Below are 72,089 nucleotides of genomic sequence, written 5' to 3'. Positions count from 1 at the left end.
GTCCGAATGAGAAGAGGTGCATGGTCTGAAGAGATCCGAGGTAGATGAACCACCGTCGCATCCGGGAAACGTTGCCTCCATGCAAGATTACAGAGGGCTCGATCAAGCCTAGCCCCCTTAACATAACCGGATTGACTCCCTTTCACCCAAGTGAGCTTGGGACCACTGAAACCCATGTCGATGAGTCCCTCCGACTGAATCCAATCCGCAAAATCTGAGCATCGCTGCAAAGAAAACGCAGTGTACTTAGTAGTCTCGTCTTGAGCTAGAACTGAATTAAAATCACCCGCGACCATCATAGGACCCGTCAGTCCCCGCTTGGGCATCGAGAGTGCATCCCAGAGCCGCCGTCGAAGATGATGGGTAGGACTGCCATACACCACTACAAAGAACCAACAGTCGTGAATACCCTCTCGAACCTGCAACAGAACGAATTGAGGGTGGGTGAAAAGAACTGAAACAGTAATCCCGGCATTCCAAAAAATCCAAATACCCTCGCTAAACCCTACCGCCTAAACCCGAACCCAGTCTGAGAAACCCAGCTTCATGCAAATTGCATTAGCTTGGGAACACGAGACCTTAGGCTCGACAAGGCCAAGAATGGCGGGTTTGTGGGTTTGAATAAGGTGCTTAAGAACGCGGTGGAAGTCACGACCACCCGCGCCTTGACAATTCCAAACAATACTATGCATAAGAAACGGACAAACAAAAAAGAAACGAAACACAAACGTGCGAAAAAACCACACAACAAACAAAGAAAAATCAAACTCCAACAGGAGTGGCGGCGGCTGCCCCTTCAGAGAGAGCAGACGACTAATTATCCTCGATTTCCATAACCACGTCTCCTTCCAAATCAAAACCATCGGGTGGATCGGCATGATGTTAAGGAACTGGACTATCCTCGGCCACCAAAGAAGAATTGACCATAGCCTCCCTAGTAGTAACCCGTGTAGATTCAATAACGCTTCCTCCCTGCTCACCCCGAACCACCACGTTCTCATCTTCCTCAGCAGCACGCCTAGAAACAGCCCCTGTTGACCTTCGCCCTAGTGACGGAACCCCTACTTGAACCAAGTTCAAAGGAACCGAAGCTTCGTTGGCTATCTGTTTTTCATTTGCAATAACATTTGCACGCCGCGGCCGAGCCCCAAGACCAGTCGATGTAGTGGCAACATTCGGGTCAGTAGGTTGCACATCCTTTTGTTGAACATTGTCAGCAGGGTTTGACGAAACCATAGCACCATCCGTAGTTTGGGTATGCCGAGGAGCCTCAGGTTCAGAGTCCAAGAGAGCAAACCTCGACCCAGAAGCCACCGGAGCAGGCGGAACAGAAGTAGTAGTACCCCGTGGAGCAGACCTATCACCCTGACGCCCTTGAGTCCCTGGTCGTCTAGGCGGCTGACGTTCCTTTCTAGTAACAATCATCCACGGGCCGTAGGGGGCAGTAGATGGTGAAATCGCAGGAACACGAGCCCATCCCCTATTCAAATAAGAACTCCCAGAATCGCTGTTGGGATTAGCACCCTCCTGTTCCGGCGGATCCTGGACAGCAGCCGTAACATTTGGTCTCAACAAAGGGCACGCTTCCTTACGGTGACCATAAAGACCGCAGGAGAAACAAACAAGATGCATGCCTTCGTAAGCCACCTGCCACACTCTCTCCTCCAAAGTGAACCTGGAAATTAGGGGTTTTGTAATATCAATTTCTACACACACGCGAGCGAACTTTCCCCTCGAAACCAAGCTCGTAGTGTGGTCAACCCGAACAGTCCTGCCCAGCTTGTTTCCGATTTTGCGCATAGTCATGATGTTGTAGTATTCAACGGGAAGATTCGGAAACCGAACCCAAACAAGGACCTTTTCAGTAGAATCAGCCGTAGGGTCAAAATTAGGAACCCACTCCTTAACAATTAGATAATGGTCGAGGATCATCCAAGGGCCCTCAAACATTGCATATGCGAGATCATCATCCGACCCAAACTTGACAAGAAAATAATCATTCTCTAGCGCAATCAACTCCATTCGACACTTTGGTTTCCAAAGAGAATTCAAACGCCTAGATAGGTAAGCATAGCCCACCTTTCTACCCATTACCTTGATGATAAGGGATTTCCTCCAAGGCTCTCGGATTCGTTCTTTTTCCTGCTCCGTTAGACGGATGGTTGGGCATGTCGGATCATCATCAGCTTCACTAGGGTCTGCCACCACATCATCGCCCGGGGATGCTGTCTCATCAACATCAGCAAGAAGAAAGGGCGCTGTGTTCGAACCAGTTCCCACCACTGATTCCAAATAAGACCGTTGCTGTACCCCCGCATCAACAGTCGGAGGTGGAGTGTCTGGAACCTCCGATCGATTTCCGTTCACTACCTCAGGACCAGTCCCCAGCACTCCGTGGCACAGCATCCCCTTCCAATTGGGTTTCGGGAACCATCGCAATCGGGACGTCTGTCGCTGGATCACCATTCGCACCAACATCCGCAGCAAGGGGTTCCGACAACGGAACCACAAGATCGCCGTTCGAATCGATCCCATCAAGATCGACATCCGTTTCCGACACAATATCCATTGCCGAAGGACCAGGATCGCCAGGGCAAACCTTGGATTTCTTCCTGCTTCGTTCAAGCAGATTTTGATCTTCAGTAGACCGTTGAGAAGAGAGAAGTTTTCCGTTCGTTTCCATTTTTTTTATTGGCACGCTTTTTGATATATATATTTTATAACTTGTGATTTGAATTACATTATCCAACAATCTCTTCTGTCACTATATATATATATATATATATATATATATATATATATATATATATANTATATATATATATATATATATATATATATATATATATATATATATATATATATATATATATATATATATATATATATATATATATATATATATATATATATAACTCTTAATTTCTTGATTCATTCCAACCTCAAAACATACAAGGAAAAAAAATCTGTTTTGTTCGTTATTGGTGAATCATTGAGTTGGTTTTTTTGATTCCTAAGTATTTTACGTGTTCGGATTTAGTCCTAGCTATTTTTTTTTTGTTTTTTTTTTATTTTTTTTGTTTTTTTGTTTTTTTTTGTTTTTTTTGTTTTTTTGTTTTGTTTTGTTTTGTTTTTTTTTTTTTTTTTTTTTTTTTTTTTTTTTTTTTTTTTTTTTTTTTTTTTTTTTTTTTTTTTTTTTTTTTTTTTTTTTTTTTTTTTTTTTTTTTTTTTTTTTTTTTTTTGGTTTCGTTTTAGGGTTTAGTCCTTGAGCTATTTGAATTGAAAGATTACTCTTTTAGTAATTTGACATAAAGTTAAGTCGTCAATTATTATATATAAAAGAACTACTACTAAATTTTAAATTGCTAAGGTTAAAAATGGAAGTTCATTTCAATATCTTATTTTAGACATTATATATCCATGAGATTACTTAAAAAAAAAAGTCCAGATAAGATTAATGATATTGAAGTACATTTTCACTTTTAACATTATCAACGCAACCTCGCTCCTAGACATAACATTTTAAAAAGTGATCACGACCATGATTAAAAGTCAATATCCTAAGATGACATTTGGTAGCTACGAAAATTCGAACTTTTCTGAAAATTTAAAAGTTGGGAAAATTATTCTCACGTTTGGTGCAATCTTTGACTTAGTTTGGGAATGTTTTTTTGGGTCAATGGAATCACATTACATGATATCAAAGAAAATAAATCCCAACTAGGAGAGGTAGGATTTTTTTTCCCGAGTGACTCAGAATCTACTAAATTTATTCCATTATGTATTTATCCTTTTCGGCACCATGTTAAAAGTCTCTTATAAATATAAAANTTTCGGCACCATGTTAAAAGTCTCTTATAAATATAAAAAAATTTGCCTCTCCCACCATTACACATTGTTTATCAAAAAAAAAAAAAAAACATCTAGGTACGTAGTTAAGTTTTCTGTAATCTAATTTGCAATATGATTCATTACGTAAATATAGTACATTAATGAGATGGTTATTATGCAGGAGATGGTTATTATATAGGGTGATGTTCCAATGAGAACCCATCTTCCCATGAGAACCCGCGAATAGGAATGACAATTCAACCCACCCCCGACGGGAGCGGGTTCGGAGAATTTTTTGGGGGAACGGAAACGGGGATGGGGAGAATTTCCTTATCCCCACTAGGGACGGGGATGGGGAGGGCATTCCCCGTCCCCGAAAATTCCATGAGGGGATAGGGATAGGGAATAATTCCCCATCCCCGCCGGGGAGCGGGGCGAGGACGAGGAATGGGGGCCTATTTCAGGGACGGGGACAGAGAACCCAGTCCCCGCCCCCGCCTTGCCTTGTTGCCATTCCTACCTGCAAATTTGTCCAAAAATGTACACAATCTTAAATTTCAGTGCATAATGTACATAATCTTAGATTCCAGTGCACAATGCACACAATATTCCCTAGAATAGTTTGTGTGTATTTTTGTAGATGATTGTGTGCATTCATGTTCGTTGGCAGGTTCTTACGTGAGGAGATGTTCTTATTTGATCAATGCATTTATGTAGACAATTGTGTGTATTCATATTGGTTTGTAGGTTCTCACGAGAGGAGGTGTTGGACATGCTTAATATACACACATTATAATGCTCCATTTGCACACACACGTTTTTAATTCTCCCGATTAATCTCATCTATTGATTTTTTTTAATGCATGCACCAGATTGGTTCTCATGGACTCATTGAGTATGTTAGTTCTCATATGATCTCTATCTAATATATATATATATATATATATATATATATATATATATATATATATATATATATATATATATATGCAAAGGAGTTTCCAGAGGTTAAAAATAAGGTTAAATCTCAACTACTGATTTAATCCAGATCAACTACATAGCACACACTTATTTAATGGGGTAATCAAAACCATAGTAGTGTTCTAAAACCTGTCAACCAAACAATAACAATTACTTTGATGTCCATTCCTGATAGCTAAACATGTCAACTAAACACACCCTTAGTAGTTTATATGGTGAATCGGGTGGATTCTTGATGGGTTTTGTACATAGAACCCGACCCACCGCGACTTTATTTTTTTAATATCCACCCAACCCACCACACACTATCACCCTAAAAAAAAAATCTAACCCATGCAGAGTGAATTTAGATGGATATCTACGAGACGAATTGAAATTGCCATCCTTAAAGAAGCATTACTGATTAACACCTTAAAATTTCTCATATATATAGAGGTCAGGTCATGCCAATCCAGCTTAGGAACAGAAAGAGTTGAGCTGTCAAATATTAGTTTTTTCTCTTACAGCCCGTTTGGTTCGCTGGAAAATATTTGAAGGAAATGGAATTCAAATTTCATGGAAAACAAATTATAAGAAAAATATATTTCATTGTTTGGTTGGTGGAAAAGTAATTACTAGGAATATGAATTCCATTGTTTGGTTGGGTTTGGAATGGTAAAGAATTATGAATATAAAGAACAATATGCCCTTAAGAATAATAGTGATAAAAAAATTATATACATGTGTAATTAATAAATTTTGATGAGGGTAAAATAGTTCAATTGTGTTATACTTTCTTCCTAAATCCTTTGAAAAACAAAATACCAACCATTTGCTAGGATTATATTTTCCTTGACTTTTAGGAAGTAGAATTCCAATTGAAAATATTTTCCATACAACTAAACAACATAAAACATTATTTTCCTCCACTTTTAAAAAAACATTTTTCATGGAAAAGATTTTCCATCCAACCAATCATCGTTTAAGGATACAACTCACTTTAATATATTTATGTTAATGCAGGCACTTTATTATGCAGCCATGGGGCAAATGTAATTGGGTCCTTGCTATTTGTTTTATTCTCTAATAATAACCTAAGCTTAAATAGCCATGTGCCAACTTTGATCCCATTTGTATTGCTTTCGACAGTACAAATTTCAAAGGACAAAAACTCATTTCTTTTCAAATCAATGTTTTATCAATCTTTTTTACTAATCAACATATCGGATTAGTAACTCCAAATCTCATATCAACGAATTAAGAACAAAGAGGCTGAGTTACAAGTATATAATACTCCATATATCATTGTTGAAAAACTAAATATTTCCAACTAACACTTAAAATTATTGAAAACCTAAGATTTGTGATTGAAATTTTTTTCCACAAATTGTTAAAAGTACTCTCTTTTAATTAATCAATTCGAGCAGATCTGATAAAAATAGTTGACTTACTTCTTCCTATTTACGCAAGATAGGACCTACAACTGGTTAAACTGAAAAAGATCCACACATCTCATTCACACCTTCATAGGTTGGTTGCTTCCTTCTTTGTGCGACCTATTTTCCTTTTTATTTTTTCCTCTTTCTTCTTCTCTTTCTTTAATTTATGTACTATATATATAGGGGAACATTCTTGTGAGAATATGTGCCTAAGAGAAAATTAGGAACTAATTAGAACTATCCATCTGGGAAAATCTAATGGATATGGAACAATTAGAAAAAATATGATGACATTTTTGTAAATAACTCAAACTTTAAAGTGCACTTTAGACATACTACATAGTGTATATGTTGATAAGTCCTAGAAACTAAACTAGTGACGAATTGTGTTTTCGTGGGAGGTGGAAAGATGCAAGGGTTAAAATGGGAAGAAGTTCCCGAGTGTCAGTCTCAAGGAAAGGCAAGGAAGGATTCGGTAAGCAAGGAATTAGTCAGAAGAGCGCCTATTTTTCAAAAGCTAGTCCTAATCAAGATGGTTGTGTATGCATGTCATTCTAAAGATGTCTTAAAGACGAAAGCTAAAGGGTTGTAAAACAAGTATTGGAAAGGAGGATTCGGACTAACCTAGCACACATGTAATCTCTTGATTTCCTAAAGTACTAGGGCTTGAAAACACTCAAAGGACTCACATGAGACAAGGTCACTCACACCACCGCCACTCTCGTGGTCAATGGACTCACTTCTTAGACCGTAATGTCATCCTTGTGATCATTAGGCTAGAAGAGGCATTTTGACAAACACGTTATGTGCCTCTTGCCTTCCCTCTCCCTTTTCTCAAAGGTGAGAGAGAAATGAGGTTGGTGAGGTCTTCAAGCATTCCCTATTCTCATAGGTGAAAGCTTTCTACCCTAACTCTCTAGTCCAACCGGCCTAGTTGGCGTAGAGGTCAAACAAACACCCCAAACCACAATCAAGATATCGAAAAGGCATCATTCTACCCTAGATATATGATATGAGAGCTCAAGAAACACATGCATGTTCAATTAGTCCAAATCCACAAGGTAACTAGCCACACATCTCTAAACTAGGCATCATCAAAGCAATTGAGCAAATCTAAGCTATAAGGATTGAAATCAAATCACAAATCAAAGCACAAATCAATTCAACAAATCAAATCACAAACTAAGAATTGAATCACAAGAGTGGAAATTGGAATATTACTTGAATGGAAATGGAATTTTTCTAACAATCTTGATCAATTGAAAGTTGATGTGCACAATCTTCTCCAAATCTAGCTACTTGAATTGAAATGTTATTGGAATTGAAGTGGAATTGTGAGAGAATTTTAACCTAATTCTAGAGAGAGAAATTCTAGACTAGACTAAGCTGGAAAAATGAGTGAGATCCCCTTCAAAATTGCTCCAACCTCTATTTAAATCGCGCCCCAAACCGCCAAAATGTTACGCTGTGGACGCCCGATTGGACGCGCGTCCGCTGCGCGTCCAGTGGGACTTCTGCTGTCAGGCGACGAAAACATCTGAGTGGTGAAAATCGGACGCGGGCGTCCGACCCGCGTCCACAGCAGAGCGACCCAACTTCAGAGGGCTGATTTTCGGACGTGGGCGTCCGTCCGTCGTCCACCGTGCGTCCGTAGCAGAGCGAACCAACTTCAGAGGGCTGGAAATCGGACGCGGGCGTCCGTGCTGCGTCCGCAGCAGACTGCTTCGAACTTCAGAGGCGTGAATTGTGGACGCCTGGGTGGACGCGCGTCCAAGGCGCGTCCGTGCCTGGCTTTTTGCTCCGACTTTGGCCTGTGAGTTTATCTTTGCAATCCATGCCTTTTCCTACCTTTTTGCACATTGCTTTACCTACAAATTGATTAATCAAGTGTGGACTAGGGTCCAATGGCAATAACAAGCATTTTAACGCAATTCAAGCTCAAATCAATCATAAAAGCTAGCGATCGTGTGCAATGTGATCCTCGAACGACCTTATAAGTGTGGCATCTTTTGCACTTATCAACTAGAAATAATTAAACCCAAGCTAAACCATAAATACTAAAAGGTGAAACCCAAAACCAAAAAAAAAATAAAATTAAACCATAAATTCTAAAAGGTGAACCTTAAGCGCATTGCACTTTCACATTTGATGTACTTAGTTTTTTTTTTTTTTTTTTTTTTTTTTGACGGAAAAAGGAAATTCATTAAAAGTCATTTAAATCCGGAGATATAGCAGATGGAAGAAAAATAGGTCCTGAATCAGTCCAGACCTTACTAACAAGCTGGGAGGAAGCAAAATTAGCTAAAAGATGAGCCACCATATTGGCTTAACGACGCACATGACTAAAAGTAATATCATGAAAACTAACATCATTTAAAAGCAAACCAAAAGGTGACAGACTTGGTTTGTTGAGACTTGTAATCAAAAGCTCAGCATCACGAACTTAATCTTGAGCTAACTTAAAGATTCACGAACTACTAGGGCCTCGACTTCTCTAGGCTGCAAAGCACCTTCACGCATCTGGGAACCAGCCGAAATAAAAAACACATAGCCTCAATTACCTTTTCAACTAAATTTACCAAACATAGCCTCAAAAAATCTAGAGTGAGCGTAGGTGTGACCCAAAAGAAGCCAAAAACTACTCTATTATAGATGTCCATGGGACACCCAAGACAATAATCATTAAGGAGAGATGATGAAGACCCAACCGAAATTGGTCAAGCATCTAAAGACTACCACTATGGCTAAATAATTTAACAAACACGTGTACAATAGAAATACTCCAATAATGAATCATCTCCTTCGCGCAAGTATGCACCAGATTGCATAATGAGTTACTAGGATCCTATTACAAACCAATCAATTCACCACTTGTGAATCAAACATCTGAACTCTACAATCAACCACCGAAAATCCTTATTTTATGCCACCTTTAAGCCCTAAAAAGTAGTCGATGATTTAATTTTTCATTCTCTATTTTTTAAATTTAAAAAATATGGATAAAGTACAAATAAGCCATCCTACTATTTGGAAAATAGCAATTAAGCCATTGAACTCGAATAACTTCCAAATAAGCCACCGAACCTGGAAAAAAAAGAGCAATTAAGCCACTGAAACCAGAAATAAAGAATAATTAACATTTTTAACAAGTTAACTTTAGGTTAAAGTACAAATAAACCACTGAACTATCTAAGAAATATCAATTAAGCCATCGAAGTCAAATAACTCCCAAATAAGCCATTTTTCACTTTTAAAAAAAAAAAAAACTTTTTATGAGTTAATTCCATTTTTGCCCTAAATTTATAGGTGACAATCCACTTTTAATCTTTTTTTATCCGAACATCCTTATTTTTTCATTTGATTAAAAAGGTTAAAAAAAATATAAATAAATAAAGATGTTCTGATAAAATAAACGACTAACAATGAACTGTCAACTATAAATCTAGGGTAAAAAATGGAATTAACATATATTTTTTAAAAATAAAAAGTAAAAAAAGTAACTTATTTGGGAGTTATTTGACTTTGAAGGCTTAATTGATGTTTCTTAGATAGTTCAGTGACTTATTTGTACTTTAACCTGAAGTTGACATGTTAAAAATGTTAATTGCTTTTATTATTATTATTATTATTATTATTATTTTTCGATTTCAGTGGCTTAATTACTCTATTTTTCCGAGTTCAGTGGCTTATTTGGGGGTTATTCAAGTTCGATGACTTAATTGTTGTTTTCCAAATAGTTCCATGGCTTATTTGTACTTTATTCCTAAAAAAATATCTCACATTTATTTTTCTAATTAAGTTTTGGAACTATAATGTAAAAAATTTAATCACAAATTTAAAATTTTGAATTATTTTTAAATTTGATATCCAAAATATTTTGGTATGTATATCTCCAATTAATTGTTGGGATTAGCTGTAATTGTTTTACCTGGGTTGCCCCCTTCCTTACGTATATATAAAAAAAATATCTCCAATTAATAAACACGCCCTAGAAAAAAGCTATGTTACAGAAAAAATTTACAAGAGTAATGCTTTTATATATATATATATATATATATATATATCTCGTGATTATAGTGGGCATAATGATACTATATGAATACGATGGTAATTGTTGCTTTATAATTTTTTTCTTGTAACACAAATATATACACTAATAAAAAAAATTATATTTATTTAAATTTGACAAAAGTTTTTAGTATATTTGTTTGATTACTTGCAGATCATACAATAAGATTTGGTAGGATTTTACTAAAATTTTCCCAGAAAGAAACATGAACCAATAGGCAATAGCAAGTACTGTATCAAAGTCGTTAGACCAAACGGCACATAAACTCTAATGTTACATTAGATATATATATAAACTTTATAGGTAGCTTGTGGCCGGCATTTGAGTGTTTGCAAGTAGATCCACGAAATGTGCTTCTTAATGCGTGTTTTAAGTAGCATTGTTGTTGTGGATGGGGTTTGATGTTTTTGCTTTTACATTAATGGAGCAAAGATTTCATCTGCTGTATACAGACTCTAGAAACTTGTTTCAGACACCACCTCACTGCCAAATAATTAAGGTTGTTTTGTCTGCTGCGTTGCAACTTGCAAACTCTCCTTTTAGATTTTTATAGAGTTAATAAGTCTTTCGAGTATTAGGGTTTTACCAGCTGTGATTTTCTTGAGTTTAAAATAATCATGAGAGGTCTTTCAAATTTTAAAAAATAATTACTCGTGGTCCTAATTCTTAAAATAACCTGATTTTAAAATGACCATGAGATCTCCTCTAAGGATCACAGGTAGTTATTTTTAAAAACTTAAAGGACTTCTCGTGATTATTTTAAACTCGAAGGATCACAACTGATAAAACCCTAATATTCGGAGGATCATTGGAGAGAGGGAGAGGGAGAGTGGGAGGGAGAGAGAGAGAGAGACTACCAAATTAAAAAACTAATCCTTAATTTCTCACACCTGTAGACATCCCATGGTGGCAGAATCATTGTGGTACGAACAGATCGATCAGAGCATTTTATTTTAGTGGCACACATATGAGATCATGAGATAATGGTTTCTCACATTATTATATGTCTCTACATGTATGTATATACTGTCTGCTGTATGGTGTCGGAATAATTATGAGGAATTTTGTAAGTTGCAGACTTATTATAATTAACCTGCAGGAATAGCGGCATAGCATTGAACTCGTAGCACCATCAAACATATCTAAATGCATCACAAGCGTAGAAATTACTAAAATATCACCACGCCCAGTAAGTGGTGCACCAATAGACCACGCCTAAGTGCGAACCAAACACACCCTATGTGTGTGTGAAGAATGTAACATTTTCCATTAGGAAAATGATTAAAATGGTGCAAGACATTATGGCTCCTAAATAAGCCATTAAATACGTGGTGCCATAATTTGTGTCGTAATGGTTGTAACAGAAATCGTTACAAAGCCTATATTAATGGCATATGGACTATATAAGCAAGGTTCCTTCATTGTTCAGGTTACTGTCTTTTGACATTATTCATACACCATCTCTATTGAACCTGAGAGCAAGTAGTAGACATACCACTGCATCAACATTTAGCAAACTACTAAGACAATCTACAACACCTACAGTAGAATCAAAGGCAATTTTAAAGAACAACTGTGACCGGAGGTTAGTCATATTCAAAATAATATTCTTACAAACAACACTCAGCCTTTGATGTAAAGCTAACATTCTCGTACACCAACAGTTGGTTGTGCAAAAAGAACAGTAAAAAAACACATCCTCTGATCGTTCAATGTGTCGGTAGGCAGGAATCCCGGATAAAAATAAACTATATAATGTAATTGCAACGTACAAGTAATGAGAGGATCCTTCTGGTTGGCATATATATGTTCTGACTGTGTGACAATTACGACGTACCAGTCTAACATATTATAGTAACATCATATATTTTTTGTCGTCCCAGGTTGGCAAAGACATGATGTGCAATTTGCAGGCCTAGTGTTGTATCCCAACGAATATTCTATCTCGAGTCAGATCAAGAGCCAAACTTCATTCACAAAAATCAGAAAGTAGAGAAAATATATAGCAGATCGAGTAAGAGATCATCAATTCCATAATGCCTCTGTCATATATTTGTAATACAACTGAATCACGCTTGTATATGGAATTAGAATGCCAAACTTACGAAATATATATGCATGATAATTGATAGATGTTATATATCAATGCAACGATTAACTGAATATAATTTTACCAGAAAAATCTAATATTGTAGTAGTGAAAGCGGAAGCATGCTCATCTTTAGTCATAGTTGATGTCGTCTCAGTTTTGTTACTTTTGGAAAGGTGAACCTGCAGGTAGAGTATCGTTAGCTTTTGACCCATAAATGATACAGAAGCTTAGATAGTATACTGTATATATTATTCTGAACAGCATCAATACTATAACTTTAAGTGCTATATACTATATATCTTATACCCAGTTAATATAGGCTTTAACTAACAACTTAGTTATTTGGTCCAACCAAACTACTGCCTAGTCAATTTGCAATACTTAATTAAAGCCTTTAATATATATATATATATATATATATATAGGGTTGCACTCTTGTGCGAACTCTCGCCCAGGTAGGAAATGAGAACGCTCCACAACCGTTCACGTGTCCAGATCAATGAATCAGATGCAATTTTAAAAAAATGACGCGGTGGCATTTTTGTAAATAACTGGAACTTTGGTGCACCTAGTTTCACTTAAAAGTGCACCTAGTTTCACTTATAAGTGCACCTATTTTCGCACCTATTTTCACTTACAAGTGCGAGTAATTTACCTTGTTAATATTCATGCACCTATTTTCGCAAATATTTTCACTTACAAATGCAAGTAATTTACCCTATTAATATTCATGCACCTGGGTGCAACCTAGGTGCACCTAGTTTTAACATAGGTTGCACCTAGTTATAACATTAGGTGCACTTAGTATTGATTCTCACTGTACAATTCACGTGCACTTGTAATACATTTTACTTGCATCTGCAATACATTTTACTTGCACTTGTGCAAGTAATTTACTTTGTTAACATTCATGCACTAGGTTGCAACCTATGTGCACCTAGTTATAACATTAAGTGCACCTAGTTATAACATTAGGTGCACTTAGTATTGATGCTCATTGTACAATTTACTTGCACTTGTAATACATTTTACTTGCACGTGTGCACCTATTTTCACTTGCAGGTGCAAGTAATTTACCTTGTTAACATTTATGCACCTGAGTGCACCTATATGCACCTAGTTATAACGTTAGGTGCAACTACATTCCGGACACGTGTCGCGCTGTAATTCGTCCGCATTTCTCTCCTGGGCGGCCAGTACGCATTTGAACGCGATCCTATATATATATATATATATATATATATATATATATGCATATACACACTCCCTCCCTCCCATTTTATGTGTCGGGTTCGGTTAAATATATTTATGTTAATGCAGGTACTCTATTGTGCAGCCATGGGGCAAATGTAATTGGGTCCTTGCTATTTGTTTTATTCTCTAATAGTAACCTAGCTAAGCTTAATTAAATAGCCATGTGCCAAATTTGATCCCATTTGTATTGCTTCCGACTGTACAAATTTCAAAGGACAAAAACTCTTTTCATTTCAAATCAATGTTGTAGCAATCTTTTTTACTAATCAACATATCGGATTAGTAACTCCAAATCTCATATCAAACGGATTAAAAACAAAGAGGCTGAGTTACTCTCCATATATCATTGTTGAAAAACTAAAAATTTCCAACAAACACTTAAATATTGAAAACCTAAGATTTGTGATTGAAAATTTTTTCCACAAATTGTTAAAAGTACTCTCTCTTTTAATTTCTTTCTGAATCAATTCGAGCAGATATGATAAAAAATAGTTGACTTACTTCTTCCTATGTGCGCAAGACAGGACCTACAACTGGTTAAACTGAAAAAGATCCACACATCTCATTCATACCTTCATAGGTTGGTTGCTTCCTTCTTTGTGCGACCTATTTTCCTTCTTTTTATTTTTTCCTCTTTCTTATTCTCTTTCTTTAATTTATGTACTATATATAGGGAAACATTCTCGTGAGAATATGTACCTAAGAGAAAATTAGAAACTAATTAGAACTATCCATTTGAGAAGATCTAATGGATATGAAACCATTAGAAAAACCATGGTGATATTTTTGTAAATAACCCAAACTTTAGAGTGCACTTTAGACATACTACAGAATGCATATGTTGTTAAATCCTAGAAACTAAACTAGAAATTACTGCATTGAGGTTACTGACACCAACAATGAAGATGGGGAGAATTATGAAGTTTTTTTTTTTTTCTTCTCTTATGGATTGTCATCGTTGCTAGCGCAATGGGAAGATGCGGTTTGCATCATTAAGGTATGTCATTAATTATCTTTTATTATTAATTGGTAATTAGTGCTACAGTTATAGTTAATCGCTAATTTGGACTAGTCACACATTCTATCTTTAGAAATATTGAAACATTAAGGTGTATTACCATAATTTGGTTGTCATTGTTAAATGTTAATGGTAATTATAATGTTGCCTATTACCATTAAATATTTTAATTAATGATACTATTAATATTAATATGGTATTCAGTTATGACTCCTGAATTGTTTCCAATTAAGTTCATGTGACAATGTCCCAGTTAAGAAAATATTATGGATATTATCATTTTCTTGACATTAATATTTTTCGGACTTCAAATTTTATCAAGTTTTCAAAATTATATCCGAAAATGTTTGTAAAGTTAGCGGTTATAACCATTGTTTTTCCTCTTTTAGTCTCCATTTAATAATATTATTATGGCTATTTTATTGTTTTTTTCATTATTTGTAATTTTGCCATTAATGATAATAATATTATTAATTGAGTTATGGAGAATGGTTTTGAATCAATTCAGTAATTTTGGAAAAACATATTTGCTAGGCAATTGACTATTGCCATTTATGTCATAATTCATTTAGTTATTTGAATTATGATTTTAGTTCTTTTTGCCCATATTTTGTTAAGTATGAATAATGAATATTTAGTGTAAATTCATACTCTATAGATGGTTCATACTTTTCAGATAGTTTTATGCATTCAATCACATTAAGTGCATAATATTAAGTTTGATTATGCAATTTGGGTTTGTGAAATTTTGTTTTGCAAATGGCAATATATACTTTTTTTGGTTAAATATTGTTGAATTTGTAAATTCGGTATATTTCTCATAAGCTAAGTGTGATGCATTACGACATTTTGTCATGGGCTTAAAGTTTAAAAATTTTCAAAGTATATATTCATTAATTTGGGTCCCTATAGATTGGACTCATTAGAGTTTGAATATTAAGTTTATACTTTGGAAGCTCATATTAAAATTGCTTTAAGTTACGCAATTTGTTTAGAATATATGAGTTTAATGCTTAATTTTATGCATATTAATTTGTCCACTGCATAATATTCTGGTTTTAAATTATGCAATTTTATTATTATGCCTTCAGTAATGCATAAATTTATGTTGGAATTATATTAGTTCCTTATTAAGTTGGACTTATGCATAAACTTTAGTTACGGTAGTGCCTGAATTTAAGCACATTTAGTCTGCTAATTTAGTTCACTATTTTAAAGCATTATTCATATGTGAACTATTTAATTTCGGATTATACCCTACAGTTTTGTTTATACCCCAAATAGTTATACATTTTGTGTATATGAATCAGTGAGGCATACTAGTTTTATGGCCATGACTTAAGAACATCTTGGCCACTAGTCTCCTTAAACTGATATTATCTAATGAATTGGTCTTTAGTGAGGTTTTGTTTTACCAATTTTTCTGGGGTGTATACATTTTGAAATTTCCTATCTTGATTTGGTATAATCTGTCAAAATTTTTAAGTATCCCTTGCAATGTGATTTGATTTCGGTTCATTAAAGAATAGACACATCATCTTTAATTTACTGAAGTCTTAAAGTTTCAATCTTGGTTAATTAAAGAATAGCCACGGCTTATTCAATTTCCAAAGATTATTAAGTTATGATATTATAATTTTAATTTGGTTGAGGAGTAGCCACAGCATCTTTAATCAGATTAAATTATATATATCTTTATCTTGATCACATAAAGATTACACAAGTGATTTATGCCTAGTGATCTTATAATTTTAATTTGGTTGGGGAGTAGCCACAACATCCTTAATCAGTTAAAATTATATATTAAGCGGTTTACCTTGATCACATAAAGTTTTAGACATATGAGTTGTGATTAATTGTATGTAATATGATGAAATTTAGCCCACAGGCAATTTCGTTATATTTGTATAAATTAATCAGGATGAAATACTAGACAACGATCATAATTTAGCCCACAGGCATTTATGTATTGGAATGGAGTTTAGTAGTTTTAATGCCTTGGAATGGAGTTTAGTAGTTTTATCAGTAATGATAGAAATAAATTATTTTATTTACTTTATGGTTATTTGTAAATAATTTCCAATTCTATCATGAAGTTTAATTTTATGATGTAAACTTTGGATCATATTTCTTGAATTTCCCACGAGGGTTAAAGGAAAAGAATTTGATTTCTTTAAGTTTTTTTTTATCATAATGGTTGTAATGAATTTTATTGAATTAAACTTTAGCCCACAGGCAAGTTTTATGTCACTTGATTCTTCAACTTATTTGATAAATTATTTCATCATAAATAAAAATTTTCAGTTGGATCTAATTGAGTAAGACTTTAGCCCACAGGCAAGTTTTATGTCACTAGGTTCTTTGACTATTTGATAATTGAGATAAACTATTATCATAAAGAGTTTCTTAATTGGATTTAATAGAATTAAAATTTCAGCCCACAGGCAAGTTTTATGTCAATAAATCCCTCAACCCAGATAATAACTTTATTACAATTTCTTAGAATTTATAAATTTAGTTCAATTATAAATTCTAAGTTTCATGGTTTGCATTGGCAACACATGTATTCAGTTACTTCCCAAAATTTAGCCACTTTTATTAATTATTCCACGAAAGCTTACTTGGTTCTTTGGTCTAACTATAGTAAGTTACGTGATATGATATACTTCTTTTGGATTCCAAGAATAAAATGTATCTTTTGAGCCAAATTCTAACTTAGGTTTTGAAAGGTGTATTTTTTATTTTTTTTTTAGTATGTCCAACTATGGTGGGAAATTATATCTTCATTGTTTATTTGGACTTTAATTGGAACCAAATATTGATTATTTAGTATGCCCAACTAATGGTGGGGAATTCTATCCTCATTTATTAGTTGGCCAAATCAATTATGAGTATGTATATCATTACTTTTGCTAAAGAACAGTGAGAGTAATCATTTAGAAAAAGATCATTAAGGTGCTCCACTAAAGATTATGAATTTAATTATTGTCTGCATACATCCCAATGCAAATTGGATTGTATGTCAAACACCTAAGTCCATGCAATTCTACAAGTATTAATCTTGTATTTGTTCGTATAAATTCATAAGTTCAAATTATTGAACATTTAGTTGTGCAACATATTTATGAAAATGTTGTAACAATATTAAAGAATTTATTAGAACAGAATCATTTAACTTGTGGTACACTGTTATTCTTTAGCATTTAATAGAGTCTTTAGTATCTTCAAAATTGATCCTGGGCCATTTTGGTATGTAAGGCTCAAAAACAATTTTGTGAGAACATAAAAATAAGACTCATAAATGTTCAGTTAATTTTAAAGTGGATGTTAAGATTCCAAATTTATGGGCTTAGAGTTTTTTTTTTTTTTTTGTTTGTTCTCTAAGTTATTGGAATGATTATGTGACTTTACTATCTTTTGGCTATTTTAATGAGTGGGAGTGACAGACGTGTCAACTCTGAGCTCTTAATTGTTAGAGATAGTGTTCAAGTTCAGTTATAAAGAAGTCACAGAATACAGTTAGCATTATGCTAACATTAAGAGATCTCTACTTAAGGCATGCTTTTAAAGATTTTAGAGATCATACAGTGTACTCTTTTGTACAAATATTTTGGATGGTTTCTCTCTTCAGTTGTGCACATATATATTTTGAGAAACATCCCTTAAATTACCGAGAATAAACCTTGGGTTTGTTCATGAGGGACCTAAGTTGGAGAATTAAAATGCATGTGACCATAATGGATATTACTCTGTAAAATAGAGGATTTATCACTATGATTCATGTGTTTTGTTCTGTGATGAGGGTTGTGCTAGGACTTCCACCAAGTGGGAGAATGTAAGATTTTCCCTAATAATATATATATTATATAGTATATATAAGGGCATTAATTAAGTGGTGCAAGTTAACTAGGCTTATTAAGTAGTTTGGTTGGACCTAATGACTAGTACGTAGTTGTTATTTAACCAGACTCTATGCCTATATAAACCTGTATTGATGGGATACAAGGTAAGCATTTGTATAGCGCATACAGTTCACGGTACTCATACCCATCTATGGTTCTGAGTCAAGTATGAGACAAAAATGGCTAACGGTCTACCGTTCAAGAGGCATTACACCAACTGTGGCCAACTGTGGCTGGAGATTAACACTGCTTCCGCTTCCGCTATTACGAGGTCAAGATCAACACTGCTTCCGCTTCCGCTATTACAAGGTCAGGTTTCTCGTAAACTATTCTGTATGGTTAGATTATTTATATCTAACATCTTGTACTAAGTTCATAATATCTGCTTTATATGTTCATATGTTAATAAAACTAAACATTAATAATATAAATAAACATGCCAAAGATCTTGTGGTCTAGTGGCACCCGATTTATACTCTCACGTAGAAGGGAGTGGGTGGACATATATCATTTTGGAGGAGTTTGTACCTACAGTTGACATATTCTGTACATGCAGTTAATCGTTTCTGTACCTGTAAATAAATTGAAGGCACATAACTGCAAGTATAAAATATGTTAACTGCAGACACATAACATGTTAACCAACATCTTATGTGTTTGCAGTTAACATATTTTGTACCAGCAGTTAACAATTTATGTGTCAGTAGTTGTCATGTTAAGTGCCTTCAATTTGTTTAAAGGTACACAAATTGTTAACTTGTAGGTACAAAATGTATTAACAGACAATTTATGTGTCAGTAGTTGTCATGTTAAGTGCCTTTAATTTGTTTAAAGGTACACAAATTGTTAACTTGTAGGTACAAAATGTATTAACTACAGACACATAATTCTTGGACGAGATCAGAATCTTGTTTCATGGTATAACAATTGCATTTTGGATCAGTGGATTGGTAGTAGTATAACGTGATTTTTTTTTGAAAGAATGAAAATTGTATTACTTCAAAAACAATTATATGCAATACATCATTATTGCGTGGACATTATTATTATGAATCATTTTTTCTTTACAATGCAGTACTGTCAATACTACACACTAGGCTTAGAACCTAAGACCTCTCATTTGAGAAACCACAGCTACGCTGTTCAACCACAAGACCTTTGGCTATGGAGTCCCGTAGATATCAAATATATATGTTTTACTATTCTCAGAAGTATACATGTAATTTGTATTGGTAAATTATGAATGTTTGTATATGTTGTTATATTTGTCATTGTATCGTACTTGAATATACATTCGTAAATCACCATCAGTATATACATATATATACTCATACACAGTATAGTATAATATATTATTCGAAATATACAATGTTTTTGAAAAAAACAAGAAAGGTACATGAGTATACATATGATTTCAGAAAGTCTTTTAACATTCTCAGTATATATGTATATGAATACAAAATGTTAACAACTGATCGATCTATCTCTTTCTCAAAAAAAATCTTGTATTTTTTGAAAAAACAAAATAAATTATGAATTTTAAGTTTCCGAAAAACATATATACCCCTACCGTTATAACTTCCGTTATCTTTTCCACTATTGTTACCATGCACATGCATCCACCATATATTTTCTTATCTTCTTCAATAATAATAATAATAATAATAATAATAATAATAATATATACACATTAAATATTAGAGTTATATGTTAGTTATTTTTTAAAACATAAATATCCAATTTATAAAAATATTTTACATCATCGTCATTATTATTATTATTATTATTATTATTATTATTATTATTTACTATATTAAAATTTAAATAAATTTAAAGTTTTAATATAAAATACTAATATTGGGCACCTATTTTTGTGTTAACCCTGTAGGTTACAAATAGTGTTTTGTATAAACAGAAACAAGAATGATGAGGTGGTGTAATATAAAGCAAGTTTGTAGTACAATGGTTCACCTACATATTTGGCAGAATAATAATAATATTAAATATGCAGCTTATTAAAGTCATGACCTTAAAATTACGGCTCGTTACACACTATTGTGTTTATTTAAAAAGATCCTTGATGGATTTATAATTCTCAAAATAAATATCACAAAATATTTGTTGTTGAAGCACAAAGGTTTTACTTAACTTGAAATAGTAAAGCAATTTAACTAAGTAATTTCCTCCTGAAGTAGGAAAATGCAAAAATGAATATGTACCATTAAATACTTATTAAGGGGCTACTAATTGAATTATTTATTTATTATCTCAGCCTATGTTGGTGTTATAAGCATCATAAAGAGCTTAATGATATTAGATCGTGTTCTAAAGACGAATTTTGGAAATAAAGGATTTGAAAAACCAAGTATTATTATCTCGACCTGCAGATCAAATATTTCCTTGAAAAGGAATTTTATACAGAAATTAGTTTCTTTTGGAAACAATGTCTTTGACGCATTTTATGGATAAAATATCATTGACTTATCACACTAACAGTTGTCCAATAAATCTCTTGAAGTAGATAAAGGACCATTTAGATTCAAATTAAAAACGATAATGAAAACATTTTGAGATTGGAAGTCCATTACTTCATTGCTATTGGAGCACTACTGTAGAACCAGAAGTTCCATGATTGCATCAAGACTGACATTGTCCTTAAAATTACTGATAACACCTAGTGTTCCTCCTACAATTAAATATTAGAATAATATTCAAAATATCATCCAATATCTTCGATTTATAAATTTATGCGATATACCGATGATTTGTTTTTCATAGACCACTTTGTATTGAGGCCCTATGTGAGGATAATAAAGTGTGTTTTATACAAAGTATAAGTGGGTGTGTTGAAGGAATATCAAACAGGTTATATAAATATTCAACCCACGCAAGCTCCAGAAGAGTCACGTGATTATTGTATAAAATGTTAACTTCTAGTGACAATCCTGAAGATTGTACCATATCACTTCTCTACACTCCTTTTGAAACAATTATTTTACTTTAAGCCATGTAGAACTTGAAAATTGTTATTTTTACGGAGAGATAGGGAGTACATTTACTTCAATCAATCCTGAAGATTGGGTCTTAAAAAGACTAACAGTTGTACTCTTTTGCAACATATGAATACATGCATACCATGTACTCTTTTTCTCACTAGATTTTTCCCCACAGGATTTTTCTAATGTGGTTTTTAACAAGGCATGAGTATGATATAGTAATGTCAATAGGGGAAAAGTTTCAAATAAATACTTAAATAGACAAACCCAAAATTCCGAGGATTATGCCCTGAAACCTATGATTGTACTTTTTTTTTTTCCTTAACTAAGTTTTTTTCCCACAGAATTTTCTTAAGTTAATGTTTTTAATGAGGCAACCAATACAATATATGATTTTGCAAATATCATGTACTATTTTCTTCAACTAGGTTTTTCCCACGTGGTTTTCCTAGTGAAGTTTTTAACAAGGCATGAATGTATTCAAATATACTATCCGTAGACCTTGTACTCTTTTCTTGTTCAGGTTTTTCCCAAAGGATTTTCCTAACAAATTTTTAATGAGACAAGATCGTGAACAAATAATGTCCAAGGGAGAATGTTATAAATATATCATTATGTGGACATTATTATGTAAATAGTATTTATGTCTTCATTTATGTTTTCCGTTACGATTATAATTATATATACTCACATGTATTATGTACTATGGTTAGATAATGATGAATAAAAGGTCCCAAGCACTTCCTCTCTAGTCTCTACATTGTTTTCTTCTTCCTTAACTTTATATGATGTTCATTACAAATAACAATCCGTTTTCCAGAGATGACAACAAGCTAAAGGCTATAATTACAACACAATATAAAATAATCCCAATACAAATAATCATGACACCTCATAATCTTAAAAAAAAAAAAATTCCAATACAAATTTATACCCAATGTAACACTAATAATGGACATAAAGTCCATACATGTAATTCTCCCCTCCCCGTAGGTCCATCATAAAAAACCCAGCCCAACCTCCCAAAAAAAATAAGAAAAAGGAAAAATGCGAGTACATGTAACCAAATACTAACCACATTTTAGTATTTGTAAAAAGCAAGGTGAACAAAGTGATATGGTTCCACGTCGTCTCTGAAATTTTTGTCAAATGATACTTAAATTCGAAAAATTCTTCTACATACTAGATTGATTTTTTGAGAGGGGCTTTCATCTTAAATTTGGATGCATATAATTGATGACTAAAACTGTATAAACCGTTTAGTAATTAAAAACAGAAAAAATACATTTTTATTCCATCAATTATTCCTTACTAGCTGTTTGTAGTTCTTAAATTTTTATCATTGCAATATACTCCTAACTCTTCAATAAAATTATAGTTTTAACATATGAAATAACAAAACTATTGAACTCTATTAAAATTTAACTTAGTATATGAATATTTTAAAAGTTTATTATCTTTATTCTTTATAACTTACTCTATTTTGGTATTTTATATGCAAAATAGAGAATTTGACAACATTCTTCAATTCCCTAAATTTTTCCTCTTTAATTGTGTTAAATCGTACTTATTTTTCCTAAATGAACATGTTAACATTATTATTATTTTTTATTTTACAAATGAACTATCGAAACAAAAAAATATTATAAATAAAGAAGAAACACTAAAAAGTACTAAATACATATGTACTAAGTAAAATTTGAATAGATTTTAATAGTTTTCTTATTTTAGGAGTTAAAGCTGTAACATTTTTTAAAAACTTTTTTAAAGAATTGGGGGTGTGTATTTCATCGGTAAAAAATTTTTGTTTTTAAAATTTTTTCATTCCAAAATTTTTAAACAATGTTAGTAATATCAAATATTTAAAATTTAAAGTTAAAACTAAAAAAAAATAAAATTAATTTTGGACTTAACTTGCACTTAATTTTACGAAAATTAAGTTGCCTATGTACCTAATCCAAATTTCAATAATAATCAAAGCCCAAACAGTTTTCTTACTTTTTTACGTTATATTTTTTTTAAGAATCATTGACTCCCCTCTTACTAGTTTTGTGGCCTTTTTTTTTTCCAGTTTGGAACTGAAATCACATGATTTCAAACTGAAACCGATGTTGCCGATACCCAATTTTATTAAACCGAAACCGAAACTAGAACCGTACAATATGATTTTGATTTAGATATAATTTTTATCGTGCATGATTTGGTTCAAATCGTTCAGTTTGAACTGAACCGTGATTATCCCTTAATGTGTGTGTGACCCACACTAAGTCAACCTCTCCCTTGCGGACGGGACACTGGTAGAGTGATGTGTAAGATATGAATAAAAACGGGGCCCAGACAGAGGAAAAGGAAATCCCTAAAAAGACCCCACACAAGTATAATGATGGTTGCTTTAGAAAACAATGATTGTATTTGAAATTTCAAATAAAGCTGAGAAGGGAAGGGGAAAAAGTAGGTGGTGGATGTAGCTTAAAGCACTGCCCTCAATCAATTTACACACCATGCATTGTCCCCTTCCCCTATGCCTATGGACATGCCCTTACCCCCCACCCCACCTTGCTTTTCATCATATTTTTCCCACCTTTTTAGCGGTGCAACAGCTAGGTAATTTCACCTTTTTCATTCATGTATGTTTTATAGACCAAAAACAATTAGGTTTTCTTTTTCATTACTTATACGCATGGTTGTTAGGCGCTAGTTGAGCGGTAAAGTAGCGTCTAGCATCTAGATTGCCTAAGCGGCTAATTATATATATGTGTGTGTGTACGTGTGTGTTATTAAAAAATTTAGCATGGCCGACTCGGCCGTGTTAACTCGGCTAACTCAATCAAATTAAACGAGTTAACTCAACTGAAATTGGCCGAGTCAGCCGAGTTGAACGCCTAGGTCACCTAGGGGGTAATTCGCCTTGACTTCGGTACACCTAGCGCCTAGGCGGCCCCCTAGGCTGACTTCTACAACGGTGCTTATAGCCTTATACATTGCTATTCCTTTTTGTTTCTCATTTTTAAAAATTGTATTTATCACGTCTAAATTTGTAAAACTGTTATGCATAATTCTAGTCATTCATCAACGGATACAACTATAAATTTTTGGTGTTGTTAAAAGCTATAACTGTTAGTTATTTTCCTCCCAAAAGATTGAATTCCCAACTTCAAGGAGCCCCTCACTTTGAGAGTAACTGTTCGTTATTTCAAGCTTTACAAGATTGTTGCAATTTCAATTCCTTACAAAATGAAGCTCTCGTTTTATCGTTAGGGTCCTGTCATCATAGAGAATAAAATGAAATTATTTAGATGCTCATATGTAGTAGTGTAAAATATCCCAACAACATTATGATATATGTGACCACGATTTGATTCTGATTCTACTCTGGCAAATCCTAACTGAAACTTTTTAAGAAAGTTCTTGTACAGTTCTAGAATTGACGGTTCTGGTTTGAACTATCAGTTCAACCCGAATTTTATCTTTAATTCTATTTTTTTAAATAGTTCAAGTTTAACAAAATTTTTTTTTTTTTGAATATGGCCGGTAAATCAATTGAAACACATCCCGCCGTTTACCTCATCCACTAGTGTTGTGGGCACATGAAATGTTAGAATATTTTAGAAATAGTTTTAGTCATTAATTAGGATGATTATTTTAAAATTATTTTAGATTTAGGCTGTTAGAATTATATTAATTTTCATGTTTATTTTAGTTTGTTGGTTAGGATTACTTTATCCTATTTTTAATAATTATCTAATGGCTATTTAAGGCCATGCATGCCAAATGGAATATAGAGTTGAGAATTTTTTGAGATAGAAAGTGTTTTCTGGAACTCGGGATGAGTTTGGCCATGAGTGGTCATGTAAAACCTCACTTGTGGCATCGTTCTTACTCCTACGTATCACCTTATAGCCCGGTGTGGCCGATGACTTATTAAAACAAAAAAATTAGCCTTATCCCAGCTCAAGTTAAACTTCCAAATTCGATTTCACCCAGCCTAATAAACCATTCTAAAATATTCTTTAAATTAGAATGTGAAGAGAAGATCAAGCTAATCAAGTTCGCATCAACTAGTCTTAGCGACATTAGTGGTGAGGTCGTGAAGGCCGAGGTTTTAAATTTAAAATTCAAATTATATACAAAAAATTATTAAAACATTAATAACAATATGTCATATAAACTCAATATATTATAAATGCATGACGTGTCGTTTACATTATTACCTACTTTTAAAAGAGAGTAATTGTATTTTTTTGAAATTTTATTTATATTTAAAACTATTTTTCAGTTGAATAATTCAATTATGTTTTTAAAAAAGTATGCAAAAAGCCACAAGGGATAGGTGAATGCATGTTTTTCACTTGAAAAACGTAATAAAAACTACTTTCCAATTTTCTTAACAAAGTACTAAAAAAAATCTAAAACTTTATATTTTAACAAAAGGAGTTGTACTTATTTTTTTTCCCCCTTTTGTAACTAGAACCGACCGATTACGAACCGAAATTGATAGTTTCAATTCTTGATATTATCAAATCGGAATCAAAGGATTCCGTTTTTAAACTGGAACCCTCCGTATGGTTAATTCGATCGACTTCTACAGCACCCGATTAGGTTCGAACTATCGTGCTCATCCTACATTAGGAGCAAGGTTTTATATGCTAGGAGACCAAAATTCTAACGTGTTTATAAAGTTAAGAGTGATATTTGCAACTTCTAAAAGTAAAGGATTAAAATAACTTAGTGATGGATATATAATTGAGACAAAAGAAGTTTTTTGCCTTATAGTAGTTCACATCTACTGTGTTTGTTGAAGTTTTCATTTTTTTTTAACAGTAAATTTTGCACCTTAAAAAATTATAAATACCTTAAAGTGGAAAAGCTTTTGAAACTTGAAAAGGGTTAAATTAAATGTAACACTTTTTGCATAGCTAGTGCCATTTATGATAGGTCATAACACAACATTATATTTTTAATATAATTCACCCAAGGATAAAGGAATAAAGGCTAATGGCTTACTAGTTTGGTAAAAAGTGCATTAAGTTGCGGTGGAACATTTGGTCCGACAGTTGAATCTATTATTACTCGAACTGTTTTTAAATTTGCTACTTTAAGGTTTTGACAAGTATTATATATGTAGCAAACAAGATGTTAGAATGTCTTCTTGCATGGCTATGTACCAAAGGTTGTTTACATTTAATTAAGAAAAAAAATTATTTTACTCCACAAATTATACTGTGGACCGCGGCATCAAAACGACGTTGTTTTGATTAATGAAAACATATGGATGAAATGGTATCCGTTCCGCGCAACTGCAGTTCCCTTTCAACACAATTACAGTATCAGTTCAACACAACTGCAGTTCCAGACGGATGAAACGGCTTCTGTTCCGCGTAACTGCAGTTCCCTTTCAACACAATTGCAGTATCAGTTCAACACAACTAAAGTATCAACCATGACCATGATCCACGGTATAACAACTGCCCTAAGTTGATGCTCCAAAGCTGGAAATCTCGTGTTTTTTTATTACTTAAGATACAAAATTTTTTATTTGGAATTAAAAAAAAAAAACATTTTATCATATCCTGGCCTATTTCTAAATTACATAATATGTCAATTAACCGTAAATTTATGTAGTTTTTGAGATATGTTGGTTGCAATACTTTTTATTTGAGAATTGTATTGTACTATCTAAATTTAAGTAATTTAGGTGTGACAATAATGCATGTGAGCACAATTTATATGGCAACTAATTTGGTGCATTGTTTTTGAACCCTTATACCTGATATAAACTTTATTCAACAATAATTTGCTGTCAATGGCCATAATTGTATGTCACTAAATAGTTTTTTATTTTTATTTTTTGGGTACAAATATCTTTTTTTTGGTTGGATATATAGTGGTTAGATTTTCACATTTGGGATGCCAACCCCATTTCAGATGGAGGGTATGCCATAATACTTGGTTATATCGGGCTCATCATGTGTGATATCAACCTATATATAAATGTTGTGTCGTTGCATCACAATTATATATTGTTCTATATATGTAGGCCAATTTATTTTTCTATTTTTATCAATCTAACTTTTTCACTTCAATTATTTTTAAATAATTTTATAAATTAATTTTTTTTTTGTATTCAATACAATTTTTAATATGATTATTTCTATATATACATTTTATTTACTAATACTCAATCAAAGGGAATTGAACTTCTATAATATCTTTTATTGCAATGCCTTATCTTTTTGCCAAAAGAAAATAGTATATATAGGAGGGATATTTCTACAATCACATGCTGCTTTTTTTTTTTTTTTGTCATCAAAATACTCACACTTATTTTTTTTTTTTTTTTGTGTGTATGAAAGAAGGCATTGCACGCAATAAAATAGATAATTTAATTAAGTCATAAAATTGGACAAATAGAGTAAATGAATAATATATATATATATATATATATATATATATATATATATATATATATATATATATATATCATTATTATCACATTCAATTCCTTTGTAAAATTCAAAAGTCACTTTCCAACTTCCAAGTACACGACTTGGACTTCAGGCATCAGCATTAGATGAGCTCTTAAAAAGTGTTGAAATCAAATGATTTGTAAACTAACAAAGAAAAAATAAAACGTATGTTATCTCAAAAATAATCATTAATTAACATTATGAAAATGATGTTACCGTTTTTGTTTCATGCTGCTATGAATGGACGAATGGTGGCACAATAAAAAAGCCATGAAAAAGAATAGACGACCAAAGAGGCATGATCCATCAATCAAGCTTGTTGATGATAACATCTAAATTAATTAATGTAAAAAATTTAATTCTTGTTTATTAACTCCAACATATATATAATGATATGGAGAATGTATTATTATTATGAACTTTTTTCCGAATGATGAGAGAAATTCAATGTCACTGTTTGATGGTCTACATTGGGTAAATCATGCTTTTGCGTGTAGTTATTCACAAATCACACGAGAGAGACAAATCACACTAGGAAAACCATAGGTGTTGGGTTCGATCGAGAGTGTATTGGCAAGAATCAAGCTTGTGACTTTCTGATATAAGAATCATGTTCCACTCATATCACTCGACCACCCTTTTCGAGATATTATGAATTATTTTAACTTTTGATTCCACATCTATTATATTATGTTTGTACAGAGTTGAATAAGTTGATAAATCAATTTATATATAAAAGTATATTATAAAGGGGGATTTATTTTTAGAAAATAATCCCTAAGTAACGAAAGAACAGATAGAAGGAAAAATCAAAGTTGTGTATACCACACGTTCTCCTTAAAATCAATTCGTTACCTCCCAAGGGTGCTAGATAGGAGCATTGTAGCTTTAGTCTCTCAGAAATATAGTTGAGCACTCAAGTTATATTACTTTCGACGAACTAGAACAATAGGCCACCAAGTATTTATAGGAAGAGGTGAAATAATTAGCAAATAAACATTAACATTTGAAATAAATTCAGATTTATAACCCTCATAACCAACAACTTAATTTGGAATTTAACACAAAGGTTATAAAAAGTGAGAACAACTACTTTGTGATCGGAACCAAGCAGATGTATACGAGTCAAATCTTTTCACACTTACTTTAGAATTTGATTTGCCTCCCCTCCCCCTCCCTCCCCTACGTGTGTGCAAGAAATAGTCTCTAAAATATACAATTCAAATTCTCTCTAAATGGGTATTGTATATATATATAGGTGAAAATCCACTTCTCAAACAAATGTGGACAAAAGTTTCTTCCAAGCCTTTCCAGCACCTTTATTTTTCAATTCAAATTGGTTGACAACCAATTTCTCATTCACTCATTATCTGTTCTGAGTGTACAATATATTAATTTCTTCGTCTCACTATGAAGAAGCTGAATCCAGTTTGACCTGACTCAAATTGAACGTGAATCCTATATATATTTGTACCAAAAAATTGTTGGGTTGGACTTCCCTCCTATGTGCGATTTGTGATTTGTGAGGTGGCGGCAGCAAGCTAAAGCTTTGGAATCCTTCTAGCCAAATCGAGAAAAGGAAATTTTTCCTTTTTGGTTTCTTTCTCCATAATATATATGTGTTATAAGGTTATGGTTTGTTTTGGCCGGTGAGGTGGGCGGCACAGAAAGCAGTGAAACAAAATCAATTTCTTTGCTTCATTCGCCATCTCCTTTTAGAGATTTTTGGGGCAGCTTATTTGCTATTTTGTCGTGAGATTTGGGGAGGTTCTTGGATGTTTCTTTATTAAATATTTTAGAGAGTTCAGTTTGTTTGTTTCAGGCATTTTTAGATATTCTCATAATATTTATATTCTTTTTACCTTGTTCGTTCGTGGTGGTTGAATATTTTAAGTACGAATTAGTATTCTGTTTAGGCCTATGAATCATAATAGAAGTCTTTGACCTATAGTTGGTGTATTTGATGATTTTTTTTTTTATGTTTGGCTCGTGTGGTAGCCTGAAACTTTATACCTAAGATTTGTTATAGTGGATTCTTTGTTGGTGGTGGTCCGTGGTTTTTCCCCGTGATTTTGAGGTTTTCCACGTAAATCGTGTGTCTCTTGTGTTGACATTTATTTTGGGCTATTGTTCTTTATCTCGTATTTTTGCATTGTGTCGAGTCTGTGATTTTCATTGTCACAGGAAGTGGATTTTCTCAACAATAACCACTTATAATATCATTTTTGCTAAAAAATTTCAACAATGTTTCTATTTTGTTCTCAAATATTATTTTGTCACATTTATTGTATGACTTTCATCTGTTTTTTTTTTTTTGTCACATTTAATTATTCTTACAAAATCTAGAGTAGAAAACAACTAAAATATTCTCATTTCTCGTAACCAAATTGACCTGAACACCTTGGTGTTTTGTTAAGAAAATGTATTATTCCAAAATGAAAATATGAGAGATTTGGACTTTTTATTTTTATTTTTTTCTGGACATTTGTTTTTTTTTTTAAGGAAAAAAAAAAACAAATGTGACAAGAGTAAAAATTGTATACTAAATGGGACAAAAATAAATTTTATAATTAAATACGAAAATAATAATATTAGTTGTGGTATCGTACCAAACGCAAAAAGTTCACTACATTTAAACACAAAAATGATGATGATTACAATACAATCATGTTATATATATATATATATATATATATATATATATATATATATATACATCATTACTCGCATTAAAGAGTATGCTATAAAAAATAGGTTTTTTTCTCTTTTTTTTGGAAAGCCTCTTTCTACACAAACTCAATTCGTAAAAAGGAGATATCGGCCTACTAATACGCATATGCACAGCTAATTGTGGGGAACTAAAAGAACAGCGACTCAATTAGAAAAAGTTGAGTGTGTGAGAGGCCAAAGTGAAGTGCACTAGAAAAATACTAAAAAGTAGGGCAAGGCAAAAGAACAGGGGCCCAGTTGAAAGAATTGGGAGCGTAAGGGGTGAAAGTGAATTTGTGTAGAAAAGAGATGAGATTGAATTGACAATTGTGCATCATGTTGTGGGATATAGCAATGTAGGGGTGAAAATTGCCAACATAGTGATACACATCTATTGTTGTGTATATATATGGTTAAGGTGATAGCACCTCTTCTTATAAAAAGTGTGGGCATATTCATACCATTCATCTTGAAAAAACAAAGAAATAAGGATTAAGTAGGCCATCGAACAACATACAAAAATGCGATTGGGGCGTCCAACTAAAAAAAACTATAATTGGGTCCTTGAACGATACAAAATCATGCAATTGAACAAATAATAACATGTTTACTTGTTGATGCTGCGGTGACGATTATCGGATTTAAAATAAATTTTAAATTTTTATTTTAATAATTTTAAATTTAACAAAAAAAAAAAAAAACCTCCGGCATCTTGGAGACGAAGAGAGGCTGCAAGAGACGAAGGTCTTGTCGTCTCTGACAGCTCGGAGACCTCTTCGTCTCCTAGCTGCCGGAGACGAAGAGGTCCGGCATGTTATTTTTTATTTAAATAATTTTTAATTTAAAATTATTAAAATAAAATTTTAAAAATTATTTTTTTTAATCTGATAACCGCTACGTCAGCCATCAACAGATAAACAGCTCATTATTGGTTGAATTACATAATTTTGCGTCATTCAGGGATTCAATTGTAAATTTTTTAGTTGGATGACCCAATTGCAATTCCATGTGTAGTTCGATGGCCGATTTGACCCTTATTCCAAAAATCAAATACTAGGATCTTACCGTTATTAAACTTTAAACTTTTGTATTTGCAATAATTATAAAACGAACTCACTCTTAAAAGTTTTCATTAATTATAAAATTGACTATATATGTATGTTTTTGTTTTTACTAAGACTGTCAATCACTAATGAACCATAATGAACGTTTGAGATCAATTCTCATTTTTTTACGCGATCCCTGTCATTTGATCGTGCCTCTATACTTAAACTAATAAGTTTATTTGAAAAGGAAAATAACAATTCAGTTAATATATTTGAATATTTTTATATTTTATGTTTTAATATAAATATTTAATTTTATTACATGTAAATAATTTAAATATTTTTATTATTATTTTGAATTTTTAATAAGATATTGAAGGTGTTTAACAATTAACTATAAGTTGATAGCTGATAGTTGATTTTATTTATTTGTGAATATCTATTAGTATTAACTTATTATGTTAGTTGTTTTGACTAATGATTTGTATGAACGTATTTGACAAATCAGATGTTAACGGGTAGGCTATAAAATCACTTTAAAGGATATGAATATATATTATTTTATTTATTAAATTATTTTAAATTTTGGGTATAAATTTTAAAATAAGTTTATTTTAAAAAGTAATAATAATAATAATAATTTTTACTATTTTTTTTTATGTTTACTAAATAAAAATAATTCAATATTAAAATGTAAAATTGAATAATATAAATACATCAATAACCAACAATTATTAATGGTAATTAGACTTTTAAATGAAAATGCAATATTACAAGTATCTTTTTACAAATTTTAAGTTTATTAGCATCAATAAACTAAGTCAAAAAAAAGTTATTTATAAAACACCTCATTTTAATTGTTTAATCAAGTCCAAATAAACAAAATTTGTTCAAATAAGTCAAAAGTTGGCTGACAAATTGTTTTCCAAACTCCCCAATGAATTGTAGGTACGCATAGTGAGTACCCGCATCTAGTGGGACATGGATTGATTTTGAAAAAGTTCATCCACTAAGAGTCAAGGTAGGGGTGAGTCGAGTGGTAGATGTAGTCATTCCAACTCATCCGGCAATCGTTATATCTTGGACCCTGGTCCAATACACAGAATTTGACTTCATAAGGTACATAATTAATGTTCATAATACACATAATTCATGTTTATAATACACACACATAAACACAATATAATGAAAATGAATTTTGTGCTTTATGAACATATATATATGAATTCTGTGTATTATGTTAAGTGTTTATATGTCCTCATCTATATAATTATGTGCATTATGAACATGAATCATGTACTTTATGAAGTCAAATTCTGTATATTAGATCAGAGTCCATAGTGCACTGTGAACCCTGGTCCACGATATAAATTGCCCCCATCCAGACGCATTGTCATCCGTACCCAAAGTAATACTCCCTCCGTCCCATTTTATGTGTCGGGTTCGGTTAACGAGGCTTGACTGAAGTTAGTTTTAATCCAATTTTTCATACTATTAGTTTTTGTATTAATATACAAAATTTATATATTTAGGAAATATACTAAAAGTAATATTAAATAACACAAAAAAATAAATTTAAAAATAAGTAAAAATACTAAAGAAAATAAACAAAGAAGAAATAATTGGTTTGACCAAATAGTAAGTAGGACAGATAAAATGTGATAAATGGAGTATTATTTTTCTCTAAAATTGTTTTGTTTTTCACTTTTTCTTCTAAATGATGTAATGACAACATATTTACAACAATACTAATATTTTTTTTATTTAAGTACAAAGCTCACTTATACACTATTTTGTGATAAACTTGGTCACAGAAAGCCTCTTCTCATGTAATCAGGTGAACTCGAGCCCCACACGCATATATAACTACATTATTTAAACGCTTCTAATGCATTGCGGCGGCTTATAATTACAACTCTTATCTCAAATATAATTATCTGCTTCCAAATTAGTTAAATGATTGGTGCATTTATCCCCTACATGTGAAATGCCTTACACCTATTAGGACTATAAGTCTCTATTCACACCCACCCTTGGGTCATATGTTATATACAGTATATATAGTTGTACACATATACATGTATTTATTATCAATAACATCTTTTAACTATAATTTCTTTCAAATTTAATTCTTGTCGAGTTTTATATAGAAGAATCTCGATTATCATTTAATTGGGAGTTAATGACTAGTTGAGTAGTTGATATAGGACAATTTGCATTGCACATTAAATAGGAATTTCCTCCCATGATATTGATGATTTAAAAATTGATGGTGATATAAAAGAGGTGGTCGAATAGGTGAAATATGAAATTCATATTTGAAGGTCACGAGTTTAATTCTTGTCAGTATATTTTTAGTTGAGTTTGTCCCATAGGATTTACCTTCAAGTACAAATGTCATGTTCCATCTCAGTTCCTTTGAGGCACCATTAAATTTTTCCTTGTGATAAACATAAATTTTTGTTGGGTTGGAATTTCCTCTTATATGATAAATAGACCATGTTTGGACCAAGTCTTTTTGTATCCACTATTATTTTATTGGGTCTTCAATCATCTTGAACCCTAATTATTATTATTATTATTATTATTATTATTATTATATAATTTAGGGATTTGGAGGTGGCGGCAGAACGCAAATTTTATTATGGACCGCGCGCCCATCAAAATAATGTCGTTTTGATTAATGAAAATAGACGGATGAAACTGCCTTCGTTCCGCGCAACTGCAGTTCCCTTTCAACACAACTGTAGTATTCAACACAATTGCAGTATTAGTTTAACACAACTACAGTTCCAGAAGAATGAAACGGCTTTCGACAACTGCAGTATCAATTCAACACAATTGCAGTATCAGTTCAACATAACTGCAGTATCAGTTCAACACAACTATAGTATCATTTGAGATGAACTGTAGTATCAGTTACGGAGATTTACGGGAATCGTTTCTCTCACTTATTGAAACGACGTCGTTTTGTGACCATGGTCAAGTATAAGAATGGGCGGCAACGACAATTTATATCTTGGACCACGGTGCACAATGCATTGTGCACTCCGTACCAAAATGTTAGGAGATGAGTTTGGTGTATTCTAGGTAATAGTTCTGTGTATTCCAGGCAATCATTATGTGTATTCTAGGCAACCGTTCTGTGTATTCATGTTAGTAACACATGTTGTGATGTGTTTGTGCATTTGAATGTTTAGGATGATGAGTTCTGTGTATTTTGTGTAAATATTCTGTGTATTCATGTTATTAACACAGGTTGTGATGTGTTTGTGCATTCGAATATTAGGAGGATGACTTCTGTGTATTTTGTGTCGATATTCTGTGTATTCTAGGCAAACGTTCTGTGTATTCTAGATAAGGATTATGTGTATTATAGATAATGAATTCTCTGGAGTCATTTGCATCCGCGTACACTAACATTGAAACGACTATGGACCCTGGTCCACGATATAACGATGGGCGGCAGCAAGCTAAGGCTTTGGAATTCTTCTAGCCCAATTGAGAAAAGGAAAATTTTCCTTTTTGGTTTCTTTCTCCATAATATATATATGTTATAAGGTTTTGGTTTGTTCGGCTAGTGAGGTTGGCGGCACAGAAAGTAACGAAACAAAAACAATATCTTTGCTTCATTCGCCATCTCCTTTTCTGCAATGTGTTCGGCAGCAGGAGGAGATTTTTGGCGCAGTTTCTTTGATATTTTGTCGTGAGATTTGCCGAGGTTTTTGGGTGTTTCTTCATCAAATATTTTAGAGAGATCAGCTTGTTTATTCCAAGCATCTTTTGAGTATTGTTGTAATATTTGTATTTTTTTCACTTGTTCGTGGTGGTTGAATATTTTAAGTACGAGTTAGTATTCCTTTTTAGGCCTGTGGAACATAATAGGAAGTCTTTGGAACTAGAGTTGTTATATTTGATGATTTTTGGATGTTTGGATGGTTTGGTAGCGTGGAACTTTGTATCCAAGATTTTTTATAGTGGAAATACTGTTGGTGGTGGTCCCTTGGTTTTGGGGTTTTCACATAAATTGTGTTGTGTTGATATTTATTTTGGGCTATTATGTATTCTCTCGTATTTGTTATTTGTGCACCCTGTGATTTTCATTGTCACAGGAAGTGGGATTTTTTACCCATAATTTTTTGAGGCATTTGGTTTAAAATATATTTTTAGATGATGTAACAAACTCGAAAATACCATATAATCTAAAAAATTGATAGAATGAAATTCTCATGAATGTAACAAAATTGAATTTCTTTTCCATTTTCTTAGAGCATCTCTAATATCATTGATTTTTTTAATGGTTTTTGAGGTGCCAAACTAGGAGAGAGATGAAAGAAATAGAAGAAGAAAAAAGAGGAAAAAAACCATAAAAATGCTGATCTGACCAAAAAAAAAAAAACACAATGCACCAGTTGGCGTGTGCACTACACGCGCCCGGCGGGGCGTTGGCTGTGCACCAAATGCGCATAGCTGCGGCTTTCCTATGACTGTTTTTTCTCCTGGCGGGCCCTAAAAAAACCATTCTTGAAGGGTAATGGGTATCCCTAAATTTCTCTCTCTTACCTTCTCTTTTCTATATCTCATATTAGACCCACAAAAAAATCAAGAAAAAACTATAGATGGGATGCTCTTAAACCAAATAAGGGTATATAATATACTACTCCTTTCATCTCAAATTGGTTGTCACATTTGTTTTTAGCACGCTTTTTAAGAAATTAAAGTACTCCGTAAATGCTATGTGTTTTCCATTTATGCTCCTAACTTTTTTCACTTTTGAAAATAAAACTAATAAAGAAAGCAAAATTCATAAGGGTAAAGTGGAAAAAATAGAATGATGATGATGTTCAATTTTGAAAAGAGGACAACATTTTGAGACAAACTAAAAAAAAAAAAAAGTAACACAGGTAAAATGAGACGGAGTGGGTAATATTTGTATTACTGAAGTTATGTAATATAACCTTAATCAAATGTCCTTTAACATAAAAGTAATAAGGAAAGCAAAATTCATAAAGATAAAATGGAAAAAATAGAATGATGATGATGTTCAATTTTGGAAAGAGGACAACATTTTGAGACAAACTAAAAAAAAAAAAGTGACACAGGTAAAATGAGAAAGAGGGGGTAATATTTGTATTACTGAAGTTATGTAATATAACCTTAATCAAATGTCTTGTATTACTGAAGTTATGTAATATAACCTTAATCAAATGTCCATTAAATGGAAAGAAGAAGAAGAAGAAGAAGAAGAAGAAGAAGAAGAAGAAGAAGAAGAAGAAGAAGAAGAAGAAGAAGAAGAAGAAGAAGAAGAAGAATTTTGTACCTGTAGTTGACACATTTTATACTTGCAGTTGACCGTTTTTGTACATGTAAACAAATTGAAGGCACATCACATAGTAATTATAGACATATAACATCATAAGTACATACACATAAACTGTTAACGGCATACACAAAATATGTTAACCGTAGACACATAATATGTTAACCAACATCTTATGTGTCTATAATTAACATATTTTGTACATATAATTAACAATTTATGTATATGTAGTTATGATAGATGTTGTATCTGTAATTATTATGTTATGTACCTTAACTTTATTTACAAGTATAAAAATTATTAATTGTAAGCACAAAATATGTAAGTATAGACACATAATTTTTTTTAATTAAACCTTGTATTGTGAACTCCGATCTAAAAATAATATTCAAATTTTGTACATGTAGTTGACACATTTTATACTTGCAGTTAACCGTTTTTGTACATGTAAACAAATTGAAGACACATCACATAGTAATTATAGACATATAACATCATAAGTACATACACATAAACTGTTAACGAGATACACAAAATATGTCAACCGCAGACACATAACATGTTAACCAACATCTTAGGTGTCTGTAATTAACATATTTTGTACATATAATTAACAATTTATGTATATGTAGTTATGATGTTATGTGTCTGTAATTATTATGTTATGTACCTTAAATTTATTACAATTATAAAAATTATTAATTGTAAGCACAAAATATATAATTATAGACACATAATTTTTAAATTGAGATTCACAAAGCAATATAAATTTTGATCCATAGTATAACAATTGCTTCTAATTATGTCCTACCCTAGCCTAATTGGTTGAATCTAACTAATATAGCAAGCCTAATATTAGCTTGCACGCACCTTCTGATAGGATTGGATAACTTAACAATTACTATGTTCACACCACAGTAACTATCAATCTACCATATACCGCACGTGAGAAAAAAAGTGTCACTTTGATTTTAGTTACTTGAACTCTATTTGGCAGAATTTATTTAGGAATTTAATCAATCTCTTACTTGTATAAATAATAATTCTGCGCATTTTGTACCCAAATCTAGTTCTAGTCATTTTGTATTGATACTCTACTATTTAAACTATTGATATTTATACACGACTATTTCTCAAACACTTAAATTAATAATATTGTTAATGATAAATAGTTACTTAATTAAGTTATATACATATTATTTGTGACCTATTTCACAAACTATATTTTAGTATTCTAAGTTAATTAAACTCGTTACCCTCGTTACTAAAATATACGTAGTATTTTTTTTCTTTAGAAGGAAAATTTGTGAAACATAAGAGAGAGTATAAATACGCTTCGAACATGGTATATGGAATTCATATATTATATATAGAAAAAAAATAAGGAAATTAAAACATTAGCTAATTTATAAAGTCCACGAACGTAAACAGTACAATTAATGTTCCAAACTTTTCATGATGTAACATCACTTCCTACCCAAGAACATGCGTTCGCTAATACATACAAACACAATTTACATGAATATATGTTGATATGAAACACTATGCATACATGATACATATAAACGTATGTCTTCTACCTTTTCTTTTTTTCTTTTTTCTTTTTTTTTTTTTTTTTTTTTTGAGAAAATCCTACAGTAACTACCTAAGATTGCATACTACATATAAAGGTAAGTCTTATGTTATGTGTACTAAATAGGTCAATTTTAAAACGGTTTACTCCTAAAAAGAGAAAATAATTATATTTAAACATAATAAATAAGAATTAGTTGCCAAGGACCTTGTGGTCCAGTAGCACCAAGTTACTCCCTTATATGAGACTATGCGGGTTGTGAGTTTGAGCCTTAGTGGAGGTGACATTGACTCTTTGTACTTCAATAGATTGAGAAAAGTAGTTATGAACAGATTGTAATAGAGTCACTAGCATAGCTCTGTGGACCTTACTATCAAATAATGTACTTTTAGTATATTAAAAATGTACATTATATTTAGAGAAAATACATTATTTGAGTATTAAAAATACATTATTTTGTACAATGTACATTCAGTACATGAATAATGTACTTTTAATATATTAAAAATATACTTTTTGTTTCTTAAAAAAATGTACTTTTTGTTATGGTCCACACAACACTGTGTGGACTATTGGTCTTGAGTTATTAAATTAGTTAATTAATTAATCAAAGTTCTAATTATATTTGACTTAGTTTTATTATATTTGAATTTAACAATTATAATTAAATTCAAATTTACTGATAGAATCTTGAACCTAGACATGATTATAACAAGATTTGTTTTGGATAAACTCTTAGTATCTATCCAAATAATTATTTATTTATTGGATAAATATTAAAGGCAGTTGTTATGAGGTGAAAGTTACATTTTCTCCACTATAAATAGAGCCATCATCTCATTTCTTGAATCACACTTTTTTTTTTTTATCAATTCTTGAATCACACTTGAAGACTTGAGGACACTTGAAGATCTTGAAGACACTTGAGGAATTGAAGGCACTTGAAGAGTTGAAGGCTTTTAACATGGTTTTCTCCACTATATATAATTTGGATTTCTTTTTTTGTGTGTTTACACTTTGATACGAAAAAAGTGTCATGTTCTTTAAAATAAAATTATTTTAGATTAGGAGTGTGTATGGGAAATTTTAACATGGTTTTGTAAAATCTATTTTGTAAAAGTTGAAATTGTTACTACTCATGGAAGGGTAAAAATTACTTAGTTCAATTTTTACCATCCTCTATATTGATGTAGAACCATGCTTATTAAAGTGACAACCAGTCCATTATATAATTCTTTCTATGTCGAGTCTTATACATGCAATTGTTTGCGAGATGCCTAGATGTGCAAATACTGAGGATGGTAACAAGGCGGAGTATGTAGGGAGTTTATACCGCATTCCTGTACTATCTTCGAATGTATATGGGTGATGGACAGATGGATTTTAATAATCCGGGCGATCCTAATTATAAAACTCGATTATACAGGGGATATGACACAGACAAGAATTAATAAGAAACATGATTGGACAATCAAAATGTATGTCACGGAGATAATTGTATATTAAATAATGAATAATGCTATTACAATGATAAGATTTGTGTAATAACAAGGGTCAGACAAATCGTGTCTTAATTGGACATTTATGAGCACTTTTATACTAACTTAGGCTTAGCAAACCCGGAGAGAATGGAACGGAGCCCTCCAACGGCCTTGTATCACCCCAGACGCCGTACAACCCGGGCGCCCGTGGACCAAGACCCCGTCACTCGGCCGAGGGCTGACCTCGGCGAAGTAACGAACTCGGTCGAGGCTGACCTTGGTCGAGGTCAGACCTCGGCGCCCTCGGCCAAGTGGCGGACTCGGTCGAGGCTGACCTTGGCCGAGGGCGGTGGCTGACCTTTGGCCGAGGTCTGACCTTGGCCATAGCTATTTATTTCAAACCCGTTCCGTGTGCTCCGAACCCATCCGTGATTATTCTATCAATGGAGATAATATTTTATCCATCCTCCTCTTTATGGAGATTATTTATTTTCAATTCATGGAAGTGATTATTTAGAAAAACGGGGAGATCCATGACGCAATGGTGCAAATGGAGTTGTGATGTATGTGGGTGATATCAATGAAAGTGAAGACGTGGATAAGTTCACTTTTAAGTTCTAATTAAGACCAATAATAGTTGTTTTTGAGGTAGAAAGATTATCTATACGGAATATGAATTTAAGCAAAAATTGAAGTTGATTTTTTTCTTTTGGTAAATCTACTAGCTCTTTCTTTGTATAAACTTTGAGGAGAAGACAAAGCCTTGTAAAAATCAATGACTCAATCTTCCAATTCAAAGGTTTCCTGTGTTTGTCATCTCAATGAGTCTTTCACTATCTTGTGTGTAGTAGTGTAGTTGAGGGGGCAGGATTGAAAGCAAGAGAAGACTGGGAAGTGACAAACATTAATTAGCTAGGGTTATATATATATATATATATATATATATATATATATATATATATGTATGTATGTATGTATGTATGTATATGTATATCTAAAAGGAAAAAGGTTTAAATTAGTCACCTAACTGTAGCAAAAGTGTAATTATTGAGCCATCCAACTCAAAAAAAAAAAAAGTCCTTAAACTGTCCAAAATTATGTAATTCGATCAAATTTGATATGTTTAAAATTTTAAAATTTTAAAATTTAAAAAAAAAAAAAAAAAAAAAAAAAGAAACACCACATATCCCCGTCTTCATCTGCCGCCGGTGAGGAAGAAACTTCTTCGTTCCAGGCCGGAGACAAAGAAAACGTTTTGCCTCCGGCCTGGAGATCTTAATTTAGCGATGGCCTGATGAATTGTCAAATTCAAATTGCATAATTTTTGACAGCTCAGTGATCTAATTGCATTTTTTTGAGTTGAATGGTTCAATTACGTTTTTAGGGTGTAGTTTAGCGGCAGAATTTAAACACTTTTTCCTTTTTTTTTTTTTTGAAGTATGATGATTTGGAAATAAAAACTATTAATGTCAATATAAGAGCAACCTCATTTACTGTGATTTTTTTTTTTTTTGTAGATATTTTGCAAGACATGTAAAAGAGAGGAAGTGAGAAGAGGAGAAAAGAAAAAAAAATGAATTTTATTTTTATAGAAATAGGGAAAAAAAAGAGAGAGAGAGAGAGTTATTTACGCGCCTAGTCAGCACGTGCAGTGCACGCGTAAAGTTGTTACAAACTCGTAACTCTACAATAACTATCCCCCCTTCCCCTAAAATGTGGACACCATAAAAAAAAACTTGATTTACAGGAAAAATAACTTAGTAAAAGATCTTTTCCTCACATGATCCTTTATATATATATATATATATATATATATATATATATATATATATATATATATATATATATATATATATATATATATATATATATATATATATAAAAGGGCGCGCTCAGGTGTGAACTATCGTCCAGGAAAGAAATGAGAACGCTTCGAAGCCGTCCACGTGTCCAGGTCAACGAATCAAATGTAATTTTAAAAAAATGACGGTATGGCATTTTCGTAAATAATTCGAACTTTGGTGCACCTAGTTTCACTTACAAGTGCAAGTAATATACCTTGTTAACATTCATGCACCTATGTGCACCCACTTATAACGTTTGGTGCAACTAGTTATAACATTAGGTGCACTTAGTATTGAGCTCAGCGTACATTTTCCTTATACCTGTAATACATTTTACTTGCACTTGTACACTTATTTTCACTTACAAATGCAAATAATTTACCTTGTTGACATTAATGCACCTATGTTAATTGAATTCTTATGTGCATTGTCCATAAATCCCTAGGTTAATTATTCTTTCCCTAATTCTGAGATTGTTAGAACATCAAGATTACAATTCTCCTAATCTGACTCATTCCATTATCATACAGTTAATTCCTTAGTCAATTTATTTCTTTTAATTTCCATTATTCAGTTATCAGTTGCTTGGATTCTAATTGATTCATGTACTCTAGTGTCTAGTATGCTTAAATAATGTTTTTTTTCGAGTTATGTGGTACCAACATCTTTTTTAAATACTTTCTCCACCAAAGAACCTTTCAGAGCTTGAAATAACAAAGGCATGCTCGATCAAGATACAATACAATCAACTTACAATCGTTACATGATGGGGCAAAATTGCTGCATTATAAGATTGATGCTTAAAGTAAGAAAAGATTTAAAAGAAAAAATAGATAAAGATGTAATAGCTTTTATAGGGAAAACCGCACATTTGTCATGGTTTAATCACATTTTCCAATTCAATCTGAGCATCCCTAATAGTTTGGATTTTTAGCATTGATTTTTGCATGCCATGTAGAAGAAAGAAAAGAGATAGAGAAGAAGAAGAAAGAGGAAAAAAGAAAATCTGAAGCAAAAAAAAAAAAAAAAAAGAAGAGTTAACGTGCCAGTTGCACGCACCCGACTAGGCATTGTATGTGCACCAGACGCGCAGCATTGCACCTCTCTTCCGTTGTTTCTCTCTCCTACATGACCCACAAAAAAATCAAGGTCTTACCGGGCATCCCAAACCTTCTATCTCCACTCTTCTTTCTCTATAGTTGTTTGTATTAAATCTCACTTCCAATTAGAATTTTACTTTTTATTTTTCTAGCTAGAAAAAAAAAGAGAAAAAGAAAAAATTGACATAAATTTATATCAGGTCATACCATACTACCCAACAAATTCAATGTACAAAACTCGATTGAAGATCCATATCGATTGAGCTGATTGCACAAGGATTTCTTTGTACAATTTACTTATAATGGTTTGAAAGTTATTATAACTTCTTCTTTTCATTTTTAATTTTTAATTTTTATTTTTTATTTTTTATTTTTTATTTTTTATTTTTTATTTTTTGCATAAATCATATGATATTTTCACGATTTTGTTCGGAATATTACCACAACCATTTACTAAATGTTCCAAATTGCTAGATTATTTTATGATTTTTTTAAAAATAAAAGTTAAGCTAATTAATTGAGTTTATTAAATATTTATAATTAAAGCTAAAAAAAAGGAAAATTGATTTTCCCTAGATGGCGAGATCTTCTTTTTGTGTGAGATTATATTACTGAAAAGTTATATATATTTTTTTTATTTAAAAAAAAAAAAAGTTATAAAGCCACCGTACCGAGCGTGTAGATATATACACCAGCTCAGAAGCAGTGCTGCTCCATACTTTCTTCTTAGTTCAGCGGTAGTGTACACAGTACTCCGGCGAAAACCTGGCCGGAAAGATGGACGAGTCCTGGAGGATGAGAATGGGAATGGAAATGCCTTCGACGACGACGACAACAAAGACTAGCCTCCCTCGCCGGAGATCGACGGAGGACAATTCCCACCGCCGGAGAACGGTGCTCGGAGACTCCGAATCTTCAGTTTTAGACCCCGAGGACTTCAGCGACGTCTTCGGAGGGCCTCCGAGGAGTGTGATGCGTCGCCAGTTTTCCGGCAACGAGTACCGGAAGACTCTGTTCTACGAGGAGATTTTCACCCCGCCGGAGAATGTAATTCCGGCGAGGTGCGGCCGGAACTTGCCGGAGTTCAGGATCCCGATGGAGAAGTGTGGCCGGATGTATGATCAGGGGTTTTACAGCGACATATTCGGGTGGGAAGAGGAGGATGAAGTGAGAAGATCGAGGACGAGGTCGGGGTCCAAATCCAAAGCCAGCTCATCTTCCGTTTTGAGTTCGGAGGACGTCAGCCCTCTCCGGCCGGCGATCGGAGAAGCCGATCCCGACGTTTCGTTCTTCGCCTCAAAGCTCAGGTATAAACAACAATCAATTTCGCCTCCGGTTTCCGTTACAATTCTGTTTTCTAATTTACAGATATACCCCCACAACTTTCCCCTAATTACAATAGTATGCGTTCATACATTCATAGGTGCAATTGATAAGAGATTGACAGATGAAGAACATGATTTGTTTGTTGTGCTTCTTAATTAATATAAAACCTGAGATTTCAACAGTGTTTTGTTTTTGGTTAACTTTTTATGCTATGCCAAGTTCTGCTATTGTTAGAAAGTTATAATCATAATCTTGATATACTAAGGGAGATATCAGAATTGGGAGTATAAGAAGCATGTTGATGAAAAGAATGTTTGAAATTTGTAGTCATTATTATTTTTTTTCCTGATTTTAGGCCTATAAATGTGGCATCTAGATGGAACACAAGAAAATTTCATGAAGAATATCCAAGGTATCAGGGGATGCCAGCATTTTCGTGTCATCCCCCTTCTTACAATAATACTGAAAATGATCACAGTGAAAGCCTGAGAAACACTCACTTTGGGTTCAGCCGGAGGAATTCATCCCCCGAAACCATTAGTGTTGACCCCAATTCGTACAGAAGCCTCAAAATCTCCACGGATCATGATTTGGATCTCAATTCGCCCCCGTCCTCTGTTGCATCCTCTCTTGGTCAAGACCAAGAGGCAAGTCGAGGCTGCGGAATTCAAGATGACTTGCTGAACGATGATGATCAAGTAGTGACGGAACAGGAGGAAGATGAAGTCATGAGCTCCTATGTTATCGAGATCAATACGAGCAGTGGTAGAGAAATAATGGTGGATGAAGCAATTGGTGTAGATGAAGCAATTGCTTGGGCCAAAGAGAAGTTTCAGAGACACTGTTCTGAGACTGAGAATAATCCCCAAATGGCTCCTCAGCAGGAGAAAGAGCATTCAGGTAAAATCAAGGTGCTATTAATGTCTGTTTGTTTATTCCTATTTTTCAACAGCTATCAACTTGTGAGTATTTGTCTTTCTGCAGACATGCCGAGCATGCATCAGTCTTCAGATGAACAGATTGACGGGACTGAGTTTACACAAGCAACCATACCGGTACTTAGCTTTAAACCCCTTGTCCTTCCTTGTGTAACACCTGAAAATCTGCACATGGTAGATATTGATTTTTCGGTTTTCATTATATCCTCGTCTTTGGTAAACCCCTTGTGCAGGATGAGGAAGCAGATAAATGTGCAGAGGGAGAAGGAAGACAGAATTTTGACACTGATGTAAGCTTCCATAATCTTGACTCTGTTGCTTATTATTATTTCATCTTTTAACTTAAAGTTGGTAATTGGTATGCTTAGGTATAGTATAATGCCCAAATTTCTTAGTAATTATGCAATCCAACAAAGTACAGTTAGAAGTTGGAACAAAAACTTGAGATCCTAAGCACATGTTCTTGTTTAGTGCAGATGGAAATGGAGTTACTTGATGAAAAAATAAGGATATGGTTAACTGGTAAGGAAGGTGACATCCGGTTGCTCCTGTCAACGCTGCACCACGTAAGGTTTTCTCTATATTTTCGTATCCAACAGATCAATTACCAAAACTATAGTGTGCATAAATAAATTAGAATGACCCCCGGCCTGCCTGGCTGTTCCTGTGGACTCAGATTCTATGGTTTAACAGCGGATGGCTCCCAGTCCCTCTAACTTACCTAATCGAAAGCTCAAGAGTGAAAAAAGCTTATCAGAAAGCTAGGCTTTGTCTGCACCCAGACAAACTGCAACAAAGAGGCGCAACCACCCCTCAAAAACACATTGCAGAGAAGGTGTTTTCTATCCTCCAGGTACATACATACAACTAGTCAGTCCGTTATGATTTATGTTAGGATCAAACGCTTACCACTACGCCAAAAGCTATAGCTAGTAGCGAATGCGCAACTTTATTTCCTTATACTGCCACACATTTTCGAAAGTCAGGGTGCTGGACTTAGCCCTTATAAGCCTCCGCCCAATCCTTACAGCAATCTTAACTGCTCTAAGACTCGAATCCGTGACCTGACTCTATTACTACTTGTTAAGATCAAGCGCTAGTTTTTGGCGTAGTGGTAAACGCTTGATTCTAACAATTTATTTACTTGGTACTCTTTCAACCTGTCACGTGTCAACTCACTCTATTATTGTTTATAATAATATCATAGGATGCCTGGGCTGTGTTCCTTTCACAAGATATCCGCATTGGTTGACCACGGTTCAAACCAAACCACGCGGTGTTGGTTAAAGGCAAGTGAGGTGAGATGCATATGTGAATGATGACAAGGAGATGGGAATGGAACAAAATGGCAGCAAATTTCCAAACACTAGTGACCATGAACCGTACAATGTATGTGGAATCAGAAATTGGGTGCTGGGTGGGGAGGTGTGGTTTCTTAAGCCTGTCTGCCAGTTGAAGAGAGAGCTGTTCTGTGCAATGCACTATGCACCATCTCATCATCATCATCATGTTACTCTCTTTTGGATGGATGCTTGTGTTTGTATCTTACTTGTATTATAGACTACTGCTTTTAATAGATCACGTTTATAGATTTTTGGGTGCTATTCTATTACTTCTTCTGTGGTTGTATTGTATGCCTCTCCTCCCCCAAGTAAAGATCATCTAATTTTGACTCTCATGTTTTGAACCATATTTTTTTCCAAGGCTTTTGAGTTGTAATTCTTTGACATTTGATTTCCTAATTGCCAAAATATATTACTCCCTATTAAATTTAGTTCTAATCTTAAAATCCTCTCAAATTCAAATGAAAAATACAACATTAAAAAAAATGAATATTTTAAACTTTTTTCTATCCATACAACTTGCTACATCAAGGGAATAATTCGGATCAAGTGCAATAGACTCCTCTCGTGCAGCCGTCTATGGTGCACTTAAGAGTGTTCTATGGTGCACTTAAGAGTGGTCTATGATGCATTTTGGAGTTGTTTGTGATGCACTTAGTGGTGGTCTGTGGTGCACAGCCAAATGATGGTCTATGGGGTACACAAGAATGCTTGACGGTGCATTAGATTCAAAGCACCATCAAACATATTTAAATGCACCAGCATATTATTGAAATTATCAAAATGTCACTGCGGTACCAGCATTTGGTGGTGCACCACAAACTAGCACTTAGTGTTCACAAACGGGCGCACGTTCACACAAGAGGAGTTTGCGGAACCAGAACCAAGCTATATATATATATATATATATATATATATATATATACGGGTTCCTATGCAGTTGGCCTTCTTTGGTGCGGTTTTACAGTTGTTTTAGGTGCGTGGTTTTCTTCTTAAGGTGCGTAGTTTTCTTTCTTAAGCTGCGTGGTTTGTGTGAGTAAGGTGCGTCAGTGGTGAAACTTAAGGTGAGTGAACCTAAAGCTTAAGGTGTGTTGTTTTCCTTCTTAAGGTGCGTGATTTGTATGCTTAAGGTGCGTGAGTTGTTGAAACTTAAGGTGCATCATTTTAAAACCTTAAGAAAAAAATCACACACCTTAAGCTTTAGGTTCACGCACCTTAAGTTTTAACACAGACGCACCTTAAGCATACAAACCACGCATCTTAAAAAGGAAAATCACGTACCTAAGCAACTGCACAATCGCACATGAGAAGGTTAACCGCACGGGAACTCATTTCTATATGTGTGTGTGTGTGTATAAGTTTAGGATCAGGTACGAAGGCTACTTCCGGTGCGAAAATGCGGTAAACAATTACGAAATGTGCACTTGAAAGCTCAAAACCATTCACTTGAAGGCAAAAAATTTTACACTCGAAGCCAAATAGATGTGCAATTGATGCAATTTATGGTATCAAAAAGAGAGGTTATTCAACTTAAGTGTTATTAAACTAATTACCCATATAAATCGTTTGTAAATCTCACAAATTTCATTAGAAATTTAGTTATATGTTATTGAAAAGAATGCACAAGATATAACAAATACTGCCTAGAATTGTGCACTTGAAGGCATAAAAATGTGTGCTTGAAGTCAAAAAATCTGCACTGAAGAAAAATAAAAAGGTTCACTTGAATGCTAAATATTTTTTGTTTTTATTTTTACACAATAGTAAGACACACATACACTTGTAGGCACTAAATTAAGCACTTGAAGCCATAAAGAGGATCACTAGAAGGTAAGGGAGAAAATAAAGGACACTAAAAGGGAAAATTCGAAGGAAATTAATTGTGTACTCTTAGAAATGAAAATATACACTTGAAGGCTAAAAATATGCACTAAAAGAAAAAAAAAAAGGTTCAGTGGAATGCTAAGTATTATTTTATTTTTTAACACAATAGTAAGACACACGTGCACTTGTAAGCATGAAATTGAGCACTTGAAAGCATAAAGATGATCACTAGAAGGCAAGGAAAAAAACAAAGATACTAAAAGGAAAAATTAGAAGAAAATTAATTACACACTCTTAGAAAGAAAAACATGCACTTGAAGACCAAAGTTGTCTCAAAAGTTTTCCTCGTCTACATTACCAATTTTACCCTCAATCACCCAATTTGTTGTAAATCCTGATATAAAAAATTCATCACAAACAATACTTAAACATAATCGCATGATAATAATCTTGTTGAGTATATAAACATAAATGCTTTTAATTGAGATGGAGTCTATGCTTCAATTTAGTATCAGAGCCGAGACTATGGTCCACGTGGCCCGTACACGTAAGGGCGTGTTGAGCACATAATAATAAACATAAAAGTATAATTCAACTATCAGTTTAGCATTTTAGTTAAGATAAACTAACGAAAGAAAAATTAAATTTCAACCTACTGAAGTAAAATATTATAAACACGTCTATTGTTGAGTTTTGCATTGAAGATAAGATAAAATTCATAACTATTTTTAAAATTATTCTCATATCGGAATCCAACAACTTATGAGGTGTTTAGTTGGATAAAAAAATTTTAATACGAGTAAAAAAAATATTTTTAAAATTTAGAGAAAATAAAATTTTCCTGTGCTTGGTTCATAGAAACTTTTTCAATAAAAAAAAAATCTTTCTTCAAAAATGAGGAAATTTTTTTTTACTCCTCCCTTTAATATTTTGTTTTCCATAAAAAAATTTAATAAAAGATTAATAAAACAATTTTACCCTCTTCGACTTTCTTAATTACCATTATAATTATTATTATTATTAGTATTATTATTATTATATTATTATTATTATTATTATTATTATTATTATTATTATTATTATTATAGTGGTATAAGGATATATTAGTCTTTATACACACTATGTATTATAATTCCAAACTCAATGAGACAATAGCAATAATATTTTAAGGGTTACATTTGTGTGAAAGAGTCTCACAAATTCTTATGCGTGAAACAAATTGAGAAAAATGTAATACTTTTACAGCACGTTTGGTTCACGGAATGAATTTTGAGGTAATAGAAATGCTATTCCACCAAAAGTATTATATTACTTTTACACCAAAAGTATTATAATTTCTCGTATATATGATGTTGACATTGTTAGTTATACAAATGTACTCCGTAATAAACTTTTAAAAAAAATATAATACTTTTAAATCAAAATGTAAAAATACAATTTTTCATATAAATATTACATTTCATCTTAACTTGACCAACTTTATAGATAAAGATCCATAAGGCAACTCACACAAATTTTTGCCATATTCTAAAAATTTCCTTTTTGCTAACCAAACAAAATACTTAATCTTTCTACTAATTTCTTTTTCATAAAATTATAATTTCATTCCTCAAATATTTTTGGCGAACTAAACAGGCCATTAATGAAAAGCAAAAAAAACAAAAAAAACAAAAAAAAAACAAAAAAACAAAAAATTGTTAACTCAAAAGTAAGAAAACATTCTTCTTTAGAGGCCTACATAAGATCAACTGTTTAACATGTCATGCATTTACTATCTAGAGAAAATTTTCATTTTCCTCGGAAATATGAAAATAAAATGAAGAATAACATAAGAATTACTCTACAGAGTTTGCGGATGATTATTATAAAAATGAAGATTCAGTCAGTCATTATACACAGCAGAAGTGGCCATAGTTTGTTCCAAACCATTTCATCTGTAGTATGAGTTTAACAGGGCAAATAATAATGTACATGTTGCTGAAGCTTTCCCCGAGCCGAGAACACGAAAATCCAGCCAGAACTACGCTGACACGGCGCAATCCAGCCAGAACTACGCTGACACGGCGCGTTTACCTGCGCCTGTTCTGGCTGACACGGTGCCTTTACCTGTGCAAGAACGAGAATCATAAGTTCATGCCTCGAGGGAGAACACACACAAAATAAAATTCGCGGAACAAAAGAAAAGAAATCAAGTGATACAAGAATCAATGATAAAACGAAATATCTTCTCCTAGGATGGCAATAATGTAGCAGATGGAGACTATGCAACTGGAAAGGGTAATCAACGATTCTGGGCTTTTGTGTTAGCGTTGACACAGCAAAAAAACAAGTAATAAAGACATCCAACCAAGCATGTGATGAACCATTCAACTCAAATTGAATCCATTCAATTAGTTAGTCTAACCCATAGCGCCTTATAAACTCATATGTTCTCTTTTTTTTTTTTTTTCAATGTGGGACTCTTAACAGTAGTTAATGCACAACTCAAAATGTACTAACCAGCTTCGAGTTCTGCTCTCACTTCCTGGTCAGTTTTCCAAACAATATCCTTCAACCCAACTGATAGGTTCTTGTAGAACTGCAAATAAAGAGATATCGACAATGTTACAATCGAAGATATTTCGGTCATATTACTATTTCTTATTAATTTTTTCATTCCTTAAACCTAGGGAATATTATTCGTTTTGTATTATTATCTGCAAACAGAACAATAAAATAGTATTCCTTTTCCATTCTGTATGAAATCTTGTTCCAAACCCCCCCTTTGTTTCCATTCGATGAACCAGACCACATTGTAATCTTTGACTGATGATTTTGTCTAATACAAACAAGGCTAAAATAGTATGCATTTAGGTATGCTTAGCTGCCATGCATGAATGAATGATGGCACCTAAAAAGTGGCAGAAACTAGACGAACCAAAATACGGGACTAGCTACAACCCCCGTGGTTACACAAATTTTTCTTTGTAATTCTAATTATCGCTAATCATGGCGCATAATCACCTGGTGAAATTCTAAGGTATCTCCTTCGGCTTTTCGAAGCTCTACCATGTAAAGCGAAGGGGCGACCTCAAAAATCTGCATTGAGTTTTAAATTCAATTTCAAATAATCTAAACAATATCGGAAAATCATCAAGATTGAAAAGTGTGCAGTGAACAAACTTACCTCTGTTGCAACGGACAAATTACCCTTGCGACCAGTCTTTTCCCCAGCAAGCTTTAACTGGTAAAGATAAGGAAATACTACATTAGGACAATTTAGAGAATCACCGATATGACTACTCATTAACCAAATTCAATTTTCTCGTGTGTCTTTCCCTCGGGTAATGTTTCACCATGGTAAAACCAATAACCGCTTATTCAATTTTCTCATCAAAATGTTTAGTTCGTGCAAAGCTTAGAGCTAATAGATTGTATGTTGAATTAAGATGAGACACAAGAAAGTCGAGGCATACAAACAGGACCATACCTTATAGTTATTTTTCCTCACATTGAATCCCAACGGTGCAACGGTTTCTTCGATTTTCGAGATTATCTCGCTGGCAGGACGTTTGGATGTAAATCTAGTTTCTTTTTTAACAAGCCCCTATCCAGAAAAGATTTGGTCAGCCAGATTGCAGAAACAACGCCAAATATGAGAAAACAAATAAAATTTTTACAAGAGAGTTTGAAACTAAAGCAACTAGCTGGACTTTTACATTATACATTCCTAAGGGCATACCATTTGCTTTTCGAAAAGAGTGCTAAGATTGAGGCCCTGAGATTTAGAAATTAGTTCAAAGGCATTCATAGACAGTGGTGCAGGAGTCTGTTCTAACCGTCTCTCGACAACAAGATTTGAAGAGTCCTGTTTCAAAAGAGCCGTTATAAATGATGTTTTAGAACACCATACATCGTCTAACATTACCACAGTTACTGCCAATAAAAAAAAATTATAAAAATACCGCTGATTCATTAAAGATCGCATTGACATCATCAAGATTAACATTTTCCTGCTCAAAAACTGGCGGCTTATAGCCTTTCTTGAACCAATCATTCACAATGACCTCAGCAAATGTCATACGCTGTTCCAGACAATAAAACTAATCAGTTTCACAGGTATAATTCGGTAGTGAAACTCAAAGTAACTAAAGCGTATGTGAATTGAAAAAAAAAAGGACCAGAAGGGACAAATACGAAATTTTGCTGAAAGGAATTATCTTTGCATAATCTCTGTTTTCCTCCTTTCCTTAAGGGGCATAAAATCAACATACCGTCTGAGGATTGGGGTCCAGGATTTTTTTAATTAGTTTCTTTGCGCTTGTGGAGAACCATGGTGGACATGTAAAATCAGCCTTCAATATCTGCAAAGTAACGAATAGTAAAATTATTTTTTTTCTGAATTGTGTAAAGTGTATAGTACTGTAGCAATTTCAACAATCAAGGATAGACATAGAACATACATAACTGGATAAAAACAAGTATTAAATTAGAAAAGTGCAGCTCAAATAAATATATAAAAAGTAACACATCCAAACCTTGTGAGGAATGTTCCTCGAAGGCATGGTGCACGGTGATTTCACATCAGATTAAGACGTGAGATTATGTATATCTAGTCTAGGCTACAAATAAAAATGCATCATGGGGGTAAACCCCAACCAAGATGGCTTAGGATACAAATCTATAACCACAAGGTCACGAGTTCGAATCCCAGCCTCCTTGGTTTAAGCCAGTCAGCTATGGGCAACCTAAGCTGGTTTACCTCCTTGTGATCCTTTGCCGGCTAGGGTCACAAAGCGGGGTTTACTCAGTGCACACCCTCCGATAGTGCCTACAAGTTTCCCTCGTCACCCCAAAAAAATAAAAATGCATCATAGACAAGCTATTTGAAGGAAGGAGTTATGGAAACCAATATTAAATAATAGGATCGTTAGTATTTTCCTATGGTCATTTATCAATAAATAACCAAGGAGTTGTTTTCCAAAAATTAAGCACTTCTATATTCCAGTCACATCTTGCCAAAAAAGAAGAAATAAAAATTTAATGTTACTTCACTCTATAGGTCAAATATGTTACCAAAGTTCGGTAATATTGTTCACCTTTTTATATAATGCCATAAGATTAGATTCTTCAAAAGGTAAATAACCAGCCATGAATACATAAAGGATCACACCACAGGACCAAAGATCTGCCTTCACTCCATCATAGCCTTTATTGTTGATCACCTTGCAAATACATAAGCAAACAGTAGGGAATCAAAACCAAACTCTTGAAGGGCGAGAAACAAAGTTATACCAAAGCTCGTAAGTACCTCAGGAGCAACATAGTTTGGCGTCCCACATTTTGTGTGCAGTAGCCCATCTTCCTGAGAAGAGATATAAACAGAATCAGCTATAAATTATAAAAATCAATACATAAAACAAAGTAAATTTATTTTTTTTGTTAAAAAAAATAGATGTATTATCGCCACACCAAGTTTGGCAAGAAAGGTTAAAACGCACCCGAACTTGCTGAGGAAGAGCACTCAATCCAAAATCTGAGACTTTGAGAACACCACTGGCATCCAGCAGCAAATTCTCAGGCTATAAACACAAAACGGCCAAGATTACAACAGGACTTTGTAACCATCCTGCCTCGATCACTGTCAATTTTTCCATCGAAAAGAAGGGAAACTGGTAATATTTTTACCTTGAGGTCTCTGTGGCACACACCTCTACTGTGACAGTAGTCTACTGCATTGATTAGCTGCTGGAAATATTTTCTTGCTTCGTCTTCTTTCAGCCTTCCTTTACTAGCCTGGTTATAAAAGAAAAGAAAAACAAAGACTGGCTAAGACATTGTTTTTATTGGATATTACAAGAAGCACCGCGTATAGAAGATCAATGCAAGGGAGAGAGATCTTACAATTTTGTCAAACAGTTCGCCACCGGTAACAAATTCCATAACAATATATATCTTTGTCTTGCTAGCCATTACCTGAATTATTCGAGTAAATAGAGAGATCACAAACTAGTTCAAGACATATGGGATAAAGCAACTAAAGCACAAGTTGCTCAACATGAACTAGCATTCAAACTTCTAAGTGTAATCTAGACCTACAACATTCAAATTAATAAGTTCTGCTAAGAGTCCCACATTGAAATGATAAGAGAGAACATATGGATTTATAAGGCTATGGGCTAGACTAGCTAATCTTTTAGTGTGGTTTGGTCAATGTGCATTATAGCCCAATTGACTGACCTTGGCCCAATCTTAGACTATAACATTGTATCAAAGCCTGTTTGATCCACACTTTATGTTCACCCAGTTGCCTAACTATGGTATTGGTGGCGTGGCCTCCAGCTTTTCGTTTCAGGGGAGGGTCCAATCCTAATGGAGTGACCTTGACCTAATCTTAGATTATAACATTAATCTGGTTTCAAGGAATGAACTAAAAATCCATCCCAAACTTGGGAGTTCTAACCTCATACAGGCGGATGACATTAGGATGCCTTATCAATTTCATGGTTGCGATTTCACGTTTAATCTGTCACCCAAAAAAAGAAGAAAAGAAACAGTACAAATATGAGTGTTAAAACCCAAACCATGCATGTTGCTACAGCATATCTGCATAGGCATCCATAACAACGGAAAAGTAAACAATAAGATTGGCCTGATTAAGAAAACAAGATGGTCCAAACAGTAGGAAGATGATACAAAACAAGCCCAACAAATTCTTTGCACAGATATATATCACCAAGATCACAAAATCCATAACTCAACTAAACATAATGGAGGAAATCATTAATCTAAAAAAAAAAAACAAAATTCAGAAACAACAAAAGAGAAGATATCCTTCAATCAAGACTACAAAGAGAAACCATAACAAAATGATACAGAAAAATGAATAATATTTCAAAAGTCAACCAACTTTTGCAGACAAATCTAAGGAGAAAGTTCAAGCCAGAGTTCATTTCACTAGTAAATAGTTTAACCAGCAAATCACATGAACATGATTAATCAGTGTAGCATGATCCCATAAAATGAGGATAAAGAAAACCATGGAAAAGAAAACAAATATACTTCAACTAAAAAGTTCCCTTATAATCACCAGAGAACATCATACCTTTGACCTTAAACACTGACAAAGGTAAGGTAATTTTTTAAAAAATCCACATCCAATTGCAGAAACACATATTTATAAAATGAGTAGATACCTGACCAATCATCTTGTGTTTGAGAACCTTCTCCTTATCAAGAATCTTGATTGCCACATTCTCCCCAGTTTCCACATTCCTGGCAAACTTCACTTTTGCAAAAGACCCCTCTCCCAAAGTCCTTCCCAATTCATACCTTCCCACTCTTGTTTTCCCACCCCCACCACTTGATCTGGTAGCCATCTCAATTCTCTACACCCCCTATACCTCTTCTCTCTATATATTTATATTTATGGGCACAGAATTGAATATAGTATTTGTTTGAGGCTTTTAGTGGTTGAACCTTATGCTCTGATCAACTCAATACAAATCCCATCCATCTTGACCTCTTTTTCCAAAAAGAAAAAAACAAATATTCTTCAATAATTCTATACTAAAGCCTCTTCTTCTTACAGGGTTGCCATACTTGTGACTTTGCAACATTCATCTTCACACAATATTCTTATTAAACCAAAAAAGAAAAACAAAACAAATAATAAAATAACACAAAAGGGGGAAAAAAACAAATCAGATCAACAAGTGCGTGCGAAAAAAGGACAAAAAGGAACGATGGAGAAACCGAAACGCGATATAGGACGGGAAAAAAAGGGCAGAGGCCATTAATACAAGAAAGAAAAGTAAGAATATTCCAAAGACTGATCAAAGAAGACTTCTACGAGATTCTTGAAAAATCAAATCGGCTGCAAATAAAATTCTTCCTTTTTCACACGCTATATGTACTACGGAAAATTTAAAAAGGAAAGGCCTTTTTGCTTCTGGAAAATGGGTTATGGGTAAAGCAAGGCCGAAAGCAGAATTCTTGATTGTGGGTATTTATCTATGATTAAAGCGGTCGATGAAGGGGAAGAAGAATCAAGAATGTAATGAAACAGATGCCCGCTCAAGTGCTTAAATTTATATAGGAGGGGGATGGATTGGATCATAGTACGAGAAAAGCAACATTGTAACGAGACAACGAGTTACAACCTAGGATGAACTCGATAACGACAGATCTCCTTATCACGGGATGTAACACGGCGTCGTATAGGATTGTTGAACTCGGTCAAATTCTGGCTACCACAGAACAGAAGCCACCCAGCAATTTTTTTTTTCCTTTTTTATTTTAGGTAGTAGTTTTACACGCGACATTGGGCGAATGAGCTATTGCTTCAACATTTAAATAAATATTTTAAATTATATCAATATAAGATTATATAAAAGAAGTTTATACATAGGTAATTGAATATCGAATTTGTTTATTTAAATAGGTAATTCAAAGTATAGGAATGCAAGATAATATAAAAAATTCATTATAATTGTCACTAAAATAAATGTTTGTAACTTTTTAAAATCGATAGTATAAATACTTAGTCTAAAAATAATAGTCTAAATAAATATTACTTTTAGTTTGAATTTCTCTAAGTCTTCTTAATTAATTTTCTTTTGGGCAGCATTGTCATTGTCTTCATCTTTACTATTTGTCATCTTCTTTTTTGTTGGTAGTGTGTCATTTACAATTGGGTTACTGGTGATAACATAGATGACAACATGTATATGACTGGAATCTTAGTTGTACTATGAACTATTGATCTTGCAAGCGTCGGTTGATATTTTACAGTAGTAGTTTTTTCCTACATGTTTCATGTGGAAGTATTGAATAAAATATTAATATTTAATATATTTGTAGAAGGTTCATAAGCAGTACATCTTGTTCTATTTTCATAACTTGTTTACTTGATAGTAACAACAATAATTATGTAGGTAATCCTAATACTGATGCCGCAACATGTTCAGTTTTATCAACAATTTTCACATCCATTTTGCACATGTTCATTTTCAAGTCTATATTTGATAGTGTAAATACTCTCAGGCACACGTATTTGTTTATCTTATTGTGTAATGTGGATATGACGACTCGGGTAATTAAAACCAAAGGTTGGATATTCCCAAACACGTAAGTATTCTAGAGAGAGAATGGGAAAAAAGTCTCATTTTCAAGCATTTAACGTGGTATTTATAGGAGACTGAATGGGACACATACCAGGAGGCCGACATGCACGCGACGTGTCCTTCATGCACTCCTCGGTCTCGAATGCTAAGGAAAAGCGTCCACGTGTAGCGAAATATCTTATTGGCCAATGAATACTAGGCTCAGTTTAAGAGTTATTGCCAATGTTTATCTTTAAGGGCTTAACGCGCTGGCTTGGGGCCCAACCGAGCATTTAGGTCGGGACCGAGCACAAAAGAGTAAGAGCAGAAGCTCATTAAGCTAATAAGGGGCCTAATCTTTAGGTTGGGTTAGTTCAATACTCTCCTAAGGTCGGATCAAGTAGGGAAAAAATCCTCACTATGCATGGAGCCAGATCCGATCAGGTTCTCAGTATGTATGGGTCGATAGCCAGGGGTATATTTCCTATTAAATAGCCCCCTAGTCCGTGTCCCAAGATAAGGTAACGATTTGAGAGACTTAGACTATAGAGTGGTCAGCATGACTCTTCTTCCACTATGACGCTGGCTAGTTGCGCAGTCTACATACAACTCCCACCACTCGGCATCTTCCAACTCATTTTCCTGACTTTCTTTTTCCCTTTGAACCGAGCACTCAACAATGAAGTTTGTCAAGGCTTGGGCTTTAATAAAAAGTCTAGCCTGATATTGTATCCCATACTAAGTTAACTCCATGGTCCACTTGACCAGTCGCCCTGATGATGTGGGACTTCTCAAGATACTAGCAAGCGACAAGTCGGTCAACATCTTGACTAAATGGACCTGGAAGTAGGGGATTAGCTTCCAAATAGTTATCACCAGCACATACACCACTTTTTCAAGGGGTGAATAATAATGGATTTAGGCGCATTTCAATGTCTAACCAACATAATAGACTGGGTGTTGGGTCTTGTTTTCCTCCCTAAAAAATACAAATCTGACTACTTTTTCGGAAGCAACCAGGTAAAGGAAGATGTCATCTACCTCTTGGGCTTAGATAACAAGGATGACGAAAGGAGGTACTTTTTCAAGGCTTCAAACGATGTTTGGCACTCAGTCGTCTATTGAAACCCTTCTCGCTTTTTCATTGCCTCAAAGAAATGTAACGCAGGATCTGCGAATTTAGAGAGGAATTGATTGATGGTTTCCAATCGGCTAGTCAGACGTTGCAAATCTTTGATTGTCCTAGGCGGTTGCATTTCCAAGATGGCCCTTACTTTTTAGGGTTTGGCTCAAATCCCCGCGCTAGTCACCATGTACCCCAGGAACTTCCCTCCCTTAATAGCAAAAACACACTTTTTGGGCTTAAGGCGCATGTTGTATTTCTCCATTATTTGGAAACAATCGGCTATGTCCTTTGCGTGGTTAACTTCCTCCTTGTTCTTAACCAACATGTCATCAACGTAGGCAACCATGGACTTTTCAAACAGACTATGGAAGAATCTGGGCACCATACGTGTGTAAGTAGCCCCATAATTCTTCGGCCTGAAATTCTTGGACCTTGACAAGAGTTGGAGTGGGCGCTTGGCGAGCAGCCCGATTGCCAAGCTTGTCAAATGCCGAACGAAAAGGTACCCGACGAGCAGTTTGGTCACCAAGCTTGTCAAAATCTGTACGAGCAAGTGCCCAGGCCCTAGCCGCAAATGAATGGAAAGTCTTGGACCTCGACAAGAGCAGGAGTGGGCTTCTGAGTTAGCCACCTGCTAAGTGGGACAAGCTCTCCTTGTGTGCACTACTTCTTCAGCAATCTATGGCAGAGGAGGCAGCTGCTGGCCAGCGAAGGCAGCCTGCTCCTCTCTCTCCTTCTCATGTATATCCAATATGCGCGTAATCACCTCAGCCATGGTCAGTGCCAATTACTTGGTAGGTGGCAATAGAACGCCGTCTCTTGGGGCATTATTAGGCACCTAGTACCCGTTGGCCAATTGGGTGGAATGACAACGTTAATCAACAGAGCGCTCTCATTAGTTCGGTCGGCTAAGCCGCTCACGTAGGTCACGACTAGTGCTACCTCGGTTATCGTGGCTATGAGCATCAAAAGTGGTGCAGTTATTCCTTCAGGTGCAAACCATGGTGTCAGACGAATGAATTGCTTTTGAGAACAAGATTTTCCGTCACGTCACACAGACGACGCCAATATTAGTTTTACGACTACGAGGTTAGCTAGTGGGTAGGCCAACACTATCGTAAACAACACAGGAAAAACATGAGAATAATCTTATTGCCAGCAAAGAGAAATCGAACCCCTTACAATGTGCCTCGAGGGTATTTATACATAGGTGGTTAGCCAAAAAAAAAAAAAAAAAACAAAAATGTTTACAAATTTAATTAGGCAACTTAGTAAACGAGCTGACTACCACTTTTGCCTAATTGACCTGGTACACCGATTTGGTAATCTCAGCATAGATGGGCGGTGTGGATGGGGTGGAAGAGAACCGGGCAGTACCTCATACTATGCCTTCCACTATGGAAGTGGGAATCCTCCTTCTCCAGGGGGGTCACAATGGTGAAAGATCCGGAAAAGGATTCCTCTATGAACGGGCTGAGAGATCCGGCATAACCACTCACGAAAGCTTCTTTAATTATCTTTGCATACTTGCGCCAGTTGTTCTTTAATAATCCTTAATAGTAGATCCAATTCCGGCATCATGTAGAACTAAGATCCCAAGTACTAATCAATGAAGCCCCGAAAACAAACCTCTTTTCATTTGCACGTTTATTTTTTTGCCCCCATTTTAAATATTTTGAGTACTATTGACTCTATTAAAATGTAATATATGTTCTATACTTTTTCTATCTATTATAACCCAAGAGAGTCAATATCCCACAACCGAAGTTCGATCCTATGACCTTCCCTAAAAAATAGTTGCAAATGTGTCATCTAAGCACAATGTGCTTGGTCTATTTTGAATATATGTAATTTTTTAGTTGAATAAATTAAAAACTTTTGCATTATTTTACCAAGGGTGGCCCCGTAGCAAATTTTGAATAAAGTGCAGTGTCAGTGAATGCAAACTCACGGTCAACCGGATCGCTCATCATTTTTTGTATTTAAGTTCTGAGATAATAATCATTTTTTAAAAAAAAGTTCTGAGATAATAATATTAATTTTAAACCAATAATTCAATTATTCAATTAATAAATACAGTACTACCACGGACTTGTGCTAACTTTCAAAACCTAACCTGATGAATTAAAATAATAATAAGAAGAGACGAATAATTCATTACCTTAAAGTCCTCATTACATGTCTTTGTCCTTTTTTATATTTAAATTTTGTATTTATATTTCCACACAACATCGATGATGACTAATCGGGAACTTTAAATCAATTATTTTTAAATAATTTATTCAACCAATATTGTTATGTTGCGTTAACGTGAAGTATAAATCATTTTGAATACTTAAATGCCAATAGTATTGTTCTTTTTTTTTTTTTTTTGTATAAAAAGAAATAATATACCCAAGGCCTCTCGGAGTCTTTTTAGTATGATTTACATATCAAGTATAGTTTGCAAGCTTCTTTCAAAAAAAAGTATAGTTTGCAAGCTATTACACAAAAATACTCCGTAATATTTATCCTTCTCAAATATTGACTATTAATTTACTGATCACCCAAAAAATAAAATATACTCTTTGTATATTACTTTTTTTTTATGTCCTACTCTTTTTGTCGCATTTTATATATCTTATACATTATTTATTATTCTAAAAAAATTTATAAAATAAAAATCTCTAATTTTCAATTACCCTAATAACTTATATAAACCATTGGTCTAAGTAGATTTAACAATTAAAAATAAAGGGAAAATGAAAAAATGATGGGGTCATTTTCATAAATATTAAACATTTTAAAAGTTCTGTAATATTTATGAAAATAATTCCACTCTTTTTTTTAATTGATTTCCTATCCATTGGACTTCGGAGATCGATTATTTGGATTTGTCCACAATTCTTACCTAGGGAGTGGTTCTCATAAGAACCGCATTATAAGCCACACATGAGAATACAAGAATTAATCTAAGCCTTATAAGCGTGTATGGAAAGTCTATCTACATATGAAAAATCTAAGATTCCTCCTTCCATTTATTATGCTTGTATTGGACAATTTTTATATTAATCGATATTATAAATATAAAAAAATAAATAATATATATATATATATATATATATATATATATATATATATATATATATATATATAAAGGATTTTTTCCTCTGCACTTGTTTCAAGGGTTGACTTTGATTTTTTAGTATGGTGTGTGCACTTTGGTATGCTTTGGACAAATGCACACTATTATCCGTGTGTGCACTTGCGTTGTGCACATATTAGTTGTTTGCCGTCATGTGCACTCATGTGACTCTTTGTTGCATTCTACATGGGGTGATGTGCATTTATTCATAAATTTTATCATCTTTTAAACATATGCTTCGTTGTTTTTCAGTTGTTTCATTTTTATGCATTTGTGTGTTGCGTAGACACAGTCACTTCGAAAATGCTCAATGTATTGAAATATGTTAATACAATGCTATTTGTCCATTTTCTCACAATGGGTCTTAAATGCACACAACAGTACAAAGAAGTGCACACTATTTAGAATGCCTATATAAAATCAACACCATGCTCCAAATGATCAAAATGTTGTCAAATAAAAAGCTTGATAGATTCGTCACAAGTTGGTGACCAATATTTCGTTTCACTGGGCGAAAAATGCATAACACACCCATCAATGGCACCTGATTGAGCTCCATGCGCTGAAAAAAAAAAACAAACAATGACAAAATACAAATACGAAACATTACAAACTCTACAGAAGAGTTCCCAAATATCATCGTCGCTCTACAATGCACACAATGTACCAAACAAATGCACACACCATATATAAGAAACACAAACCATTGGCATCAAGGTTGAAAATTCAGAAAAAACTCGAGCAACCTAGGTTAGAAATTCAACAAACACATATGGATGAAATGCACACTCTGACATCCACATATGCACACACTACAACAATATAGTGCACACAACGGCCTAAACGACACCTACCCACACACCTACACACTACAACTATAATCCACACAAAGAAAAAAAAAAAAAAAAAAAAAAAAAAAAACCCCACAAACAAGCCCCCTGGCCTCTCCCTACTGCACAACTAGAAACACATAACCCAGACAACCAGAATGGAAATAGCGCAAATAGGGATGAATCTAGAAAATCATCTGAGTGGGGGCGAAGTTTAAATGACGTTAGAAATGTCAATGACAAAATATCTAACAGTCATAATAAAGTTAAAATACAAAATACATTATAAATTACAATAGAATTTTTTTGATAATTACATGATAGTTATGGTTGGAGCAAAAAAATATACTTGAATTGGGTGAAAATGTAAAAAATATTTATGACAAAATATAAAACATAATCAATTAGATAAAATAATTTGAATAACACTATATTCATAAATACTTTTTAATTTTAATTTCTTTTAGTTAGATCAACTTTAAGTTTTTCTAAATTAATTCGAATATAATGAAGTACTCCCTCTGTCCCATTTTATTTGTCCTACTTACTATTCATTGGTCAAATCAACTCTTTTTTCTTTGTTTATTTTCTTTAGTATTTTTTACTCATTTTTAAATTTGATTTTTTTTTTTGTGTTTAATAGTACTTTTAGTGTAGTTTCTAAATATATAAATTTTATATACTAAGACTAAACTTAATATTATGAAAATTTGAATTAAAAATAACTTCATTCAAGCCTCGTTAACCGAACCAGACACATAAAATGGGGCGGAGGGAGTATAACATAAACTTGTATACTACATTAATTAAATGATTCATAAAAAGTAGACTAAAAGAGCATTTAATTTGTTAATTAAATGATTCATAAAAAATAGAGTAAAAAAATATTTAATTTATCTTGTGAAGGAATGAAAGAGATAAAATAAGTGTTCTTAATGAGATTTGAACTTATAACATAGGCTTTTTAACATTAAGTTTGGAGTTCAACATAAATATAGGTTTTATATAAACTTTAATGCTATATATGTATATACATATACATGCATATATATATATATATATATATATATATATATATATATATATATATATATATATATATATAAAGGGGTGAGGTGGGGTGGGGGAGGGGGCAACTGCCCCCATAGTGGCTCCGGAGCACAAAAACACTTATTTGCACATAATTTCATTACCTTCAGATCCATTAATTAATTATATTCACTACATTATTCATTGTCTTCTTTTTACACTATTTTGTAATTAAATATTCCATATCAATGTTATAATACAAAATAATGTTATATATTTATTTACCAAGTATTCTATTAACTACTTAGGCATGACTTGTTGACTAAGAAGACATTCAAATAACCCAATAAATTGAAGCGAGAAACTACCCGTAATATTTTTTAAACTACGTCACAGTTGTTCACTTTAAAGATATATTGTATTTCTTTATTAATATGATTTAAAATGTATAAATTTTNATATTTATTTACCAAGTATTCTATTAACTACTTAGGCATGACTTGTTGACTAAGAAGACATTCAAATAACCCAATAAATTGAAGCGAGAAACTACCCGTAATATTTTTTAAACTACGTCACAGTTGTTCACTTTAAAGATATATTGTATTTCTTTATTAATATGATTTAAAATGTATAAATTTTTATTACCAAAAGTAGTATTTATTTATACTATCATTTTTAGACTAAGTATTTTGACTATCATATCGTTTTTACAAAATTGCAAGCATTTATTTTACTGACGATTATAATCAATCTCTCATATATTATCTTGCATTCATATGCTTTGAATTACTGATTTAAATAAACAAATTCAACATTTAATTACATATGCATGAGCATCTCCTATATAATATTGTATTGATATACTTTGAAGTACTTATTTAAAAATAAATATTAGGCATTATCTTATTCTCGCAACGCGCGTGAAAAGACGTGAAAAGATCGACTAGTAATGTGTAACATATCAATCTAGGACCAAAAATATAACTAACACATTAAAAATGTGTTCCAACCGATCGACAGTGCGAAGTGTAGCAATATGATTGCTACAACTGCATTCATTATTTCATTGCTAATAATTGCCGACTAAAAAAGTAGAAAACTTAAAAAGTCCAATTCAGTAATCCATTACACGTCGCAACAGTATTGGTAGAGGAACCATAGGTTATCTTATCACTACGCACACAGTTTTATATATTTATTTATACAAAAGTTATATCAAATTCAATTCATGTTTCTTATCCCATGATTGAATTAATTAAATATATATATGTTATAACACGGCACCGGCCACTTGATTAATAATATATTAATATTATAAGTAAGAGTCGATTTTAGTACTATTGTTTTTTGAAAAAAAATTGTATTAATCCATCTTGTTTTAAAATTTGTAGAAATACCTTTATGATGGATATGTATGAAGATTTAATATAAAATTTTCTACTTTTTAGAGTATTAGTAAATATACATGTATATTGTTTAATTTAGGTTAAACCCCACGCTTTGTCTTTTGATTATTTTTTATGTTTAAATGTGGTCCTTTAATTATATGGTGAATACATTTGATCCCTTAATCATCTTATCAAATGTAGATGTGATTCTTCAACTTATGAAGAAAGGAATCTCCGTGCCAACTTTAAGTTGGGATGTTTTAGTAATTATGTATAATACTTTTTTGAGTAAATACTTTTTTGTCCACATGTTCAATCTCTACCAATTTTTATCTAATGACTATTGTTTTAATGGAATTGAGTCAAGTTAATTTTCTTTAATTGAGTCAAGTTAATTTTCTTTAATTCCTGGCTACCAAATGGCCAAGAAAGCTTAGGATATTCTAGAAGTGACTCATGAAGGAACATATGATATTAAATCTTCAAATTGCAACCAATACTATCTAGGTTCGAGAAACTCAAAATGAATGAAAATGAGAAGATCTTTGATTTCAATGCTCACACGAAGGGACTAGCAAATGAGGTAGCTAGTTTGGGAGAACCATTTAGTGATGAAGAAAGACTTGTAAGGAAGGCCTTAAGATCGCTTCCCCAAAGATTTCAAATGGATATCAAAGTGATAAGACAATCCCACAAGATTGATGAGCTCCAACTTACAAGTTAATTGGAAACATGTTGACATGTGAAATAGAAATGGAAAAGGAAGAGAAACCTAAGAAGAAAACCAAAGACATTGCTTTTGATACTGTGCAGTCCAACTAGATCACCACGATCTGGATGATGTAAATGAAGATGAGGATATGACAATGATAAGCAAACAAGTTTTTACAAAATACCGAGAAAAATGTCAATCTAAAGTATTAATGAACAAGAACTCAAGTGGAAATTCCTCTCAAAAGCAAAAAGGTGTAAGCTTGCAACCAAAACTCATTTCTTATGTTCAATCATAAAGGAAAGCAATGTAGGGTGTGCGGTGGATATAGTCATATCAAAGTAGATTGTGGAAACTTTTTTTTTTTTAAAGAAGATTGTGGAAACTTTAAAACAAAAATAACTGAATAAGAAGTTTCTTACGGTCACCTAAAGTGATGATGAAGGAGAAGAGGAATTAAAAACTAAGATAGCTAGCAATTACATAGCTTTTACAAGTCAAATCCATGTTGTAGAAAGAAATGATGAAGATCACGAGCTTAAAAGACTATGATATGTTATTATGTAAACGGACACAACTCGTGGAAGCGAATCAAAATCTCATATTGGACTTTAAGTTTTTGGAAGAAGCAAATCAAGACCTAGAGAATTGGAACAAAGAAATTAAGGAAAATTTGAACGTGTAAAGAGTAGGAAAGATGATTACAAGTTGAGTTAGATCAATTGAGAAATAAGTAAGGAAGCTCAACCCAAGAATTGATAATATGGAACAAATCCTCACTATGGGAAGACTGTTAGGAGCATGAGTATCTTGTATAAGAGGAACATGAGACTTAGTAGAACAAGGAAACACTTAATCACAATCTTTACACGTGTGAAACACACTATCCTAAAATTTTTTGATTTTCCTTACTAAGCAACAGTGGTGGTGGTCAAATTAGAACTTTTGAGATATAAGAACAAACTTCTCAAGTTGCTTTTTCTGAAAAATTTACGATGGCAGTAACTTGAGATTTTAGACAGTAGAAATTCTATCGTAAACTTTGTAGTAGCTTAGTCAAGAACCGTAAATCGTGTGTCCTAGCAACAAATGGAAATTCTATTATCTATCCATCCTTAAACATACACTCCTTTGTCTTCTTAAAATCTAGAGTAAAGATGAGGTTACATGAAGTTTTGTAACTTCCATAATCATTATTCACATAATGATAACAATAATTTAAATTATTCACAGATTAAATATTTGTATAACCGATTGGTTGCAGTACCAAACGACAAACAAATACCCAGAGTATTCTAGGGTTATCGATCCACAGGGGATGGGGTGCTAAACACTAACTCGAATTGGTTCTTGTGAAGCTAGTTCAATCGTAACGAGGTTAAAGCAACAAAACTAAATAACCATAAACTAAATGCAACAAATGAATAGAGATATAGAAGATGCAACAAAGGTAAAGGATATGAACCGGTCTAATGTCTATCTTGAGCCAAACTAAAGTAGAAAAGTAATTTTATTCCTTGTGAATGGAGGAATTGCCCTAAAGTACCCGGTGCCACTCCCGTGATCTACCTGAGCATACTAACCCGCAAGTTCTCTACTCTCATAGATTACAAGCAAAGATAGTCCATAAAGAACCTAAGCAATCACACTCAAGTTAATCCTACAAGTTGTGAGAGATTACTCTAAGACAATCTAAAGATTAATCCCTAAATTCTTACCCGCTATCACAGTGTAAAAACCTAAGGTTAGCCAAGAAGTTCCCTACAATTTCTACAAACTCCCGTAATGCAAAAATCTATAGGTGTGTGGCAAGAGTGTTCTAGTTATGCCCAATTTCCATCGAAACACAACATAACAAATACGCATGTCATTTAGGCCTTTAATCACACACATCAACAATCTATCTTGCACACAATAACATTTAGAAGCTAAACTAATCATTCATAATATATTGAAGAGCAAACATCAAAATAAACATAAACATAATCCATGATCCAAAAATAACTATTATGTAGCCTTTGGTAAAATGGGTAATAGAGTGAAAAAATAATAAATAAATAATGTAATAAATGAAGGCAATAAAACTGATAAAATTAACCAATGTAAAAAGGGTACTTCGATCTATGGATCCCCTAAGATATCATTGATCATACATAAACATGCTAATAGCAATTGTTTATACCTAAGACTGCGAGACCTCCTAATTTATGTTAATATCTTTCTCAAGAGTATTAACAACTAATCCTAAGTTAATTAACCAAAATCTCTTCCAAATCAAAATCTTCCTAAGGATTGCATTAATGATTTAATTATGAGTTCTACTGAACGATTTGACTCGAACACAGAGGATAATTGATCTCATCCTATCTCTATAGGGTTGCATTCCACTCATTCCAATTGTATGGGATCTACATGACATAAGGATATCTAAATATCAAATATCATGCATCAATCAAAAATCTAATAAGCTGACCTATGGATCCATTATGAGTGCCAGTAGTTGGGCCCATAATAAGATCCAAGTTCAATCAGCTTAGACAATTCTTTATTGAACATGTGTAAATAGAAGTCCAAGCCCAAATGAAGACCAAGAACTTAAAGATTATTATTATTATTTTTTGAAAACCAAACGTAAAAACTTCATTAAAACAAATGTCAATACACTGAGGTAAAGATGAAAACCAACTAGAATGATCAGGTTTAGAACGAGCTGCCCTAGCAAGAGTATGAATGTATGATTATTTTAATTGTACTTGTGTTGATTTTGGATAATTATTTTCTTAGGAAGGAATGGATCTTCAATTATGTTTCCTAAACTAATTACCTTTCTTGCTTTCCAAATTATTTAGAAGTAGATTAGAAAATTATGTATCTTGCCCCTTAAGCAAGTGTGTATGGCTGAACCCTAACCCTATTCCTATAAGTAGGGTTTGGTCATCCCATTTATTCTTTAGTCTTGATTTAATAAATATCCAACAAAGATCCACTAATGAAAAAACACGCTTATGATTTGTAGAGACTAGTCATTTATCACATGGACACTAGTCCAAATTACAGTCCACATTTGTTCAACAAGTATCCCAAGGATAAACTCCATGATCAAGGTTAAAGATTATGTTAAAAGAAATAGATAAAAATTTGTCATAGGTTCTAGACTCCTAGGCACATAAGATGAAACTATAAACCAGCATACCACCGCACTCAAAACAAACGAGTCTTTCAGAACACTCACCCTCTTATATATATAATAAGTTAAATAGCGACACATATACATGCAAATTTGTGTAAGGAAAATGGATCTCGTGAGTTATGTTGCACAACTCTCTCTCTCACAGTTGGAGTGTCTAACACATGGTAATTTGTTAGAGGGTATTCACGTCATATGACTAATAACACTATGTGTTTACACAACTTCCAAACGGAAGAAAGCAACTATGTTACATTTGGAGATTGGAATAAATGTTAGATTGCTAGGAAAGGTCAACTTGCATTTTATGGACTACTTAGCTGGGATGGTGTGCTCTTAGTCAAGGATTTTCAAGAAAATCTAATTAGTGTAAGTCAATTTTGTGGTCAAGGTCTACAACTCTTAAGATCAGCTAGTCTTGGAAGGCACCAAACCTCTAACAATTGTTATAAGCTGACCACATCTATTGTGTGTAGCATCTCCACCATATTTGATTTTGAATTCTAGCACTAGAAACTAGGACACATAAATCTACAAGACATTAAGAAGCTTATCATAGTGGGAGCAGTTTGTGCCATTCCAGGATTTAAGCAAACTCACAAACATCATCGAAGAATGTAATATATCACTACAATATAACCGTTACAGTTGTCACACATTGACTTGGTGAGACTTACTCGAACATAAAGTAGTGAAATTGTAGTTACCTCTCTTGTTCAATTTTTCTACAATTTTATACAATCAAAATGTTGCAAAAATGGTGCGCAATGTGAAAAGTAAATAAAAATTAGCATATTAATTAATTTATATCACTCTTCATATATTTTGGATCATTTCAAGAGAAGCACTAATCATATCGGAACTAACATTTTCATTCACATTTAACACAACATTTATTGGCATCAAATAATTAAGCCGTAATCATGCATACACATTCACTGCTCTTAATCCCAAATCCAGAAAGGAATGAAACTGCTGAAAACTAAAACACATCAGCATGCAGCGTAACTTTATAGCTTAGCATATAATCAAGCTAAGAGATTATATTTGAAATATAAGATGAGCCTTTAGTTGCGAAAGACGGAGAAAACCCTCTGTATATCACTGAGAAAATGCTTAGACTTTGGTGTAGTAGGCGGCGGAGATGGCGGCGAGGTGGAGTAAGACGGCGGCAGTGGCGGCGATGCGCTTTTGGGCGAGAGGGAACCGCTGGAGCCACCGGACGACGGGGTGTCCCTCTCCTCCTCACTAATGGTGTCCAACATTTTCGATGTGCGGTGCCTCATCACCGTCACCACCTGCGGCGGCGCCACCTCCATAATAAACCTCGCCATGCGTGCATTCGCGGCCATGTCTCGTTAACTTCTTAACCTTTTTGTTTTGAAATGATGAGGAATGTAATGACCAAGTGTTGTGGACGTGTGTGCATGTTGATGGTGGAGTGAAGATGGAGATATGGGGAGGGATTTATAGGGGTGGGATTGTGAAGATATATATTAGGATACAACGCTTACCAGTACATTAAAAGTTAGAGCTCAAAATAAGAATATAAGTTTATTTCTTTATACGGTCATCATATTTTTTTAAAGATTGACCAGGTGCTGGACTTGACTCTTCACCGACCTTTGTCCAACAATCCTCCTAGCTTTCAATTGCTGGACCTGTCTTTTCACTGGCCTCCACCCAATAATTTTCCCTCCCATCACCTACGAGCTCTAATATCAGTGGTTAAGACTAAACCACTTATCATTAGGTCAAAATTATAGGTCACAGCGAAGATATAAGTTTATTTCTTTATACCGTCATCATATTTTCTAGAGATTGGTCAGGTGCTAGGCTTGCCTCTTCACCGGTCTTCGCCCAACAATCATCCTAGCCTCCAATTGCTGAACTTGTCCTTTCACCGGCCTCTACCCAATAATTTTCTCTCCCATCACCTACAGGCTCTAATATCACTGGTTAAGATCAAACCACTTATCACTAGGAAAAAAATTATAACTTACAAGGTAAGTGTAATTTTATTTCTTTCTATATATTACCGTCACATTTTAAAAATATCAAAGTTCGGTGACTTTTGATCAATAATCTCGTAATCATCAATTATTGAACTTGGTTCTTCATCGACCTCCACCCAACAATATACTTATCAAATTGAGTGGTTAAATCAAGGTTTGGATATTAGTGCCGCCTCTTACTTTAGGGTATTAATTGCATGGATAGATGAAAGAGTACGTGTGGATCAATGAATGGATGGAAAACACAATCTCAAAGAAAGACGGTTTTATTTTGTTGGGATCGAAAGATTCCGACGTTGTAGCTTTGGTCGTTCACCTGATGAACAGCCAGATGTCCGTTTGAGTTGCATTGCTTGTGCCTTAGGGGAGATTTTTTCATAGTTTAATTCAAGCTTACAAGTGTATGGCTCATATGGTTTGTACATCATATCAAGAATAATAAATGGACCTTTGGTATATATTCATTTCTTTTGCCGGTGTTGTCTTGTGGCTATGGTTCACACGAGCTAGATTCACATTTTTCACCAATAGTAGACCATATATAGGCTATGTTTGATAACATAGTTAACTTATCAGTTAATTTTAAAATTTTTAATTATTATTAACTGTTTGCTTTAATTGATTAAACAACTAATATAAATGTTTGATTAATTAGCTTTTTGTATCAACTTATTGATCCAAAATGTTAAAATTCAAAAAAATTGCTCAAAACAACTTTTTTAATTAACTTTTTGAGAAAATCATTTTGTATGTAATCAGCTATCAATTAATAATTAATTTACCAAACATCTCTCAACAATTAACTAATGCTATCAACTAGTCGAATTCACTAACTCAATCAGCTAACAGCTATGATAGGGCTAAAATCCGGTCTCCGTATCCCGATCTCTCTCTCTGAAAAAGGACTCAGCCAGGCCCTTAGATTCTATTCCCGGTCTGACGAGCCTTGTACAATACACTCCGGGTCGCCGCGGCAACCCGGGCGGGATTCGAAGTGGGGGTCTCATATCCACCTATCATAAGCGCATTGGACCGATAGCGTGACCGGTGCATGTCTGCC

At 33.4% G+C, this 72,089-nt stretch overlaps 3 protein-coding genes across 6 annotated transcripts; 1 reads left to right on the top strand and 2 right to left on the bottom strand.

Annotated features, from left to right (window-relative positions):
- The first annotated feature begins 43,794 nt into the window (after nt 1-43,794).
- On the top strand, nt 43,795-47,094 carry LOC116031551. Of its 2 annotated transcripts, XM_031273782.1 has the most exons (7): nt 43,797-44,408; nt 44,783-45,327; nt 45,412-45,482; nt 45,599-45,655; nt 45,842-45,931; nt 46,042-46,218; nt 46,573-47,094. In XM_031273782.1, the coding sequence occupies exons 1-7, from the start codon at nt 43,879-43,881 to the stop codon at nt 46,615-46,617; spliced, it is 1,515 nt and encodes a 504-aa protein (XP_031129642.1). In that variant the 5' UTR covers nt 43,797-43,878; the 3' UTR covers nt 46,618-47,094. The 2 variants fall into 2 exon arrangements, 1 of the variants encoding a protein (XP_031129642.1); XR_004100613.1 differs by lacking the exon at nt 46,573-47,094 and having other exon boundaries at nt 43,795-44,408; nt 45,837-45,931; nt 46,042-46,106.
- A 3,147-nt stretch (nt 47,095-50,241) lies between these two features.
- Nucleotides 50,242-56,655, bottom strand: LOC116031557 (CBL-interacting protein kinase 23-like). Of its 3 annotated transcripts, none has more exons than XM_031273795.1 (16): nt 55,708-56,655; nt 54,975-55,037; nt 54,416-54,487; nt 54,200-54,307; nt 54,013-54,093; nt 53,823-53,876; nt 53,611-53,736; nt 52,786-52,875; nt 52,477-52,596; nt 52,254-52,379; nt 52,002-52,118; nt 51,699-51,755; nt 51,536-51,610; nt 51,032-51,110; nt 50,570-50,638; nt 50,242-50,539 (listed from the first exon to the last, which is right to left on the bottom strand). In XM_031273795.1, the coding sequence occupies exons 1-15, from the start codon at nt 55,888-55,890 to the stop codon at nt 50,583-50,585; spliced, it is 1,407 nt and encodes a 468-aa protein (XP_031129655.1). In that variant the 5' UTR covers nt 55,891-56,655; the 3' UTR covers nt 50,242-50,539; nt 50,570-50,582. The 3 variants fall into 3 exon arrangements, with proteins under 3 accessions (XP_031129655.1, XP_031129654.1, XP_031129653.1); XM_031273794.1 differs by having other exon boundaries at nt 50,242-50,569; nt 50,600-50,638; XM_031273793.1 differs by having other exon boundaries at nt 50,242-50,638.
- A 13,216-nt stretch (nt 56,656-69,871) lies between these two features.
- Nucleotides 69,872-70,447, bottom strand: LOC116031578. The gene has a single exon (XM_031273817.1). The coding sequence runs from the start codon at nt 70,364-70,366 to the stop codon at nt 70,082-70,084; it is 285 nt and encodes a 94-aa protein (XP_031129677.1). The 5' UTR covers nt 70,367-70,447; the 3' UTR covers nt 69,872-70,081.
- Between the last annotated feature and the right edge of the window lie 1,642 nt (nt 70,448-72,089).

This window comes from Ipomoea triloba, chromosome 10, assembly GCF_003576645.1.
Source record: "Ipomoea triloba cultivar NCNSP0323 chromosome 10, ASM357664v1".
Lineage (NCBI taxonomy): Eukaryota > Viridiplantae > Streptophyta > Magnoliopsida > Solanales > Convolvulaceae > Ipomoea > Ipomoea triloba.
Note: the sequence above shows the minus strand (reverse complement) of the source record. Positions and strands in the feature narration are given on the sequence as shown.

Coding starts and splice junctions, on each gene's coding strand:
- LOC116031551 (XM_031273782.1), top strand. CDS start 43,879: ATGGACGAGTCCTGGAGGATGAGAATGGGAATGGAAATGCCTTCGACG. Junction 45,932..46,041: donor TCCTGTCAACGCTGCACCAC/GTAAGGTTTTCT, acceptor CTGTGGACTCAG/ATTCTATGGTTTAACAGCGG. Junction 46,219..46,572: donor AGGTGTTTTCTATCCTCCAG/GTACATACATAC, acceptor ATAATATCATAG/GATGCCTGGGCTGTGTTCCT.
- LOC116031557 (XM_031273793.1), bottom strand. CDS start 55,890: ATGGCTACCAGATCAAGTGGTGGGGGTGGGAAAACAAGAGTGGGAAGG. Junction 54,094..54,199: donor TGTGCCACAGAGACCTCAAG/GTAAAAATATTA, acceptor TTGTGTTTATAG/CCTGAGAATTTGCTGCTGGA. Junction 51,111..51,535: donor ATACCTTAGAATTTCACCAG/GTGATTATGCGC, acceptor CTTTATTTGCAG/TTCTACAAGAACCTATCAGT.
- LOC116031578 (XM_031273817.1), bottom strand. CDS start 70,366: ATGGCCGCGAATGCACGCATGGCGAGGTTTATTATGGAGGTGGCGCCG.